Source organism: Astatotilapia calliptera, chromosome 16 (assembly GCF_964374335.1).
Source record: "Astatotilapia calliptera chromosome 16, fAstCal68.1, whole genome shotgun sequence".
Lineage (NCBI taxonomy): Eukaryota > Metazoa > Chordata > Actinopteri > Cichliformes > Cichlidae > Astatotilapia > Astatotilapia calliptera.
In genome coordinates this window covers 10,633,711-10,704,831 of record NC_137437.1, presented here as the reverse complement: position 1 = coordinate 10,704,831, position 71,121 = coordinate 10,633,711, and the positions used below count along the sequence as shown (strand labels likewise).

Below are 71,121 nucleotides of genomic sequence, written 5' to 3'. Positions count from 1 at the left end.
TACCTGGGCCTCCAACAATCCTCCCTCTACCGCTTGCAGTTAGTTCAAAATGCTGCTGCACGCTTTCTGACAGATACTAGAAAGTATGATCATATCACCCCAGTTCTAGCTAATTTGCATTGGCTAATTTGCACTAATTTAGCAGTTACCTGACTGAACTCCTCCGCTTGTATAACCCCAGGAGGGCACTAAGATCATTTTGTCAGATGCTCTTAGAACAACTTAGATCCTGGCTGAAGTCCAGAGGTGATCGGGCCTTTGCAATTGCATCACCTAGACTCTGGAATAGTCTCCCCGCTTCTATTCGCACTTCTGAGTCTATACATTCTTTTAAAACTCATTTTTTTTACTTTGGCTTTTGGATCAAATTAGTTTTAACTATCATCAGGCCTGTTTTATGTCTGTGACCTTTGATGTTTGTTGGTGTGTTTGTTGTTTGTTTGTTAACTTTTAATCTCTTGCTGTTTTTTTGCTGATTGTTAAGGACTTTGATCAACCCTGTTGTTTGTTCTGAACCTGAACCTGAAATACATCTTCCACCCCTGCCTGCCTCCAGACCACCTTTCATCAACTTCTACTTCTTTCGGCTGCTGTCTTTAGGTGTTGCCACAGTGGATAGTCTGCCTCTATCTCACCTTGTCTCTAGCATCCTCTTCTGTTACGCCTATCCTCTGCATGCCTCCTTCGTTGCATCCATGAACCTCCTCTGAGATTTTTCTCTTTTCCTCCTGCCTGGCTGCTCCATATTTAACATCCTCTGTCCAATATATCCACTAAGCCTCCTCTGCACATGTCCAAACATCTCAGCCTTGTCTTTAACTTTGTCTCCAAACTTCTCAGGCTGAACTGTCTCTTTGATGTCCTCATTTCTAATCCTGTCCAGCCTGGTCACTCCCAATGAAGATCTTTTAAATTCCTGTCCACGTCTCTAAACCATGCATCATAGCAGGTCTCACTACAGTACACTACAGATCACAATGTCATCTGCAAACATCACAGTTCAGAGACTCCTGCGTAACATCATCAGTCAACCTGTTCATCACACGGCAAACAAGGAGCTTGAAGCCAATTTCTGATGTAATCTCACTCCCACCATAAAACCATCTGTTACTCCTACACCTCAACACTGTCCTCATACATGTCCTGCACCATATTAACATGCTTCTCTGCCACTCCTGACTTCCTCATACAGTAGCACAGTTCCTCTCTTTGCACCCTATCATCTGCTTTCCAGACCTCATCTTGCTGAAAGTGAAAAAGTGCAGCTCAAAACTTTCAAAACAAGACCATCCTCTTTCTAAAGAAGTTTTCCTTTTGGACTCAAAAGAATCCCCTCACATGAAGATGGGAGAGGACTGTAAAGCCAGCTGACTTATCTGCAGTCTGTAACTGAGCGTTCTGATGGGATAGGGAAATCTCCGAAAGAGGCAATGATGAGAGTTTTATTACAGAAAACATGTCAGGTTGGGGGAAATGGGGAGTGAGCTGGTAGATATTTCAGAACTGAGTTTTTCATCCAAGAGAGATGGCCTATGGCACAGGAAAGCCAAAATTGGTCACTGGAGAAAACAAGGGAAATACAAAGAACTAGAAGTTTCTGTAGGGAGATCAGGAAGTACTCCTGCTGAGGAGTATATACACTCTTCACCATTTAAAGAGGGAGAGAGGGGGTTGCACCAGAGGAAACAAAAACTGAAATTAAAAATAAATAAATATATGGAGATGCACAGAGTAAGTAAATCTTCAAATTAAGACTGACAAGATTGACAAAATGGAAAACCCCCACAAAGTACAGAGTGAACACAAGAAAGAAAGTTAATCAGAAGCCATTAAGTTACTACAGAGAGAATTGCCCCCTAAGGTATCACTCCTGTGTTAGCTCAGTTGGCCACCTGTGAAACTGGGCTAATTTAAAATTTTTACCCCTCCAAGGAGTTGCTATAGCTCAGTTGGTTCAGCCAGTGATCTGCATGTTGTACATTTGCCTTGGATCAGTTCTGTAAGCCACCCCTCTGCCTGCTCTCTACTGTGGATGTCTAAAAATGGCCAAAAAGGTTTTATTATTATTTATGTGGATCAGCCCCACAGTATATCATGGCTCTTTAAAGTTCATATTTTGCCTCCTGGTCCCTGAGGTGTTGAGCCCCAGCGCCCTCGGTATGGGAGGCATGTACAATATCCACAGAAACCTCAGAATCTCAGCTAAAAGCTCATATAAACCATTTCTACGACCACCAAACACAGTGAAAATAACAACAATTAAAAGAGCAGGTATGTCACTTCACAAAATGTCCATAAACACAAACAACCGAGCCTTATGTGCACAGAACCATGGCTAACCAAGTGAACAATACATTTTCTAAAAGCAGAGATCTCACAGATTCCAACACTGGAAGTTTCATCACGCTCCGACCAAAATTCACTGAACCAGCTGCAAAAGAAGACCACAAATATGTTTGATGCTCGACAAAAATTAACGTGAAATCAGACTTACCTTTTCCACCACTTCCAATGCGGGGTATGATCCTTGGTCATGGCATGTAGTTACTACTTTAAGACACTCCAGGTACGTATAAATCAGCTGTGCAGACGTGAAACCAGTGATCGTTTGATCTCCACTTGAGAGTGAGCGTGTGTGACAGCTTGTGTGTGGTGCCTCTGTGTGGTACTGTGTGAGAGTGTTTGTGTGTGGCTCTAGCTGCTGGTGCCATGTCTCACGGTCTCATGGGTTGCACACGTAGCGCTCACCTAGGGTCCTGCAGCCAGCTGTTCACCTGCCGTGTTGCCTGTGGTCTCGCAGGTTCACGTAGTCATTGGGTCCCTTCTCTCCAGGGAAGAGTTGCTTCTGCACGCTGTATTCCCCTGGCGCATTGCCTGTGTTTCGCCAGTTTACGCAGCCAGCAGGGACCCGTTCGGTAGCTCAGTGAGCCCAGCTTCCTAGCTGTAAAGCACTTCACACAGTTCAGTACGAATAAAGAATAACAAGAGGGAAAAAGTGTTGTAGCTTGTAGCTGTTGCTTATCTGGTAGCTGGAGGAGAGTGTGTTTTTTTTGTTTGTTTTTTCCTTCTGGATTCGGCTGGCCCTGCCCCCTTGTTACACCAGAGTATGGCCACCCTAATGGGCCATAATGGTGTCGAGTGCAGCATATCCATGCCGTTGGAGGACGGGCAAGATAGATGCATTTTGTGCGTTGGTTCTGAAGATTCCTTATTAGCCAGGGAAGCTCCATAGTCCTGCTTAGACTGTTTATTTTGCCAGCATGGACTAGAGAGGCCGTTTTTTTGCCTCTAAGCACACCGGCCCCCCACTCACTAACGTTCGTAAGGCTAAAGCAGGGAGAGTGGCTACCTCACAGGTGTTTGCCCCTCCCTTGGCCCCGCGTCTGAGCTTGAGCTGGTGAAGAGTGAATATCACCAGGAGGATGTTGACGCTGGGTCTGTCCACTTGGCCCGCTTCTGGCTGGCTCCCTTTAGGTTTGACCTATATTGGTTTGACCTATTTGATATCATGGAGCTGCAGGGCCCTCGAATGGAGGTGCCACTGTTGCCTGATTTCCAAGACCTGGTGCACGGCCACCAACACCGGTGGTCCCCTGCCTGCATAGGGTTTGCTGCTATGCACGGCCAGGAGCAGATCGCCTGTGGGCCCCTTACCCGAGACAATCGCTGTGCTGCTCAGGATGTCACGGCTGTGCTGTGCGGCAGGCAGGATGAAGGACCCAAAATGCAGGACAAGGAAACAGAGAGTTAATTTAGGGTGCAGCTTTATTGCTGGATAAACCTCATTACTCATTACATTATTTGAGGTTCTCGAAAAGTGCTATATAAATGCAATCCATTATTACAACAAACGTGACAAAACAAACTTCAAATGCTGAATTAAAACCTAAACTGGGGAACAGATACCTAGAAACTAAGAATACTCTGGACACGAGGAGACGCCAAACAGATGAAAACACAGACAATAAATAGAAGAGGAAAACGAGGGAATGAGGACCGGACGGGGAAAACAGCTGACACTAATTAACAGACGGGACCAGTGAGACGCAAAACTAGAAACATTAACATAGGGCAGACTGTCAAAGTAAAACAGGAAGTAATGAGAAGACACACACAGACGAGACCAGGAATAGCAGATATGAAAACATAACAGAAACATGAGATACAAAAGCACAGGGAAGGCACCGTAACAGAACTGTGAACTATATTTACAATACAAACAGAAAGCCATAATTCAGAAGCTATAACTTAACTCAAAAACCTGAGCACTAGATCACCAGACCCAGGACCGTGACACAGGAGATGTCACGAGGCCTGCTTAGGCGCTTTGCGAGTGTGTGGAGGCTGTGCCTATTATCCTGTTGATTCCTCTGTGTCAAAGACTGCTTCTGGCGGGGGATAGCTGAGGACTTTAAGGCTGCATGTTCTGAACCTTATTCTAGAACCCATTGTGCTTTTCAGCCGCAGAATCCAAAGATACGTCAGTCCTCTCTGAGACTGTTTTTTGTGTGACCAAACCAGCTGCCTCCGAGACTAAGACTTGTCATGGTCTGGTAAAAAATGTTTTCATAGACATTTGCATGGAAAATGCAAATGTCTATGAAAACATTTGGAAAATGCAAATGTGACAACCCTGCCTTCTTGCCGTAAACCCTGTCCGACTTCCACCTCTCCCAGTAGGGCGAGCTGCAGTAATCTCCCACTGAGGGCTTGAACTGAGAGTCAGCTTAGCATCTGGTGGCCTATCCGATCTTTGCCGGTATGTCAGGCGTACCCGGCCAATTCGGACAACGGATTAGCTGTTCATTGCCTTCCATGCCAGGATCCTGAGCAAGTCCAAATCCTGGTTGTCTGCAGGAGTTCCCCTCCCCTCGGGAGTGCGGGCCCATTCAATCCATGGGGTAGCCAGTTCTCTGGCCTTGTGAAGGGGCCCTCCCTCTCTGCCATTTGTGCGGCGGCAACATGGTCCTTGGCTACTGCCTTTACTAGGTTTTACCACTTGAACGTGGCAGCCAGCCCCTCTTTCGTGGAGCAGGTGCTGGGTGCCCGTCAGCAGTAACCTTTGTCTCCTCAGTCGGCCTAGCATTTTGCAGGCTACAATGAGCAGCTGCTTAATTGCAGTCCTTGCGTCTTGTGGGACTCGTTCACGTCAGTCTTGCGTGTGGCAGACTGATGCCTCTGCCCACCTTTGCATTTGGCGGGGCCTTGACAGCGGTGGCGTGTATATATTTGCATTTGTATATAGTTTGTCTGTACACTTTCACTCTAGGGTTTCGGTTGCACTGTCTCCTTGCGGGGGTGTCTTAAAGAGTTACCCCGTACATATGGAATATGTAACGGAGTGGAGAGATAGTCTTGATCTGATAGAGAATGTACGGTTACACTGTAACCTTGGTTCTCTGAGTAAGAGCCTCTCGCTCCAGCTTCAGGTCACTCGGAGACGCGTTATGATCAAATTGTCACCAGTTTCACATCTGCACAGCTGATTTATACATAAGCTTTGGGGCGTGGCCAAGCTAGCCAGAGTGTCTTAAAGAAGTATCCGCACGCTACAACCAAGGGGGGGGGGGGGGTCACACTCCATGCATATGGAATATGTAATGGAGTGGAGAGCTAGTCTCTCACTCAGATTAACTCCAGATTAACTTGAACACACCCATCAAAAATTATCGGCCCAGTTACAGACATTTGATTAGACGAGGGCAAGTGTCATAAATTTTGGGTGTGTTTGTCACCTTGCAAGTTCTTATTGGTGGAACTGATGTAAACATGGTGATTTTATTATGATTCTGTGGGCTCAAATGATTAAAAAGAGGGGTTAAATATTCCAAATCGGCTAATAGAAGCCGAAGTTACAGCCCTTCATTTTTTAAAGGGAAAAGGCCTATTTCCAAATTGCCATTACACAAAGGGAACTTTGCGTAAAAAGGGCCGATGTGTGCGTGTCTGGGTAATTCCTCCAAAAATATTCAAAATACAAGCATTTTTAGGCATGTAAATAAAGTTAAATCATTTCTGCTTTTCAATACCTATGAAATTTGAACTGACAGATGGTGCCAGAATGTGCTCAATGGCAAAATACCTGACTATGAGTTTATAAAACCCACTGTAACATTTCTGTTTCACTTCAGCAGCATCAATCTTTGCATGCATATTGTCCATTTGCTGACTCTTGGTTTTCTGGAGCCTATTGTTTTCTGAAGCATATTTTCAAAGTGGTTTTATCCGATAAAATCCAGCCTCAGTTACTTTGACACAGTAACATCTGTTGTAATATTACACCTCTGATAAAATCTCACAAGTGTTAGCTTTATTTTAAAACCAAGATTGTTTACACAGAGTTTAAAATTCCAGAGAAATGCATTTCATTTTAGACGTCATTTTCGAGCAGGAACCTCAGAAAGACCCTTGGGGCTTGAGAGGTTCTGCCAATCACCCCCCAGGACACTTGGAAAGCACTTATAAATATTCTACGTAAATAAAAATGACTCCACTCTCTTTCAAAGTCACTGATCAGTTGGTCCTGGCTTCACACACATCTGTTCATTCTAAATGTTTGATACAGATGATGAAGCAGTGAAGTTTTCCTAATCACTTCGTTGATGTAGATGGTGAATGCCACGAGGTCAGTGAAAGATGTGAGAGTTCATACAGACTGAGGAGAAGATAAATCAAATCAAATCAAATCAAATCACTTTCATTGTCACATCACATGTGCAGGTACATTGGTACAGCACATGTGAGTGAAATTCTTGTGTGCGAGCTTCACAAGCAACAGAGTTGTGCAAAATACAATAATGTAAACAAGCAAAATACAAGAATGGCTACATCTGAAACTAATAAATATATGTACAATATATAATAGTATATGCATTTCTGGATGTGTATACTAAATATTTTTCTACGTGTGTGTGTGTGTGTGTGTGTGTGTGTGTGTGTACATATTTTACAAGTTAAATAGAGTAAACAATAAATAAAATATATAAAAAAATATACAGAGTTGAGACATGTGCAAAACAGTGGCATTACTGTACAGTATGGAGTGCATAGTGTTGAAGTTCCAGTAGTGAAGGTGAGGTGTCTATGACGTGTTCAGCAGTCTGATGGCCTGATGGAAGAAGCTGTCTCTCAGTCTGCTGGTACGGGACCGGATGCTGCAGAACCTCCTTCCTGATGGAAGCAGTCTGAACAGTTTATGGCTGGGGTGACTGGAGTCCTTGATGATCCTCCCCTTTCCTCAGGCACCGCTTCCTGTAGATGTCTTGGAGGGAGGGAAGCTCACCTCCAATTATCCGTTCAGAGCACCGCACTACTCGCTGGAGAGCTTTGCAGTTGTAGGCGGTGCTGTTGCCATACCAGGTGGTGATGCATCCAGTGAGGATGCTCTCAATGGCACAGTGATAGAAGGTCCTGAGGATGCGAGGGCTCATGCCGAATCTTTTCAGTCTCCTGAGAAAGAAGAGGCGCTGCTGCGCCTTCTTCACTGTTTTGTTTGTGTGTACTGACCACGTAAGATCCTCAGCCAGATGTACACCAAGGAACCGGAAGCTGCTCACTCTCTCCACAGCAGCGCCGTTGATGGTGATGGGGGTGTGTACTTCTCTACACCTCCGGAAGTCCACTATCAACTCCTTTGTCTTTGCGACGTTGAGGGTGAGATGGTTGTCTTGACACCAGTGGGTCAGGGCGCTGACCTCCTCCCTGTAAGCCGTCTCATCACCGTTGGTGATAAGACCCACCACTGTAGTGTCGTCCGCAAACTTCACAATGATGTTGGAGTTGTTAGTGGCTGTGCAGTCGTAGGTGTAGAGTGAGTACAGGAGAGGGCTCAGTACACACCCCTGTGGAGCACCAGTGTTCAGTGTGACGGGGGATGAGGTGATGCTGCCCAGTCTGACCACTTGGCGTCTGTCAGACAGGAAGCTAAGGATCCAGCTGCAGAGGGAGCTGCTCAGTCCTAGATCCTGCAGTTTCCTGTCCAACTTCGAGGGAACGATGGTATTGAATGCTGAGCTGTAATCTACAAACAGCATCCTCACATACGTGTCTCTCTTCTCCAGGTGTGACAGGGCAGTGTGTAGTGTCAGGGCTATGGCATCATCAGTGGACCTGTTGTGGCGGTATGCGAACTGTAGAGGGTCCAGTGAGTCGGGTAGTGCAGAGCAGATGAAGTCCCTGACCAGCTTCTCGAAGCATTTGCTTACGATGGGGGTCAGGGCTACAGGTCGCCAGTCGTTCAATGAGGAGATGGTGGAGGATTTGGGTACAGGGACGACGGTGGCCATTTTGAAGCAGGCTGGGACTACAGACAGAGAGAGGGAAAGGTTGAAGATGTGCGTGAACACTCCAGCCAGCTGAGCAGTGCATGACTTGAGGACGCGGCCGGGAATCCCGTCTGGACCAGTAGCTTTGCGTGCGTTCACCTTCCTGAAGCACTTCCGCACATCCTCCTCAGACACAGTGTGCGCACTGACGTCATCCGCGGTGCGCACACTGTCCGGTCTCATGGTGTTTGTAGGTTTTGCTTATAATAACCAGTCCGCTGTAACTGTATGCCAGGCGTTTATTAGCAGCCAACATGAACGTCTGTACACTCGTAACAGGAAGTACACATAACATCTAGAGAGAACCACAGCGACACCTGCTGGAACTCTCCGTAACGGCAGCAACAGGAGGCAGTATGGACAAACATAACATTGCTGTTATCTACATCCCCCTTTTCAGTTTTTTTTTCTTCTTCTTAATTTTGCACTTTTCAGGCAAACCCAAATCAAACAACACCACCGTGATGGAAGAACTTATCAGGTTATGGATTACACAACAAAATGAGGCTTCAAATATCAAATGAAATTCACAGTAATCATTGTCATAACTGCGACAAGTATGCAACAACATAACACGAGATAAAAACACATTTCAAAACAGAAAATACAGCACCGGTGTGCTTTTAATCCACGTATTTACTATTCGGTTTAGACACTCTACCAGATCTGGTTCGGTACAAGTTGTCATCAGAGCGTACTTGGCATTTTGTAGGTGTCATCACCTGTTCTGACTGTTTTGTGCCATGTTGTGGTGGGTCGAGTTGAACTTGAACTGTTTCATGTTTGTTGGTTTGTGTTTTATTAGGTTCAGTTTCATCCGCTCGTCGAGATGAGTCCAGTTCATCTTGTGTTGTAGCGAGCTTTTCGGGTTGAGGCTCGCTCACAGGCAGAAGATGTTGTCTGTTGCGCCTGTATTCTTTTCCACCCGACTCAACGACATATGAGCGAGGTTCAGCACATACTTTACTTACAACTCCAATCTTGTCATGTCCTCTCTGTGTTTGTAATCTCACCACCTGGTTTGGTGTTAATGGACTGAGCAGCTTGCTGGACTTGTCGTAGTGCTGTTTTTGAGTTTTACGCTTTTTTGTGAGTTGAGTTTTGATAGTGGTTGTCACTTTTGCTGTTGGTGTTAGCAGTTTTTTGCACACAGGAAGGGTTGACCGCGTTCGTCTTGATATCAGCCTCTGTGCTGGTGAGCCAAGAATGTTGTCTCGTGGCGTGTTGCGTAGATGTAACAGGTTCAAATAGAAATCAGTTCCATCTCTTTTTGATGTTTCAAGGAGTCTTTTAGCACTCCGGACAGCTCTTTCACTGAGTCCATTTGACTGAGGGAACTCAGGGCTGCTTGTGACGTGTATGAACTCCCAGTGTGTGGCAAACTCACGAAAGGTCTGGCTGGTAAACTGGGTGCCATTGTCTGAGTACAGTTTCTGTGGTATCCCATGTACTGAGAAGTGGTGTTTGCGTTTGTTAATGACTGAGGTAGATGTTAGGTTTTCAAGTTTATCTATTTCAAACCATCCAGAATATGAATCCACGAGCACAAGGTAGTGGCGATTGTCCCATTCGAATATGTCTGTGGCTGTGATGGACCAGGGAAGATCAGGAATTTGGTGTAGTTTCAGGGGTTGTTTTTGTTGGTGAGGCTTTAGACTGTTGCAAATGCTGCATGATTTGACTTTGTTCTCAATGTCAGAGTTTATTGTCAGCCAGAATACGCTGTCCCTTGCTCTCCTTTTTGTAGACTCCATGCCTGGATGTCCCTTGTGTAGTTCCTGCAGATAGGTATCATGTAGTGATGCTGGAACGATGGCTCTGTTGCCTTTCATAATGACATTGTTGTCGATGATTAGTTCATCGTGGTAGCTGAAGAATGGTTTTATTTCTATAGGCACACTACTTGCTTGTTTTGGCCACCCCTGCTGGATGTAGCGAGCAAGTGTCTGTAGGGTAGCGTCCTTCGAGGTGTGTTCGGTGAGCTCTTGTAGGCGTTTTGGTGAGATGAGCTGAAGTGACATTACCTCGAAGTTGCGCCCCTCTTCCTTTAGAGGTTGCTCATCCAGCGTTGGTGTGCGAGAGAGTGTGTCTGCGATGTAAAGGTGTTTGCCTTTCTTGTACACCAGAGTCAAGTTGAACTTTTGTAATCGTAGCATCATGCGCTGTAGCCGTGCCGGGACTGTGTGGAAAGGTTTGTTTTGGATTGTGACCAAAGGCTGGTGGTCAGTTTCAATCACCACTGGCTTTCCGTAGATGTAGTCGTAAAACCTGTAACATGCGAACACTACAGCTAGTAACTCCTTCTCTATCTGAGCGTACCTTCTCTCCGTTGGAGTTAAAGTTCTTGATGCATATGCCACAGGTTTGTCATCCTGAAGGCATGCAGCCCCCAGACCATGCTGGGAAGCGTCACATGTGAGAGTCACTGGCTTGTGCATGTCATAGTATTGAAGTACTGGTGGGCTAGTGAGGCATGCTTTAAGTTTGTTGAAAGCATCCTGCTGATGTTGAGTCCAGCTCCACACCACATCCTTGTGAAGCAACTGACGAAGTGGTGCCGACAGTTCACTTAAGTTTGGGATGAACTTGCCCAGGTAGTTGATCATTCCCAGGAAACGTTGGAGAGACGTCTTGTCCTCTGGTGGTGGCATTTCATTGATCGCGGAGATTTTAGTTGGATCTGCTTTTAGTCCTTCGTCAGTGAATATGTGTCCCACGTAGCTCACTTCTTTAAGTCTGAACTTGCACTTTTTTGGATTCAGTTTGAGTTTTACTTGTCTGGCTCACTCCAGAACCTTTTTTAAATTTTTGTCATGCTCCTCTATTCCTTTGCCTCCCACTATGATGTCATCCATTATCACTGCGCATGGATATCCCATGAATATTTGTTCCATGGCTCTCTGGAAGACTTCAGAAGCGGTGTTGATGCCAAAGGGCATCCTCAGGAATTTGAATCTGCCGAAAGGTGTTGCAAACGTAGTGAGAAGAGATGAGGCAGGATCTAGTTTGATTTGCCAGAAGGAGCTCTTTGCATCCAGAACTGAGAAGATGGTTGCTCCCGACATCTGAGCAGCTACTTCCTCCACAGTTCGCATGGGATGGTGAGGTCGCATTAGTGCCTTGTTCAGAACCCTTGGATCAATGCAGATACGAACATCATCGGTATTCTTTTTGTGTGTTGCGACCATGTTAGATACCCATTCCGTGGGCTCCTCCACTGGTTCAATTACTCCCAGGGCCTGCATTCTTTGAAGTTCCTCTTTAACCCTTTTCTGCATAGGAACAGGAACGCGTCTTGGAGGGTTGACGACAGGTGACACGTTTGGAGTGAGTTTAATTGAGTAAGTTATAGGTAAGTCACCGACTTCATCTTTAAACAGGTCTGTGTATTCATGAAACACTTTCTGCGCTAGTGTCTCATCCTGATCTGTGTCAACTTGGTAGACTTCCTTGCTGAAACTAACCAGTTTCATTCGCACGCTGTCCTTTAATCCGATGATGGGTTGCACATCGTGTTTTACAACTTGGAATTGCAGGTCATATAACTGTCCAGCTAGCTTGCACTTGAGAGTAACTGTGCCTGTGGTCTTGATCTTCGTGCCTCCGAAAGCAACAAGATTTACCTGTTTTTGTGACTTGAATAGGGTTTCGTTGTTGCCGATCTTTCTGTAAGTGTCTAGTGAGATTACGTTACATTTTGCCCCAGTGTCTACTTTTAGTTTGAGGGCCTTATCAGAAACTTTGACTGTGCAGTATCCTTCTTTGTTGTGATTGTTCTCACCCTCCATTGTTAGGTGCTCAATGCAAAATGTCTCATCACTGTCTGGGTCAGCATCCTCTGAAATTTGGTTCACTTGTTTGCCTCTGTGATGCGGTTTTGCTGATCTGCATTGTTTTTTGTAATGATTGTATTTTTTTGCAGACGTGACACTGTTGTCCGAAAGCAGGACATTGCTCCCTTTTGGTTGGATGCGAACCGCCGCAGTTTCTGCAATTTTGAATGTTTGTTAGAAGTTTATTTGTTTTCCTTTTGAACTTGCCATGTTTAATCTGTACAGTGTCCACACTAGCAGATGTAATATGCTTTGGTGTAGAGAGGGCTTTGCTATGTTGATCTGTGAGCTCGCTTATTTGGCATATACGCACCGCCTTGGCAAGAGTGAGTTCCGTCTCTTTAAGCAGGGAACGTCTGACGCTGTCACTGGTTATACCACATACTAATCTGTCTCTGATTAACTCGTCTTGTAGTGCACCAAAGCTGCAGGTTCTGGCCATGTTCTTTAACGTGCTCACGTATGCTTCAATGGTTTCACCGGGTTTCTTTTGTCTTTTGTTAAAGTTATGCCTCTCCATTATGACATTGGTCTCTGGGTTGCAGATTTCCCTGAACTTTCGCTTTAGACATGCGGGGTCTTCCCTCGATTCCGCGGCGACTTCTACTATGCCTTCAGCTGATATGACTGCGGGGGCATACGTGAATGATCGCTCTCTTTCAATGGCCTCTGGTCCCGCCAGATTGAGGAGTATATAGGCCTTAGTCTTAGCATTTTTGTCACTGTGGGCAGCGGCGATAAAGATGTCATATTCGCGCTCGAACTTACGCCAGTTTTCAGCGACGTTGCCGTCAAAGATGAGAGGATCTGGGCGCCGGAATCCGTCCGCCATGTTGTGCGGTGATTGCTTTTTTCGTCGTCCTTACCGGCTCCGCTTTTCTTCTTGGCCTGTGCAGGCTTTCTAAGGTATCCCACTTCTGACACCATGTAGATTTTGCTTATAATAACCGGTCCGCTGTAACTGTATGCCAGGTGTTTATTAGCAGCCAACATGAACGTCCGTACACTCGTAACAGGAAGTACACATAACATCTAGAGAGAACCACAGCGACACCTGCTGGAACTCTCCGTAACGGCAGCAACAGGAGGCAGTATGGACAAACATAACATTGCTGTTATCTACAGTGTTCGCTGTGTCGAATCTAGCGTAGAATACGTTTAGATCCTCACACAGAGAGGCCGTGGTCTGCGGTGTGCTGGTTTTCCCTCTAAAGTCTGCGATCGTGTGGGAAAACCTAACCTAAGATAACCTAAGTATCCAGAGAATCTGGGTACTAAGGTCCATTGCTCCTCCCTTGTTGATCGGTGGAGGTTTAACTACACATTTAATCCTGGAGATAGCTTAATATAAGAAAAAGAAGTGCAAGTTCAACAGTATCTCTTAAATTTTTCCACATGCTGCTGTAGTAAAGGAAAGCACAACTTTCGGAGCTTACATTTTAAGAAATAAAATTACGGAAAAAGTGTAGTAGCTCATTGTCTAGACTGCCCTGTCATTATAAAACAGAACCTTTCTGTTAATTCAGAGAAATCTATTACTTAATTACTGTCCTGTAGTATGCATGGCCATTGTGGAGGTCTTTATTAGCAGAATAATCTGTAAAATGTATGAAAATACATCGACCATATCTTTGACACCTGTGGTATATGCTGTTTAAAGAAATGGTAAAGGAAACACTGAAGCATGTTTGCTCTTTTTATGGCTGCTATGCAGATACTTCTGGAACTTCACTCAGTTAGAACCTTCCTAACTGCCAAAATCACTGTTTTTTCTGGTTCCCTTCATTTTTTTGCTGTTTGAGTCGAACCAGTTAATCACTTCCACCACTCTAAGGACTCCCCTCTTTACCTTTGTCGGTGGCAGACTATTCTGTTAATAGTCACAGTCAGGCTTTCTGGCAATTTGCTGTTCTTCCTTGTGTCCAACCTACTGCCTGTCTGTGGACTAACTTGTGTATGAGTATTCATGCATAAGTGGCTGTGTGTCATAGACCACCAGAAAGAGGAACACCCTGACCACCACTAGCTGTATTTTGACATAAATTTTGCCAAAAAGTGAAGTCATGGAAGTCAGTTAGCACAGTCGTAAGAAAAACAGGGTGAATAAACCAGAAACAAAGCTTAATTGTCCTCCTGCGTCTGCCTCTCCATCACTCCATCTTTTACCAATCTGGGTCTGTTGTATTTGATGTACATGTGGAAGTAGTTGACAGTTATACAGACCTCTGAGAAATAAAACTACCTCTGTTCCAGAAATGTGTCTGACATGTGTGGAGAGGGTATAATGGAGTAATTACTCAACACGTCCTCAGGGACAAAATTTCCAGGAACTGCTGATCGTTTCCAAATTGAAGTTCCTCAGAAGGTCAGGTAACACCGTTTGACCTGATCTTTTGTTTTATGTTGGTGACAGCATGTTCTTAGTAACAACAGTAAGCTTGAAAACGCAGCACCAACACATCATCACTATGATCAACACATCATTGCTCAGCATTAGTACTACTGTATGTGTATTAAAGGTCGAAAAGACGTCAGCATCCTGGCCAAATGTCACTCCAGTGTTAACTCTCGTCTGAGAACACTTAGCAGTGAACAACATGCATAACCTTCATTTTTTTTAATAAACTTACTTCGGTTTTTCATTTCCAGTATCTCTGAGCCACTGGGAATCAAGCTGATGGACGCTTCTTCTTTTACACCTCCTTCAGCAGATCATCTGCCTCCATATCATCCTATCTCTGTCCCTCTCTCTAACATCTTCTTCTGTCATAGAAGCCTCTGTATCCACGAATCCTTTCCTCTTGATTGGCAACTCTACCTTCAGTCCAATATATCCCTCCTCTCCTCCTCGTCACATATCCAAACCAACTCAGCCTCACTTCTCTAACTTTGTCTCCAACTTGCTTAACCTGAGCGGTCCCTCTTACATATTCTTTTCTAATCTGCTCCATCTTGCCACCACTGTCACACTTTTATCTTTCAGATCATTAGACAGATTTTATTGTTAGATAAGGGTAACCTAAGTAACCCTTATCTAACCTAACCTAATACAAATTGTAGATTTTAAATAATAATCTCATTTATCAATGGAGAAAAACTGCTCAGACTTACCTGGCCCTGTGTGAAAGAGTCATTCATTCATTCATTTTTCAAATGAATGAATTCTACGTGGAATTAGCTCGTTTGTGATTTGTGTTTACAGCTTAATCAAAACAGATTTAAGTGACCAGTTTGCATTGAGTTAGATTTTTAAAATTTTTTAAATTGGTTATGTTTTTGTAGCATTTGTAGCATGTGTAAACACCATGGCCATATTATTTTCTGCTTTGGTCATGAAAAAAAAGATGCTTTAAGGTTTAGATACATGCTAAATTAAAAAAATAACTCTGTGTGGTCAGCATTGTGTTGCCCTTCCTTTTTTCTGTTTACATTTAACATGTTTTTTCGCCCTCATGACAGACATGATGTCAGTAGTCTAAATCATACACTTTTATTGTTATTTCATCATGACGCAGACTACTCACTCTGAGCAGTGTAACCACTTTTGCTGCTGCAGTTGTAAAACACATGGAAATGATGATGAATCTCGTGGTTAAACGTGGCTGTGATGTACAGTATGACACAATTATGTTGCCTGAGAAGGACTTTCCATGTGTGGGATGGAATGGGAGGGGCACATGGAGAATTAAGACCTATACATGATTTCCTCCCAGATCTGGAATCCATTCAGACAATTTTGCCTGGAAGCCATTGGCGTGATTGTGTGTGTGATTCTGAGGTTAAGCGATATCATGTTGCTTATGGGGGTGTCAGTGACTGGATTCGGTGTAGAGTGCTTCCTGTAAACCATGGACTATGTTTAACTATACCTAACTATGTTTATTATATTTTAGTCAGTGAGTTGTCGCTTTGCCATTCAACACAAAAAAATCCTAAACAGATACCTTGTTTAACCCTTTAACGTCCCGTTCTTTTTCTAGTAGCAAACAATAATCTCGAATTTCTTCTTCGGAGTCTCATGATGCAACATTAACAAGCTAAGAGTAGCATTTACTTCCATAGATGACTAAAAAGGTAAAAGACCAGTACACTGCTAAGCAGGTATTGCCGTCATAAAGTAAGGAACTGTTTTGCTGTTGGATATCCTAAAATGATTTATGCATTGTGGTTTACAAAGATGTGTATCATTTGATTGAGAACTGACAATGCCATTCAGAGTGGACCATTAGGATTTCACTCCACTGTATTCAAGCTGGTGAGTATCAAAGAGAGGAAAAATGTCTCTCGGGGCATTTATTGTGGTAAGAAGGTCCCACAGCCAGCATGCAGGTATTTGGTTTCATCGTGTATTTGTAACTTTCCTTTTTTGTAAAGCTCAAAGTCAGGACTGTAAAACCTCCTTAGTTATGCACTTACATGCACTTTTTCTTTTTCACTGACCTCTTTTCACTCTATATGTGTTTGTCACTTCACCTTTAATCATTTGTTATTATTATTTTTGTCTGTCTTTAACAGTGTGTGTTTTGTCCTTTCTCCGCCAGCCTCAACAGATTGTGACAGACTGTAATTTTACACCCAAGTGCTTTCTGTCTAACATCTGCACAGTCATGAAAGTATTGGAGAGCAACTTGTGGTTCAGTATCTCAGTCAAGGATACTTTGGCGCGCAGACCGGAGCAGCCAGGAATCAAACTACCAACCTTCCAATTAGTAGATGACCTTGTCTACCTCCTGAGCTACAGCCACCCCAAGTTTACAGCAGCTAGTATTCCCAGGTGGTCTCGCATCAAAGCCTTCTCAAAGCCAGCTTGGCTTCCGAGATCAGACGAGATTGTGCGTGTTCTGGTTGGTAGGTTTTAAGCCTACAATAATTATTATTATTACAAAGTAAAGACCCTAGAGTAATACAAAGAAAACCCCAACAATCTGATACTCTCCTATTAGCAAGCGCTTGGTGACAGGGGGAAGAAAAAACTCCCTTTTAACAGAAAGAAATCTCCTGCAGGTTTAGGGAGGGGCAGCCATCTGGGGTGGTGGCAGGTGACCCCAAGTTGATCTCTGATGTGTTAACTGGAGTGTCAATGTTATATAGAAAGCACTAGGGTGTATAAGAAGTGCTTCTGTGCATGTGGGTGAAGTAGGGATGTTGTTTAAAGCACTATGTAAAAACCTGTCCTTTTACCATTAATATAAAGCACCACTGTTGCAGTGATTTGGTGATATGTATATAAAATAGAACTGAAAGTGAAATCAAATATATTAGGCCTACTATTACAGCTTTATGCTTTAATAGTAGTCAAAATAATAAATGTTACTAGGCAAATATTCAAATCCTCAAAATGCTCTAGGTTTCTAAAACTTCTTGGCTGTCCTTGATGTGGCTCTAAAGAAATGTATAAGAATTATTCCTAAATTGCTGTGAAAACACAATTCCAATTTTACTTCAGTGCCCATTGACTGAAGCTGTGCAAAACGAACATCTGGAAACCCCCACACAGGACTGTATGCTGTTACATCAAACTCCCCTCTGTGGCATGTGCTATTGAGCAACTTTCCTGACAGGACTGCAGAGAAACAGAACAAGAAATCCTTTTTCTATGTTGAATGAGTGAATATAAAAGATAGAGGCACCATCACGCAAGCCCGTGACACCACCCACTGGTTCTTGACACAGCATTTTAGGGGGAAAAAAAGCAGGTTTTGCTACACTCAGAAAACTAACTAAAATATGATGGGTCCTGATCGCTTTGAAAAACTGGTGAATGGCCTCATCAGCAATTCATCATCAGTGCATCACAGGTATATGAGTTATTTTAACGTGCATCGAATGTAAAGTATACTTTTACCATTTCATAGCAACAGAAAGAAACAGAGCTGTGGTTTTACTCAGAATTTTCTGAAAATTAGTCCAGATAACCAGGAAGTGATTCATACGTCATCAATTACTTTGACCGTCAGTTACTAGTAAATATTACAGGCTCCAGTTGCCTAGGTAACCCATAAACGTTTTTACTACCCTGTCATCAGTCAACCAACCATATGCTTTACTTTAAATTGTCAGTTGTATCTCAACTGCGCACTTTTCGAAAAAACAGTTTACCTCGGGACTTGACCACTTCGTGTTGTGCTGCTCCATCACGTCTTTGACTTGCTGCGGACTTGGTCACCATGCAGCTGTGAATCATCTTCATTGTGGACTCTCCGCTTTAGTAAAGTATCTTCAGGGTAAAATAATTAAATAAATAAAACAAGTCTGTCTTATTTTTTATTGTTTGCAATTTGTGCATATATTTAATGGATACCTCCTGGGTACTGGTGTTTCTTTAATAAGGGTTACACTCACAAATGTTTTGGAAACTTTCACAGTAGGTTTGTGCTACTGTTAAACATAGTATTATACTTAAATTAAGCACTATATTTAACTCTGAGTGCTGATTTCATTGAATCCATTGGCCACTTTTTGTTAAAAAAACAAAATAAAGTACTTGTGGCCAGTGCAGTAATACTGAAGCTCCACAATGTGAGCCCGATGTGTCCTAAAACAATGTCTAATGTCACAGTGGCTACATGTTTTTGCAGGCTGGGACACCTACCAGTCAAGTAGTCACAACCTTAACATTGAGCCTTGCCACAACACAAATGTTTAAGTTATATACGTATGTAGTTATCCCCCACTGTGCAGTTGTCTTATAGGAGGAAATTAGCGTTAAAGATCCAAACAGATTTTTTTTGTTCTTGAATTCAACATGCTGTAAAGTTGTGTATTTCTCTCACAAACACAACACACACAAACACAGAGTTCAGTGGAGACTGACTCAATTTTGAACCAGCCTTCAGCGGTCATTAGAGGAACTCTAGTTTTTGGCACTAAGTGTTGGAATTGATCCTGTACGTGAGAGTTGGGCTAAAATCTAAAAACACAGCACACAACTTTTCACGAAACTCTCATCTTTATAATTTAAAACTTTATAATTAGTTATTTAGTTCACTGTTCAATGAGAATACAAACACGTAGCTAATGCTGATGACACTCACAGAGAAATATACAGTATAATGGAGCATGACAGCCACATTAATAAAAATTAAAGCAACAATGTTAAAAGTGTTATCAGTTTGAATGACTCCTACATGTTTTCTAAGGCAGTGTAAGTCTTTCTCATAATGAATTCTTATATACAGTAATGTACAGTATTTTATTTATAAATGACTTTTAAAACTCAACAACTGTTTTGTTTAAATCATTAAATATACTGCTCAAAAAATAAAAGGAACACAAATCTGGTCTTTGTGGATTAAAAATTCATGTAAACAGTCCTTACTGACACACAAACTTGTTTAGAACAAAATGATATAACAAAGGTGACTGCAAACCAAAATAATCAACCCACATCAAAAATCAAAGGTAAGATGGTTCAAGTGCTCTCTGACTTTTTATTATGCAGTGTGTAAATATAACTTTACACGCTCCTCTGTTGTTAAACACATTTCCACAAAGTCTAACCCTTTACAAAACCTCTGAATTGACTTGCTTTATTTTTAAGAAGGTCTTTTTCTGACAGCACAAACGTCTGTTGTAGTGAACAGACAAACAGTACTAACTCCAGCATTTATCCTTATTTGTGCTGGATACTGTAAAAGTAGTCACTGGCTGCAGTTAATTATCTCACACCAGACTACTTGATACCTCCCACCTCTCCTGGGAGGCACCAGCAGTCAGCGTTTGGTATATAAAGCCAGAAGCAGCAGAGGGGCATAGGAGAGAACTACTGGAAACATCTGGAGAGAACAGCTGTGCACTGAGGGCTGCAGGATGCGTGTCTTGGCTCTTCTTTGGTTACTCGGGTTTGTGCTAAAGGAGGTGGAGGCATGGAGCTACAGTAACGGAATTTTTCATAATTCAATTTGGCTAGGTAAGACCGAAAGATTCCTTTTTTTCGTGCTGTGGTAGCTATATTGAAATGTTTTTTCAGAAACTGTTATCCAGTTCAGATAAGAATAACTGCATCCCCTTAGAGCTGCGAAGTCAGTTTTTGGTTATTCATAAAAACTAGTTCAACCTCCAGCTACCTGTGATTATTAGAAAGTTTTCTCCTGTGTTAATCCACAGCAGAGGTTATTTTCACATAAAGGCTTGTTGTCAGGAGGATTAATAGGCTATACAGTAGTCCAGCTGCTTCCCTTGTGCCAAACTGCACGTTTATGACCTGGCAGGAGTGCTGCAGGAGGCCAGTAAACAGGAGGAAATGACTTCATCTCTGGGCTTTCCAAAATGTCCAGATCACAAGAAAGTTCAATACTGTTTCTGCTAATCTGGGAATGTGATTGCTTTCCATTATTGTGACATTAATAATGTTACTGAGGAGTTTTGAGGAGTCTGCAATAATGCTAATCAAACAAACTGCTGTTTTAATATACATACATATATATATATGTGTGTGTGTGTGTGTGTGTGTGTATACCTGAACATTTGTTTGGAAAGAAAATATAGATTAATGAATTAAAAAAATTTAAATACATTAAATAGATTCAATATAATAAATGATAGATAAATGAATGATGAATTTGTATGCCATTTATTGTCTGTATATCTTCATAAAATAAAATCATAAAATTCTATTCATTTAAATACTCATTTATTTCCTATGTTTCCAACTTTACTTAGTTTTGATTTAGGCAGTTTCAGTCCTTCATACAGAAGCAAGACTGAAGAAAAAGAATTCATACAATATTTGTTACTTGGTTACATGTTTATATGAACTTTTAAGTCAGTCATTGTTACAGAACATACTGATAAATATATGCACAAAACATTACATTCATTAAAAAGATCAAAATATCAACTGTTGGCTAATTTAGAATGTTTTCTGCCAAGTTTTGCAGTCAAGCATGCGTAAAAGCACAGGATCAGCAGAAGACTCCCTGTTGATAGGACGAAATTGTTGGTGGCCTTCCAATTTCCAATTTGAAAAAGAAAGAGAGAAAGAATCACACAGTCTTTTTCATTCTCTCTCACAATAAAAACATGGTGTCCAAATTGGCTGTAACCACTGGGTCCTTTTAAACATGCCTCAGGCACAAAATGACTATGCTATGTAGATGACCTAGTCTTTATCTCTGTATGCAGAGAATCCCAAGGCTTAGACTTCCTTTTCTGTTCTCTGTCTTTGACAGAACAAGCAGCTGGAGTTTACCACCGGGAATCACGCAAAGGAAGATACCAGTTGACGTATAAAGAGGCCAAGGCTGTCTGCAAGTATGAGGGAGGGACGCTGGCCACTTACGAACAACTGGAGGCAGCTCGTCAAATAGGTCTGCAGCAGTTCATCCGCAAACACAACACACACACGGAGTTCCTTCCAGAGAAAGAAAGTGTGTGTGGACTGTAATTCATCAGAAGTGATTCACTCAAAACACATGCAGGTGCTTCCTTAATGTGTAGTCCATCAAACATCCTGATGTAACATCTTAACCGCCTGGAATGCTTTTAACTTGTAGGAAAAGTGGTGCATGTGCTGACATGGTAAAGGTCAAAAGGAAGAAGTGAGTGAAACAATTCTTTCCATGAGTGTTTCTATGGGTGCCTGTTGCCTTAATCCCATCTCCCATCTCGCCTAATTTTAAACACTCCCTGTATATTGTAAAAGTCTGTTAGCAACTTCTTTGGTGGGTAGTGTCACTGTTCCCACAGCACAGAAATGGACCCTGCCTCTGGCCTTACAATCAGCCTTACTGTCAGCTATTACAGCTGAGTTTCTCCACAGGAGTCTACCCAGGAGGCCATGTTTTATCTGGCCTGCTCTGGGGGGGCTGCTGATTGTGACTCTAACTTAAATTCCTCTGTGTGCGCACACATAGGAAAAACAGCCAAATCTTGGTCCCCAACAGGTTTTGACCAGCTGTTCTCTGGTTCTTAGCAGAGTTAAAAGACTTCTCATACTTTGTAGCATACAGTAGTTTCTTTGTGTCAGTATTATCAACAGCTCATGGGGGATAGTTGGGAAAAAAAACATATTTCTTCTCATGTTCAGGCTTTCATGTCTGCGCTGCTGGATGGTTTGACAAAGGACGCGTTGGCTACCCAATCGTTAAATCCGGATCCAACTGTGGTTTTGGGAAGGTTGGCATAATTGACTACGGATACAGGCTGAACAAAAGTGAGAAATGGGATGTTTACTGCTACAACCCAAACTGTGAGTATGACGTTCCCTTTCTGTTGTGCACTGTTTAATATTTTAACATCATTCATTAATCAAATGACTATGTATAATTGGAAAGGTTGGCTCTCAGTCCCGCATAGAATTATCACCAGGTTATGAAGCAGCAGCAGAGCTGCCAAAAAGATACAAATGTGCCAAAAACAATTCCTCTGGAGATCACTTGAGGTTGGCTCCAGAAGTGAGACAGACTCCTGTTAAAATAGAAAAAGTTTACAGTAGAAATAAACATTTTTACAGCCTTTAACCAAAACCAGTTTTATCATCAATAGCTAATTTTAACCTTCATAACAACTGCACAGTTTATAATTTTACTTAAACTCATCCATTTGGATACTGGTAAAACTTGCACCATGTTCCAGTAACCTCAAAACATGGAACAGGGTTTGTATCACTACAGCACAATACTTGGTGCTTAAAAACACAGCTGCACATTCATGGATAGAGTCTGGTCAGTGCTCTGCATATTGTTTATTTAGTGAGTCAGTACAGATTAAAACCTTTACAGCTTTACCACTGTTTATCTTTAATGCTGTCATCTTGAGGTGCCTCAGATTTAGCACAGTTTTGTGTCAACCATGGAGGACCATAAAGGCAACTAGTGCAGATGAGACCATAGTGGGACCATTTTTTGTCTTGACTCACAACCATAATTTCAGTCATGGTCAGAAAATGAATAAACCTGGTGGATGCCAGTGGAGCTGATGAATAACAGATAACTAAAACACATTCTGGCTTATGAGCTCTAACAGCTCAATGTTGACCCTGAATAATGCTGCATCATTTTCTATTGAAAGTTTAGTTTCTCTCCAGTTTAATGTCTCATTGTACTCTGAAATAAAAGGATAGTACAAATAAGCAATCGGAAAAACCCAAAAAACCAAATAAATTTGCACACTAAAACTTTTGACTCATCAAAGTAGCCACCTTTGGCAGATGTAACAGCTGAACACACCCGTGGCATTCTTTCTACAATAGACATCAAATATTCTTCATAAAGTTTTTCCGGTATCTCTAACAGAAGTTCCCATAAATGTGGCACTTGTAGGTTGCTTTGCTTTCACCCTTCTGTCCAGTTAATCCCAAACCAGCTCGATGAGGTTTAAGTCTGGAGACTGCGGTGACTGTTTGTTTAAGCATGTTTTCAAGCTTACCCTCTTGTTCTTTTTTCCTGAGGTAGTTCTGGCTTGGACTTATGTTTTGGGTCATTATCTTGCTGTAGGATGAACCCCTGACCAACTAAACGCATATCAGAGAGCATGCCAATGCAGAATGCTGTAGTAGCCGTTTTGGTTGAGTCTTTCTCTCAATCTGTAAGTTCACCGACCCTCAATCCAGCAAAACAGTCCCAGACCATCACAGTTCCTCCTCCATGTTCGACAGTTGACGCCGCACACTGTGGAACCATCCTTTCGCCTACTTCACGGGGTACAGAGATCCTGCATGATGAAATGAAGATTTCAAATTTTGATCCATCAGTCCATAATACCTTCTTCCAGTCTGCAGTAGTCCAATGATGGTGTTTCATGGCCCGGGCAAGCCTCTTTGCCTTACGTCTTAGTAATGGCTTTCTTGCTGCAACTCGTCCTGTCAAACCTGCAGCTCAAAGTCTTCTCTTCACAGCTGAAACTGAGACTTGCTTACTACGACCACTATTAAGCTGTGCTTGAAGCTGTTGTCCTGTGAGCCCGCCAATCATGTAAGCTGTTAACTCTCAGAAACTTGTCCTCTGATTCAGTGGTGTCTTTGGGTCTGTCAGACCTCTTCCTGTCACAGTTTGTTTCTGAGTGCCTTTTGATGGTGAAGGAAACTGTACTCACTGACACCTTGACTTTCTTTGAAATTTCTCTATAGAAAAGACCTTTTTAAGTGTCATGATGGCCTGCCTCTTTTCCATTGTTAATTGCCTTTTTTCTTGCCATTTTTGTAGCAACACACTACTTTCTGCAGTGGAGTACTGTTCAACTGATACAAGGGTTTGGTACCATAGTGTGTTCTAACACTGCTTTTATGCAGGCAAAGGGGTTGTAACTAACCCAGAAACGTAGGAAAACTGTAGGAATTAGCTGCTTTCAAGGCTTGATCAACCTCCATATTTGAGGAAATGTTCAGTTGCTCCATAATATATCTCACCTACTTACAGGTGTCACAATCAAGGGATAATTAGCGTCATTCATTTCACCTCTTGGTGGTCATGATGCCTGTGTATGTGTGTGTATATACACACACATCAAAATTTGTATCCTTGGTGAAATTTTGTTCAAGTCACCACTAAATACGTAATGAAGAATTGGAATTGAGACAACCTTAGAAAGAAGCAACACTTAAGTGGCACTTTAGTAGAAAACAAACTGTTGCAGGACTGTCTCTTGCTCTCTTACTCCTAGCTAAGAACATGTTGTCTTATATAATGTATATGACAATACACACACTAATATGCAGAATAATAACATACTGATGGAATTTAATGTTTCTTTTAGAAAATATTAATTTCATTTAAACCAGTTTATGAAACTGGTTATAGTTCTCTCATCCCAAAATTTGGCAGTTTAGATCACCAGGTCAGCCAGCTGTGGAATCCCTCTCACCATGTCTGGATCAGACATTTTGGCTAAACTGTACCCTTTGATAGATGTTAGCTTACTGTTGCAAATCTGAACAAAAAACGAAAGATTCTGTAAGACATTAATTTTGTGTCGCTCAAAGCAGTGATTGTCACCGTCTCAACATGTGTGTTTGATTTTTGTCTTGCTCAACAACAGGATTCCTTTTCTCTGTTTTGAATTTATTCAGAGCTCACATGAAAGGGACATCCCAAACTTAAATGTTTCATATGCTGAGGCACAGTCCCAGCAACAGACTAAAAGAATAAATTGTTGACACTACATTCTTCCTCCCCATTGGGTTATATTACCCAGTTACCTTTTTGTAAAGTCAAATCCGTTTTTTTAAAGTAGGTAAAATCATATATTGCGTGAGTATATTCTAGAATAGTCATGTGCTGCTTTTTACAGGTGTAAAATAAAGTATAGAAGGGAAATATGCAGCGAACATTGATTTTAATTTCAAAAGCCACCATATATCAATGTACTGCAAGAGCTCCTACCAGCCTTCTTCAGTGCTGGTGTACCCTACGATAACAGATGCTAAAGTGATACAGAATTGCTATATTGAGGTTATGTTCTGTAGTGCCCAGCACAAGAATACCACCAAAGAACAGTTTTTACTAGTGGAACATTCAGCTGAGCTCGGTGAGCTGTGAAAGATGTTGACTTAAAGTATTAAACTAACTGTAACCATGTTTGAGTAAATTCTCAAAAAAGTAATGAGTATAATAAAGTATTACACATCGCTTCTTACCTACACAACAGTTGTAGACTACTCCACTATTTTCCTTCTACTGAAAATGAACTGAAATCATTTGATTGTAGCCAAAGTGCAGGAAGAAAAAGGCTGATTTGTTTGAATTTTATTTCAGTCCACCCAGGGTTAAGATAACTGAAGAACCATTGTGATGCGAGTAAGGACATTTGTGACTGTAATGTAATTACTGAATTAAGTACATGTACACATACATGTACTAAATACTGCATGCTGAAAAATATAATGTGATTAATGTTATGCATTACTTTAGAAAGCAAAGTGTAACTTTGTAACTAGCAAACATGGAGTGTTTAATAGTTTAGTCCCAGTTATAGTCAGCTAGCACTCTAAAGGTTCATGCAAAAAAAAAAAGAAAAAAGACAGTAATCTATTATGGTGAAGGTTGGGGGTGTTTATAGCTGCTGGTTCTCAGACTGATTAAACAGAAATAAAAAATTTAGAGTAATAGCTGAATTTTATTTCCTTTATATAAATATATTCTCATATTATATTTTCTGAAAACCTTGATCCACTCATGTCACTTCTTATAGCCAAGGAGTGTGGCGGGGTCCTGACAGAGCAGCAGAAGATCATCCAGTCTCCTGGGTTCCCTGAGGAGTATGAAGATGAACAGATCTGCTACTGGCACATCCGAGTCCGCCTGGGCCAGAAGATCCGCCTCCACTTCATGGAGTTTGATGTAGAGGATGATACAGAGTGTCTGGCAGATTACTTGGAGGTTTACGACAGCTACGATGACGTATCGGGCTTTGCTGGGAGGTGAGAAAAACTAGCTGGGTAGTTATTTAGCACAGAAGATGTCCGAATTTAGGAAAAATGTCAGTTAAATGTTTTAAGAACCCAAGGTAACATTTTCACAGCCTCAAATGCCAAATCTTTTAATTACAAGAAAAACAATGCAAGAAAGTGTCTGACTTTATAAAATCTATTTCCAGGTTCTGTGGTGATTATTTGCCAGATGATATAATCAGCACAGGTGAGAGCCCTCACATTTTCACATCAAAAGAACACAAAGAAACATTTGGATTTAAAGCAATACAAAACATTTGTTTGTGATGTTTTCCAGGGAACGTGATGACACTGAAGTTCCTCTCTGATGCTTCGGTTACAGCTGGGGGCTTCCAGTTACAGTATATTGCTTTTAATGCATCTCTCCCACATAAATAAAGCCCCTCCTTTGACTGATGGTTTAATACACTGATATAATCCTGTTGCTGTATTTATGATGTTACCTTATGTACTTGATTAAAAATTCTCTGTAGCTGATTAAAGGAATAATTATTTGAGAAAAATAAGGATACATTCTTTTTTTTTGTCAGAGCTGGTGAAAGACAGGAGAAGATAATAACATAAAGACAAGAAGGAGGAATTGAAAAAGTAAAGGGACAAAAAGAGAGAGAGAGAAAGACAAAAGTCGTTGATAGACCAAACAGATTTGTGTCAAACACACAATAAACAAACAGCACCTAAAAGACAAAACTGAGACAGGTACACAACCAAACAGAATTTAGCTGTTGCAGTGAAGAGGTGATTGAGACCGCAAGGTGAGGAAAGCAGACCCAGGACCCATGTCAACAGCCCCCACTGTCCCGACTGACGAGCCCAAATTGGGGGCCCAGCAGGACATGGGAACAGTAACCCACTCAATCAACAATGCTAAAATATTACATTTGCAGCATTCTTCATCTGTTCTAACCACTAATGGGTTCTGTGTTCATTCCAAGTTTAGTTTCAGGCATAAAATTTTATTCAAAAAACAAAAACAACACTGGCTGTTACATAGGGTGACTGTAACTCAGGTGGTAGAGCAGAAGGTTGCTGGTTTAAAACCTTGGCTACTCCAGACTGCATGCTTGGGCGAGACCCAATAAGCACAGATAAAGTGCTTTGAGTGCTCAGGAAGAATAAAAAAGCTCTATATAAGAACTACCTTAAAGTATAATGTTTTGTGCTGTCTGTTTTGTTTTTTTGTTTTTTGTTTTTGTCTGTATACTTAAATACAGCAACCCACCCCGGATAAGCAGAAGAAGATGGATGCATGGATAGTTAAATAAATATCTACCATATTAGCAAAACATTTTTATTATTAGCTGTCAATGTATTTTTTAGAACCATTCCTTAAAAAAAAAAGAACATAAAAGAATAAGCAATAAAACACTACACTTAAAACTGCCCATATGGAAAAGATATATATAAATCTTACAAAGTTTGTATCTGTCTTGTGTGAAACTTGTATGAAAAGCATACAAGAGTAAAAACAGATACAAGATCCCTTGAAAAATCATATCAATGAAACTTGTATGTTTTTGGATACTTACTAAAACAATATATAAAAATGTAATGAGAAAGTGGCCACTTTCATGAGTAAATCATATAAGTCTTATATGATTCACTATATGAAGTAGGCCTCATCTTATGTCAGTCTTTCATAAGTTTTTACTATTTCTTTTCCATATGGGTGTATTATTGGCAAAATGCACATAAATTATCAAAACTAAAAGGCTAAAACTATCACGTTTTTCCTTGATAATGTGCTAAAGGACTTATTAAGAGTTTCACACTGCACTCCAAATTGGTCAGGAAGGAAAAAACTGTCTATTTGCTAATGCTAGTTTTGTTCCACACAAAATGTGGTTTGTAACTGATCTCAGAACAGTGAAAACAGAGCCAGCTTTAGCTTTCCTAGCCTGCTAATCTCCCAACGTTTTCCTGTTAGACACTGATTTACAATGCACATGCTCAAACAAGGAAAAAGCTGCGAGCTGTTATCCTCTCGGCTTGACAAGCTGAAGTCATTGATTACAGGAGATGGACACTTTTATACAGTCACTGAGATGGAGATGCCCGTGAAATGGAGCCATGCTCCAGTTTCCAGTAAGAGCCAAGAGAAATATGCTTTCAGTGACAACAGTTAACTAAGGCAAAATAATAACAGTAATGTAAAGGACTGATAACGGACTCACACATTCCCACAGAGCTTAAAATATCAAACTGCTGTACAGAGCTTTTCCTCTCACACCACTTATTTATCTGCAGCAGCTGTCTTGCTTTCAAGCTGTGTGTGTAACGCTTCTATTTTTTTAAAATTCATTGTGCCAATGCAATTGCATTGAGGTGCACTACAATTATTTGTCAGACTTATTATTTGATTTATTATTATGGTCATTTTTTATTATTCTCCTTCTTTGAAGGTTCTGGCTTTTCTGGATATAATGAACTCCTCGTGCATTCTGTGGACAATATGGCATCACACTCTGGAATGCGAGTGCGTGCCTGAGTAGTTCCTGTTGGCTATTTCCAGTTTAAGCATTACTGCACTGCTTATAGAAACATGTAAGGATGAGCAGATTTAGGGTTAGAGGAAGGCAACTGGCATTTCAGCAAGTTAAAAAAAAAAGTTGTTGTCACAGTCTGGCTGCGAAGCTGACTGTGTGAGGAGTGGAAGAGGACCAAATTGCAGTCACGCAAAACTAAACTTGATATTGACAAAAAACGCGCCGTTTATTGAGGCTGATAGAACAGCACAAAATAAAAGGGTGAAACAATGCAAAGCTAAACAAAACCTAAACTGGGAAAACTTAAAAGAAAACATGAAGCATCCTAAACATGAAAAACTTGATGAAGAGGAAATAAACATGAAAACCCTTAAACGTGGTAACTTGACATGAATAGAAGGAGGCGTGGCAAATTCCTCTCTCTATAATTTGGAGATTAGCGTTCATTAATTTCCTGTTGATACTGTTGTTAGAACACAGTGGCTAATCAACATCCACAAGGACAACTTTAGTACCACAAAAAATATCTGCGTATGTAGCAGGCACTTCAGTGAGGAGTCTTTGTTGTGACTGCTGGATGACTGAGGAAACTGAAAAAGGGAGCTCTATCACTCACTGTTTTCATGGGATGACTACAAAATACCCACAGTGAATGTTTGGGAGCAGCGATCACTTCAATGGAACTGAATGTCGACTCTGAGGCAGAGATGGAAAAAGCAGGGCCTGATCACGATTACTGGGTGCCACCAAAAACAGCAGCGATGGCAAAGGAGATGGCTAATTAGAAACAAAGCCTTACAAACACCAGATAGAGGTGCTACAGCTGCAATCCCATTTTTTCATACAGCATTCTGCAAGCTCAGACGAAGACATTTGTTTTTACACCAGGTAGGTGGTGTAAATCTTTGGGACACCACATCAGAATTCAGTGGTTCTGTGGCTTCTGTAAATTTGTTTCATGAATTGGGGGCTTGTCCATTCTTTTTTGTTGTTTGTTCTTTTCGTCGTATGTTGAGTAAGTTGCTTATATTGTGTTGGGTAAGTTGCTTGTATTGACCTTTGTTCCCCACTACTTTTCTGGTTGGCAGTTTTTTCTTGTCTGTGAGGGTGTCATAATGGAGCTTAAGTTGGAAGACTTCACTTTAAATCCAACTTAAGTAAAGTTGAATAGATTTAAGAAGGGTGACTTACTTACACTTACTTACCCATCCCAGTTATTGAAGAGCCATTTCAGCATGTTTTTGTTGAATGTCTCGGACTACTTCTAAAAACAAAATCAGGAAACCAGTACGTTCTCACAATGATGTGTACTGCAAACCGGGAGTGTGACGAGGGGCTGCCTCTGCTGTTATTCGCTGTCAGAGAGACAAATCAGAAACCTTTAGGGTTCAGTCCCACTGACTGTTTTTGGCCACACTATACGTGGACCATTGCGTCTGTTAAAAGAAAAATTCCTCTTGGACAAGTTAAATTCCAAAGAGAACATACTTGATTACATTAGCTTGAGGCAGAGATGGAGCGACTGCATAATACCCGCAGTCTTGATTGTAATGTTTTTCATTGACCTACATGTCATCAGGACACTGCTCCCCAGCACACGGTAACATAAATGGTTTTAAACTAGTTTTATGTTCAATGACAATATTTGTCCTCGGTTCTATGTCTGGAATATACCAGGTGTACCAAAAGCATTATTATAACCTGTAGCAGCAGATTGTGAGCAGGACTCATGATAGCCAGCCGAAGGGCCCACTAGAGGCCCACTTGCAAATATTACAAATGACATATAATACTTAGCAAACACTGAGAATTAAAAAGTCATTTCAGTCTAACCTATTATGTCAGACATACTCTAAATCTGCAAAGAATGAACATTTAATCATAGCTTGTAGAGAGTCTCTACCACTTTTAAAACGAGTCACAACTGTAAACAGCTATTCACAATAATAACTGTACGCTCTGTTGTCTCTCAGAGCCTTTTAAGCTGACGCTGTCAGCTCTGGGGCTCTCCTTATAAGTTCAAAGGGGCAGGCCGAGTGTGACGTAGCGGGGTCAAAGGTAATTTTGTACGTCGGCGTGGTGGTTTGGCGCCAGCAAATTTCGCGGGGTAACGGCACAAGACACAGAAAAGGAGGCTGAAATAGGAGCCATTAAAAGCTGCACTTCACAGAAAACAATCCAGACAGTGAAGCGTGGTGGCCGCTGAAGTGAAGCTTATTTGCTGCCGTCGGCGCTGTGTATGTGTCCCTTCTCATAACTCCGACCTAGGTGAGCAGTGAGTGTCAGCAGCGGGGACGTGCTGTGTGTGTTGGCTGAAACAAACAAACAAACAAGCAAGTGTAAACAGTCGTTTGGTTAGCCATGCAGGTTTGTGTTCTTGTTAGTGAGGCTAAATAAGGGCAGATGAGCAGGGACGTTTTAGCCGCAGCGTCGTCTGCCTGTGTGTGCGCCGGCGCGAAGGCAACTTTGCTAGCCGGAGACTCGACGTTTAGCCTGCTAGTGCTGCTAATTTGTTAAAGCTAGTTAGCAGGCTGCTAATTGTTCAGTCACGATTCAGAAAATGCGTCCAGAGGTTTTGATGTGTCATTTCAAAATAGTTGCTCTATTTGTGTAGAACCCAGCAATGGCATTAGTAGCGAGACACTGACAGACTGATTTGGGAGGCGTTTACATCGCCAGCTAAAACGAACATGTGTCGCAAGCCTGTATTTGAAGCCCATTCTTCACTGTGTTACAGCTGTATCTACAGTGGCGGGTGATCGCAGCTTCACCTACTTCTCACTGAGGTACGTAAATGCATCTTTTTACTTGTGTGATTATTTTGCAATGTGACAGTTCTGGGGTAGAAGCCCGCTGTTATAAACAGCTAGCTTATGCAGTGTGAAATAGTCAGGCAAGGAAATTGCCCCCCCTTCAACCCCCCAGCACACATATAGACACACACAAACTAAATTCAAGTGGAAATCATCACTAGTACTAACAATGGAAAATTAGATAATTGGGATAAAAAAATATGTCAGAATATCAGTGATGCAAATATATGGTATTGACAAATATCTCCAGATATGGCGTCTGCCAGTGCTGTGTCACAACTGTGCCAGTTACAAATTTAACTTTGTATAATATTTATTAACACATCCAAACCCAATATCTGAATGAATGAGAGATGTGTTTACAGATGTGTTAGTAAAGAAACAGGAATTAAATGTGCGTTCTGAACAGAAATGTTTATTTTATGTATTTGTGTGTAGTTTTAAAAATTAAAAAACAAAAGCTAAAAACTAATCTCCATATAGCTGGAGGGCAAACGCAGTGTGTACGTACCCTCAGGTGGTAAATGAGAAACGTGGTTGAAGAGAGACACAGTGGACTGGATGTTGCTGTGGTTTAAAGACAGTGAATTTGATAAACTCCAGAGTCAAACAGAACAACAGACGTTTGGTTTAAATTAACTGCACTTTTGGGATTTTATTACAACTGTGAGTCTGATTTCTTCTTTTTCCGTTGAATTCTGACTTGAGCTGCCACTAGGCTGCACTTTTCAAGAAGATTCTGATCTAGGGTGCATAAACTCTGGACAGTCTATTACAGGGCAGTTCTATAAAAGTTTATTTTTATCCATTTTCCTCATGTTTCTCCTCCTTTTCTGCTCCTCCTCTTTAAGGGCGAGAAGGTGAGTAATAATGATGGCGACGGCAGGGCCTCTGAGCAACTCCAGCTTCCTCCCTCTCCTCGAGTCTCTGGAGGACAGCACTGCTGGACAGTCAGAGCAGACAGATGCCTACCTCACCATCGCCAAGTAAGTTACGAGCCCCAGTATGTCAGACTTTGACGTAAGTTAGGACTAGACCACAAGTGACAGAATATTCTATTGTTGCTGTACAGTCGGCTCAGTGGAGAGGAGGGGCGCCAGTTCCTCCCTGCAGTTGAAAAGCACTTTTCTCGTTTGGGTAAAGCCATCTTGGTGAGACTTCTGTGCGCAAAATTGTCGGAAACTTACATTTTCCATGCTTATATTTAAATTTTAAGCCTTATTTTCTTATGCCACTTCCAGGCTCACATAACTAGTCCAAATGCTGAGCTGAGCCAAGCTGCCTTACAAGCCTTGGGGTTTTGCGTATACCATTCTCATGTTGTCTCTGGAGTGTCAGGTAACTTCATGTGTACATCAGACAGCATTTGTGTCTTGCACCGAGAAATGTTTTTCCTTCTTGTACATATGACCGTAAATGCTTTGAACCTTGACATCATCACTGCAGATCTGACTTGGCCAGATGGAACTGTTATTTTTGTTTGTTTTTTGCAGAAGTCTTTGCAGCGGAAATACTGTCAGCACTTTGCTTGCTGGTGTCGAAGGCGACTGATAAGAACACTTGCACCAGGGCATTGTGGGTGATTTCCAAACAGAGCTTTCCTGCAGAAGAAGTCTCTAAAAAAGTGAGCAGCACCTGAACCTTATGTGCTACAATTTCAGAAAGCATCATGGTGTACTGAAAATGTTGTCAGGTCAACACTGCTGAAAACGTAGCAGTGATTTCAGGAGCAGAGGCGTTTCCAAAGCTGCTGTATTGATCCGTGTTGCTTCTTCTACACTCAGGTGCCGTCCATACTGGGAACACTGGAGAGCGTGTGGAAAAGGGAAGACATCCACTCTGTGGTAATGGAGCATGAAGCCTTGAATGTCATAATCAGGTAAGATTTATTTGAAGCCAGACTTCTGGATAACCAGAGTATTTTATTCTGCCCTGTTTTCCTTTAATCATGCTCTGTGGGACATTCTCACTTTGGGTCGAGGGAAATGTCACACAAAATGGAATATTAACACTCCCTGCAGCTTTCTACAATAAGTAATTTTACATGATGATGAGAAATGCATTACATATTTTATTTGAAACTCCCAGCATTGCTTTTTAGTCTGGATAAATAGAAGTTGCCAATGTCCTTTCTTTAGTTGTCACACCTCTTTCATGTTAGCCTCTGGTGGAAGAAAACACATCTGCTTTTAGTGCTATTGCTTAGTGTAATATGAGTTAGAATACTGAGCGTCTGTTTGTGAACAGATGTTGGGCAGGTAACTTGTGCATTTTGTTCCCCTGCTGTGCATGTCAGGGGCCTTTGGCATAGACCAAGAAACATTCTTTCTAATGGCCAGCAGAGGGCAAAAAGTCCAGCTGTGTAGAAGTGTGACAAAACAGTCATTATGAACACTTTATGGATTCAGTTGCTAGTTTGAATTCCTTATATGAATACACATACTTAGTCAATAAAGCTCATTCTGATTATTGATTACAACATGAAGGCAATTTTGGAACTTGTGGTCTTCATTATGGCCAGAAGGCCAGAAAAAGAGGAGTATAGCTAAGGTTGTTACTGCCATATGAGCAGTGTTCCTCACTTACTTAGTCAGAGCTACCCCTCACTCTTCACATCCAGTTTCAAAACGCTAATATGGCATTGGCCACACAAAGAAGCTTCACAGTGGGACTCTGTGGACCAGAGCTCTGACTGCAGCTGATCGGCTCTCGCTGAAGTGCTTCACAAACCTTCAGCCAACTCCAGCAGGGAGAGAAATTACACATTTTGGATAATGAATGTTCCCCCAAGTCCGATGTTACAGCAGTGGTGGTACTCTCATTGGTGCAGCTTTCATTTCAGATCTAAAATTCTAGATTGTGTCATTCCAGATTTTATTGGTCAGCTTGTCTTGTTTGAAAGTGTGGCCTCTTTTGTGTCATAAGTACTGCACATGGATAGCTAAAATATTTATATTGGAAAATGAGATGGGGCTCTCTTTCCTTGGTGTTTATAGGATGCTGGAGCAGGTGCCCACCCAGATGGGCGAAGGAGCAGTACAGTGGGCAAAGCTGGTAATCCCTCTGGTGGTCCACTCTGCATCAAAGGTGCGTCTGCGGGCCGCCGCAGCCATGGAGATGGGCATGCCCCTTCTACTGGAAAAGCAGAATGAGGTGTCTGCTGTTATTGAAACAATGATGTCCACAGTGAGTAGTCTAACGTCTCTATGGAGTTTGATGCTTGGTGTTGCTTGTGAAAAGGGAATTGTAATAATCTCTGCTCAACTGTCTTTGTGTCTTCATAGAAACTGATACCAGAACTGCAGAAACTTTTCATGTCCAAGAACGAAACCAATGTCCTGAAGCTGTGGCCTTTGTTTGTGAAACTGCTTGGGAAGGTAAAGTCTGTATATTTGGTCTCCGATATTTAAATAAATGAGTGTAACTTAGTAGTCATTGCGTCCAGAAATTCTGAGAAAGGCCTGTTGGGTTTGCTTAAAACTTTGGAATTCCTTGTTCTTTTTGAATGATAAGAATGGCCTGATCAGCCAGGTTAACTGTGTCTCCTGCACAGCTGCTGCACAGAGGAGGTCCCTTCATCAACTCTCTCCTGCACCTGGAGGAGCTTGGTTTCCGCAGCTCGTCTCCTACCATTAAGAAGATCGCCTTTCTTGCCTGGAAGAGCCTCATTGATAACTTTGCTCTGAATCCAGGTGAGCCCCATTACACTCATCCTGTCTTTAATAGGAAGTTCAGTGGTCAAACTGAAATCTTAAACCTATACCCTTGGTGCTCCCGAAGACATCTTGTGCAGTGCCAAACGTATGAAGCTCCTGATGCAGCCGCTCACATCCATCAATGTCAGAACAGAAGCCCTGCTGCTCACCAAGGTGGAGGTGTGGTGGTACCTGGTGATCCAACTGGGGCCCAACCTGTCACCCAACTTTGATCAGGTTAGATTCCCGGTTTGTTTTTTCTAAAAACAAAAAACAAAACAAAGATTATTTTATAGAATTAATTTTCTTCCTTGCAGTTCTGCTTCTGTGGCAGAGTGGACTGGCTGCAGCGCCACACACTTGTCACACTGATTTGCTCTGTTCACAGTAAACTTGGTCATACATTATCCCTAATTCTCTGACTTTGTGCGACTTTTAGTGTGTGATTGCAGTCACTGGTGAAGCTATAGGGTAGTTTTTCTCAGTAATTAGTCATGTTTAAAAGGTACTGCAGACTTAAGCTAATTGACACTGCGGTAATAACTAGAGATCTGTTATAAGTGATTTTAAAGTGTTTAAGTGTGGGACAATTACAGTAAACAGTCAGACATCCTGCACTGTGCTTATTTATTTATTTAAATGCACCTTATTCCACATTCTTTTATCAGTTTAACTTTGACCAGTCTAAGATGAGCTAACCTTCAGTAGTACCACAGTTGGGAACTTAGCCCTCTTTCAGCAGTAGATACTAGTCCTACTTTAATACTTCATATGCATCATAGCTGTATAATAGTGTAATCAACTCTTTGGGTTACATGAGTCAATATTTAGACATCTTGGTAACAGAGTTTACTTCAACAGTGAACAGTCACGGAGGTCCTTTTTAATAATTTTATGTAACAGTACTGCATTCTTCTTACTTCTTAATTCATGCAGACACAACTTTATTTCCATCTACACAGAGTTTACTAGCTTGTCAGTTTTTCCTAACGTGTGATGAAGTGTGAAACTCTGGTGTGAGTGAAGTGTTTCTGTGTCTTTCAGGTTTCTGTACCTCTGCTCCAGTGCACAATCGGCTCCGACTCTTCCTCTTCTATACCAGGCACTCCTTCCAGAACTATCGCTCAAAATAGCGCTGCTGCTCCTGGTACACCCAAGACTGGTACGGTTACTCCTCCACATGTAATGCACTAATCCAGCTTACACAGACACTGATGTAGTGTTTGTTTCGGTCTGCAGCAAGTGCTCCAGGCTTCAACAGCCCAGCCAACACATCTCGGATGAGCCTGAACTCCAGCATCCAGCTCGCCTCCTCGATACCGTCGATTCAGCTGCTCGGACTAGAGATGCTGCTGCACTATTTTCGAGGTCCAGAGGTTGTTGCGACTGCAGCAAAACACAAACTCATCCTGAGTCTCGGTGGGTCAGAGTCACATGTTTTCTGCATTAGCCTGCTTTATAGTTGTTCCTTCGGGCTCCACACAAGGAGGTGCAGAGATAAACCCACTGTTTCTAAAGAATATGCCTTTTAAATTTCAAATACTTTTTCTGTTTCATTTTCTCCATTGCTCTGTCCAGTTCCATTTTGGTCTTTTTTTCTGGCAATGGGACCACAGGGAAGAGAAAGTGTTTTACTGTAGATGCGGAAATGTCCCAGAAATGCTCATGTTTCTGCAAATTTGTCTCCAAGTGCAAATTTTAAAAAATCATTCACAGGAACACAGACAAGAAGATCTCATTCAGTTTGGTGTTTAAAGAAGTACTTGAGTTTAGTGTGTCTCCTCTATACCTTTTATTGTTTTTCTTTGTAGAGCCCCTGAACCACCCGCTCCTCTCTGGTGCTTCCTCCTTTACTAAACATGCTGCTGTGCTCATCTCGAATACCAGAGATGGCTTCATCAACATCGGAAAAGATGCTCCAGGTAAACCTCACAGAAACATCCACCGACTGACATTCACCTCGACTTTGATTTGGAGATGAATTTTCAAAACTAAATATATTTGAATGCATTAGAAGAAAAATGGCATTTTGTCACCAGTGCTTATTCACACTGGTCCAAACAAAGCCATTGCTGCTTTCAGGCGTGATGCGGAAGTGATGCATCATTTTGGCTGTAAAAATTGAGCCTCGCCACTTGTAAATGAGTCAGAGGGCTTTTTTCCCCTTAATGTTGTCACTGGGAATCTTGATGTTAATGAGGAAATCTTTTTAAGATGAGGAGTTGGAGAAAGGAAGTAGTGTTAGGGCGACAGACTGCTAATCATGTAGGTCTGTGATAAGAGGTCTAAAAGTTCTTTGTCACAGACTGTTGAAGGATTTGTTGGAAAATAGGGTGACTGATTACTTAAACCTGAAACCTGCTCTCCTAAGTCCATATAAACATAAGCTTATAAGCTATTTTCTCCTGCAGAATCTCTTCTGACCCTCATATGGACAAGTCTTGTCCGGTTTGTTTCCCTGACCATAGAGTCCGGTAAGTAGTGAAGGTACCTGATTGATTTGACAGTGGAGCTAACTGGTTTGTGTGTAATGTTTATGGTGGGATAATCTAAAATGTTTAATTCGTTTGAATGTATTTATTTGTCTCGTTAACAAATGTAAGTTAGATTTTTGATAAAGAAGTAACAAAGCATGGAGAAAGCTGCGGGAGCCTTTATGCACACAGACTTTAGTAATCATTCATCTTTGCTGGCAAAACTGTGGCAGTGATTATCTGCAGAGAAACAGAAATGTCAGCAGTTTCCACTGCTCTTTGTTTTTGTTGTAGTTAAATAACTAATCATCGGTTAAATTTCTAGTTGTGTTGTGGCTGCTGCTCAGCAGGGTGGGCTCTTAAAGTCATGGGTCTGACCTCAAAGCGCCACATAGAGCACTCAGATTGGGTCTGAGCTTTGTTCCATGGGAGGACGAGCGAGACCTCACTGTCCTCTTCTGCCTGACCCTGTCACATCTCATCATCAGTTTAAGTTGGAGCGTTCAGGTCTTCAGTCTGGACTGCTGTGACAAGACTACAATTCTGAGGGGATCTGTCCCCAATGATGACTCATCTCAAGCAGAGCCTGAAAAGACGACAATATTGATGTTGGACTCGCTGCTGAATAATACTTGTGCTCTGTCGTTAGGCAATAAGAAGGAGCGACAGGGAAGCGAAGTACTGACACTGATGCTTCAAGCTCTGCAGAGTATCATCGCCTCAGAATCTCTGCCTGCAGACAGAGTCCTGGTAAGGTTATGCAGAAAGCTTTAAGACTGACTCACTTACTGAAAATTTAACTAGAATTAGTCTGTTCATAAGAAACGCAGAGCTTTACAGACTGTCACTTATAGAAATGATTTGAGAAGCAGCACCAAAGGATAGGTTTTTATGTCAGATTGTATCATTCCTTGAGTTGTTTCTGATATTGTTAGCGTTTTACCTGTTTTAATGAATCAGAATACTTTATTAATCCCGAAGTACATTATAGGTTACAGCAGGCAGCACGCTAATGGCGCATGCGCACTTACAAAGGAATCTTCTGACCAAACTTTACACAAACATCACATTGGGAAGTCATGTCAGAAAGGTAGGCTGATAGGAAAAAACAACGAAAATACATAACATGAGGTGAGAGGAGGAGAAAAAAAAACTCCACTCAGATTGAGCTCCTAATGGGAGAACAGTTTGAGAACAGAACAAAAAACGCCCCAGCACAAAAAGCACATGACTATCAATACACCATAGAAACACAAGACAAGCAACAGGGGCGGGTAAGGGTGAGAGAGAGCCGGTGTAGACAGCGCATCCGGTCCTGCAGCATGTCTGCGCTGGACATCTGCCCCGGGAGGGGACAAGCATCGAAGGCATTTGGAAAGGGAGGTGGGATGAGTGTGTGTGTGTGTGTGTCCAGAGTTCAGCTGAGACGGTGTCCTTCGCCCTGCCAGGCTAAGTAAACAATCTTCCAGCCAACCCAGGTGGCCTTGCGTAGGATAGGAAGAAACAGTCTATGCACAGTCTGTTATCAGGGTGTTTTTGTTCGGCTACAGCCTTGAGACCACAGCTGGCTTCTCCAAGATGTTATCCAATTTTCGCTCAGCGGTCTTATTCTGAGTGTTCACGGTAGCCTCAAGCATCTCCAAGATCTTATCCGTGCTGCGTTCGATGAGCCCATTTTGAGAACTCACGACTTGTCCCATCGTTTCAATCACAGCGGGCAGCCTTGTGGGGTTTTGAACAGCTGATTCAGTTTTCTTTAATCTTCGATAAGCCAGGGCCAAGCCAGCTCCAATCAGCAAGAACCCTGTTATCATGGTTCCAAACAGGTACATGTCTTCGATAGACAGTCCCACCAGGCACTGGGCTGCTTCTTGAGGTGTTGGGTCTGATTCAGTGCTCAGAAGTTGTTACTGCACTGACTGTTTTTGTTTTTCTTCTTAACCTTAGGTTCTGTTTGAAGCCACAGTGAAAGGAATTCCTCAGAGAGTTCTCAGTTCTGCATCTTATCAAGTGGGCAAGATGGACGTGCTAAATGTGAGTGCTTCATGGTTCAACGATTAGCATAGCTCCATGGAAGTGCTTACACAGAATGTTGCTTAAATGTTGTTTAACTCCTCAGGGAACACCTGCTCTCTTCCTCATCCTCCTCCTCTACGACAGCAGCATGCTTCCAGCCTACGTTGAGGATGAGAGGTGGGTCTACTACTTAGTTTGATTCTCATTCCACAGGAACACAATAAAAGATACTGGTAACATCTTGTGCATTACTTCCAGTAATTTTACTGAAAACTGTATAAACTGGGGGGGGGGACAAGATAGTTGGTCACTTAGTCAAGACCTGCTACAAATGGTAAATGAACTGGTTCTTGCATAGCGCTTTTCTACTCTTCCTGAGGACCATACATACAAGCACTTTCTATGATTAAGTGCCTTCTATCTACCACGAGAGCTGAAACGGCTCACCTGGCTCCTTTCAGTGTTGAGGAGAAGAGGCTCTACTTTAAGTCTTGAGTCCCAGCCAACATTCGATGGAAGGGAAAAAAAAATAAATTCCTCCTCTTGAATCTGAGACCTCCATTCTTTTGCTCACCACTCAGAACTCGGGACCACAGGTGAGGGTAGGAACGTATTAGACTTCTAAATTGACTGGGGCGGCATCCGCATCACTGCTCCAGTCCGTCCGTCAATCTCACGCTCCATTCTCACCTCACTGGTATACTTAAAACCGCTCCACCTGGGGTAGTTACTAATCCCTGACTCAGAGTAGGCACGTCACCCTTTTCTGGTCTCAGCCTCGGGAGGCCCAACAGTCACTACAAACAAGTCCGACTTACTGGTGGCAATACAACACAAGCTCTCGCTATGGTTGAACAGGGATCTAATTACCATAATGGGCCAGACACCCCATACTCCTGAAGCACCCTCCACAATGTCCCATTGGATGCTCCTTTCCTGCTGTGTCCTCCTGTGGAGGCATCAGTACAAGTAATTATAACCACCTAAATTCAAATGAAGTGTACAATAATTTTTCAGCCTGTCAGCCACTTCCTCTATCTGCCGGTGGTACTTACCGTGCAGGCGCTTGTCCTTCCATGATGGTTCCTCCTCTTTCTTCAGTTTATGCTGCCTGAGTTATTCACTGAACGTGCAGCTGGTTGTGGCCATCTTCCTGATGTATTCGTGGCTGTTCATCGTCTCATCCTGGACCGTGGTACTGGCACTCACTAGTCCCTGGCCTCCTTCCTTCTGCTAAGCATACAGCCTCAGGGTGCTGGACTTGGGGGTGAAACCCTCCTTGCATGGTAAAGAGCTTCCTTGTCTTGATGTCAGTGGGTTCGATTTCCTCCTTTGGCCAGGTTATTATCCAAGCAGGGGATCACAGGGCAGGGCTTAGGTGTTGATAGCCTGGATCTTGCCTAGGGACCCTTACTGGATACAGACCCCACCCCGATATCCAGTTGCTTATATATTAGATATCTATGTATGCACACACTCTCATCTTCTTTGCTTAATGCATTGCCTCCTGAATCTGTCTGCAGGTTTTATCACTGCCTTCAAACGCTGGTCAACTGTGGACTGTCAGGTCCAACCTCCCCTCTAGCATTTGCAGAATCGCTGTTGGGTGCCATCAGCCGCAGTGCCACGTCTCTGCAGAACAAGGAGCAGCTGCTGAGAATGTGGAGCGTGGTCGTCAGCTCCCTCACTGACATCGTCACACAAGTAGGAGCGGGATTATTGACAATCACTGCTGTTGTTTAATAGGAACATTTAAAAAATCTTTGTTTCACTTTGTCTGCAACAAGTCAACTTTGAGAAGACAATAGTTTTACCTGTCTGAATGTTGAAGTTTTAGTGCAGAGTTTAGAGGCTTGTTTGATCGGCAGAGGGGTTCTAAGCAACACATTAGCCTGCTTTATAAAGTGGAACACAGGCACCGCGTGTTACTTTTTTTTGAGGACTGGAGCCAGCACTGTTTAGATAAATGTAGGGGATAAACTAGATGGGGCCAAGGATAAACTCTGACACTAATGATACTGATACAACTGCCAAAAGCATGTTTAAAAATGATTACTTTTGATAGGGTCAAGGTTATTTAGTATCCTTTCATAATATCATGACAGTGTTAGTTTTTCTACCTGTGTCTGTGTGGTTTCTTCCAGCTTCCTCCCACAGTCCAAAGACATAGACAGAAAAACGCAACATAATTCTCCAAAGCTGGAAGCAACTTTAGGGTTTGCACTGCAATGGTGGAAACCCTGAGTATGAAGAACAAAGCCTTGCTTGGTGGCCCACTTATTAATATATGGATGTAGAAAAATGCAAGTTTAAGACCAAATAAGTTTAGAATATACGCCGCGTTCCAAATTATTATGCCAATTGTGTTTAAGTGTCATAAAGGTTAAATAAGTTGTTTTTCAATTAAACCCATGGATGAAATTGTGTCTCAGGGCTCTTTGGATGACTGAAATCAATCTTGGACACCTGTGATCATTAGTTTGCCAGTTGAGCCCAATTAAAGGAAAAACTACTAAAGAAGGATGTTCCACATTATTAAGCAGACCACCATTTTCAAGCAATATAGGAAGGAAAAATGATCTCTCTGCTGCTGAAAAGCGTGAAATAGTTGAATGCCTTGGACACATAATGAAAACCTCAGATATTTCACGAAAACTTAAGCATGATCACCATAATGTAAGAAATTTGTGGCTGAGTCAGAGCACAAATGGGTTCGTGCAGATAAAGGCACAATGAGGACTGTTTCTGCCAGACAAATGCATCAGACTAAGAGAGCAGCTGCTAACAAAGCAGCAAACACATATTTGAAGCTGCTGGTGCCTCTGGAGCCCTGCGAACATCAAGGTGTAGGATCCTCCAGAGACTTGCAGTTGTGCATAAACCTTATATTTGGCCACCCCTAACCAATGCTCACAAGCAGAAATGGCTGCAGTGGGCCCAGAAGACTAATTTTCAAACAGTCCTGTTCACTGATGAGTGCAATGCAACCCAGGATGGTCCAGATGGATGCAGTGGTGGATGGTGGACAGCCACCATGTCTCAACAGGGCTGCAACGTCAGCAAGGACGTGGTGGAGTCATGTTTTGAGCTGGAATCACGGGGAGAGAGCTCGTTGGCCTCTTTTGGGTCCCTGAAGGTGTGAAAATGACCTCTGCAAAGTATGTGGAGTTTCTGACTGACCACTTTCTTCCATGGTAGAAAGAGAAGAACTGTGCCTTCTGCAACAAAACCATCTTCATGCAAGACAATGCACCATCTTATGCTACAGCGAACACCTCTGCATCATTGGCTGCTATCGGCATAAAAGGAGAGAAACTCATGGTGTGGTCCCCATTCCTCCCTGACCTCAATCCTATTGAGAACCTTTGGAGCATCCTCAAACCAAAAAATAAGAGGGTGGGAGGCAGTTCACATCCAAACAGCAGCTCTGGGAGGCTATTCTGACATCCTGCAAAGACATTCAAGAAGAAACTTTCCAAAAACTCACAAGTTCCATGGATGCAAGAATTGTAAAACTGCTATCAAATAAGGGGTCCTATGTTAATATGTAGCTTTAACCTGTTAAGATGTTTTTGATTTCAGTAAAATTGATCTAATGCTGCAAATTCAACAAATGACCATTTTCAATTCTCTACTATCTATAAAATGTTTTGAAACTCTGTGCGTAATAATTTGGAACAGTGCATTTTAAGTTTATTATTTTTGAAAAACACTTTTTCATTGGCAGTTTTGTTGAGTAACATTTGAGTTGTACTCTAATGGTTGATGACTCTAAAATTATGCTGACTGTCATTTGAATCGACTATTCAGAGAAAAAAAAAATCAGAGAAAAACATTTGCATAAAAATTTGGAACGCAGTGTAAAGTTTTTTTTGTTTTGTTTTTTTGTACCTTAACGTCCTGTTAAAGTCTTATTTAACAAATGTAGCACCAGCGTTTAACTTCCTTTGACTCTTTTATTTTGACAGACTAATGAAGTGAACCAAGGTGACGCTCTGGAGCACAACTTCAGTGCTATGCACTCTGCCCTGATGCTCCCCATTACACATCTCTTACACGGCACACCACTGCCACAGGTCTGGTGCAAATGGAACAACCATAAAGAAATAACAAAGTCATGCTTTCCATTCAGTCCGCTTCAATGACCTCATTCTCATTCCTTTAATTTCTTCAGCTGGCTCAGAAGTCGATGCTTTCTTCATGGTCCAAGCTCTACAAAGTATTTGCTTGCTGCTCTGCATTGGTGGTCACAGCTGAGGAGAACATCTGCTGCGAGGAGCTCTGTGCAAAGATGGATGCTGCAATAGACAGAGAAGCCCTAAGGGTGAGTACATGGTGACGTATAAACAGCTTTACATAGAAGCTTTCCAGCCGAGTATAACAAGCTCAAACCTAATAAACATGACTTTATTTCATGTTCCATAACAAATATGGACAAAAAATAAACATTTTCAGAGATGTGAATATTTGGAAAATAAGCTGATTCATCAATCTGTCATGATTTAAAAAAAATTCCACAGAGGTAAGAATATTGCTTGCAGCCTTTAGAAGAACTCTAATCTGACTCTGATCCTTCAGGTTCCTTCGACGTGTAATGCTGTTGCCAGTATCCTCCATGTCATGGTCGAGTGTGTGGACTTCTCTCCGTACACGCCTCAGTTTCAGCAGAAGCTTAAGTGTAAGAACTGAAACGAGCTTTACTTCATCTTTTATACAAATTACACACATGCACTTAGTTTCTAAACCTGTCATTTCTTCCAGCCCCCCATACTCCTGTGAATTGGATGCGAAAGAGGAATAAAGCCCTGGGCAACCTGTCTATGTTCCAGTCCCTGCTGGTACAGTGTTTAGAGGTTTATCTAGAGGACCCTGAGACTTCCTCTGAGGCAGTAGGCTCGGCCCTGCTGTCCGTCCTTTCTGCTCTCTTCACAAACCTCGTTCTGGCAAATGTTGTCCAGGAGGCTCTGAACTCTCTGATTCATCCCCTCACTCTCCTTTATAAAAATGCAGCCAGTGAGCCATCCAAGTTCACCTCACAGCTTCTGGGAAAGGTGGGCTCCTCATCAGCTGACCAAGTAGGTTTTTAGCATTTGTCATTTTAGGGTTTAGTTTTAATGTCTGTCCTTTTCTCTTCCCTTCCTACAGTTGGAGAAGCTTCTTGGTGAGGTTTTCAACTGCTTGCAAAGCCGTTCCTCTCTGGCCCACAATGATGAACTCCTGGCTTTGCTCTCTCCTCTGCTTTGTGTGGTGTTTCCGCACAAGAACAAGCACCTCCGCACCTCAGTCACCCAGTTCTGGAACTCCACCTTTGCCAATGCAGTCAGCCTCACGTATCCTGATGAGATGAGGTGATTGTCTTCATTAATTTTTTTTAATGAGTTCACAATTTTTATTGCATTTAAAAACTACTACTGTGGAAAAAGTACTCCTACAGAGGCTCCTAGTCCCTGCAGGGGCATTCCTATGGCTTTAAGACTCTAATGTTTAATATAAACACAGGCCAGTACTGAGCCAGGTGAAACAGAAGACCCCGATCATTCTTCCTGGCTTCGAGGTCGTCAGTTATCCCGATGAGCTCAGTGGACAGTATTCAGTGAGTTGCCCTAGTTATCTTTGTTTTTCACTTTTGTGATTTCAGCTTTATTCAGCACTTTCTCTCTGTCTCTGTGTTCAGAGTGAGAATTCTCAGTTGGAGACAAAGCTCAGCGGGATGCCGGTTTCATCTGTGGGGAAGAGGGACTCGCTGCTGGGAAAGACTGCTGAGCTGAAGGAGAAGAGCTCAATGAAGACCAACAAGCCAGTTTCTGTAATTTTAGAATCAAACTTGATAATTTCCTGAGGGACATGTTGGATGAAATAAACACATTGGGGGGGAGGAAAAAAAAGACACAATTAACCAGCCAGCTTATCCATATTGATTTGTTTAGATACTCATATTAAAAACACAACATCAATTAGACATGTTATAATTAATAATCCCTTATTGTCGCCCTTAATTGCAAAACTGATTTCATCTGTTTCCCTTCAGACAAAACTGGACTTTGGTTCACCCAAGCCACCCCGCAGGGAGGTCTTGGAAGAAGAGGCATCCATCGACTTTGTGTTCATTCCTCCTGAGGCGAAGGAGAGAGTTCTGACAGAGCATCAGAAAGAGATGAAAAGGACTAAAAGGTCAGGTTTGCCCTCTTCAGCCTGTTTTCATTTGCTCATTTGGATTTCACATGATTGTTTATGTAAAGCAAATGCTTTTTGTTAAAGAGTTGACATTCCTGCCATGTACAACAACCTTGATGCCTCTCTGGATACCACGGCCTTCACACAGTACACGCAGAGTCAAGAAGACTCTTTGTAAGTTCTCATAATCACAATAAATCCCTGCAATAAAACATATTCAGAATTAACAGAGAATTTATTTATATTTTCCTCCACAGGGACAAATTGCCAACTGAACAAGTCGATGTTGTAAACAAAAAGACTACTGACAAGGTAACAAAACGCACAACTCCAGTCGGGTTCAAAGTTCCAAGTCTCCTCTTGGGGGAGGGGGTTGATTCGATGTTTTTGATTTTTTTTTTTTTTTTTTTTTTTTTTGGACAAATCAAATGGACATTTTTAGTTGACTACATAAGCTAACAGCAATGAGTACATACAGAGATAACATAGACATTGTTTTGTTCTTTTCTATAGGCACCAAGCAGCTCAACATTGAAACCAAACTGTGCAATTGCCAAATGAACACTATATAGATATATTGATCAGTTAGTTCTGGTGTCATCTGTAGAGAGAGTTGATAACTTTTATATTTTTGTTTCTTTTACCTTCCTCAGATGGACACTGAAAAAGAAGATGCTGAAATTCAAACGAAAGAGACGCAAGACTATGCCAGCCCAACAGATGCAGAGAAGTTGACAGAAAATGGCAAGCAGCAAGAGACTATCCCAGAGTGTGCAGATGTTTCGATGGAGGAGCATGCAAAGAGTGACGATAGGGGTGAAGATGTAGACAAAGAGTCTAAAGAAGGCACAAGCCCTAACATCTCTCCCTCATCCGATTTGGTTTCAGGGACTCCCCAGAAACCCAACAGTCGTCGTCAGTCTTTCATTACTCTGGAGAAGTATGTTGAGGGAAAACCCGCCAGCCCCAGCACTGTGTCCTCATTTACAGGCCCTCTTTTAAAGATATCCAATAGCCAAGAACCCTCTAAAACCAGCAAGACATCAGCCTCTCGGGACTCATCTCCTGTCACTTGTCCAAACTCTCAGGATTCCCAATCCATTCAGACAGGAAAATCTAGCTCTCAGTGCTCAGTTAACAATGCCGACGAGTCCCCTCGAAGACCCAAAGACTGTAGAACAAAAACTGAGCCCGTAAAGCTGACTGAGAGACTGTCTAGTGACTCAATGGAGGATGAAAATGTCATCCCAGATACACAGACTGAAATGGAGAGCACAAAAAGACCTTCTATTTCACAGGATATAATTCCCTCAAGTCAGGAAGAGGAATCTCAATCAGCTCTGGAGGATTCTCAGTCATCTCCAAGTCAGACATCTCCCAGTGAACCCAGACGATCTGGACGCCAGAGAGTCAGACCTCAGCTCCCTGGAGAGGACCCTGAGGAACGGGAAGCCAAATACTCACATGTCAAAAAGAGACGTTCTGGAGAAGAGCCTATCAGTGATTCTCCAAAGTCTCTGATGCAGAGCAGACCAAACACAAGAAGTAAGCAAGCTGCAGAGGATACCGGTAGAGAAGGATTGCGCTCAAGAGCTCAGAGGGACTCGGGTGAGTCGAGCCAAACCAATTCTCAAGGTAGAGCTCGCAAGAAGATCAAACTGAACACCAGTTCACAGGAGTTACTTGATAAACCTGGACGTAAAAGGAGAAGCACCAATGAGTCCAGCCAAACTGATTTAAGATCAGACAAGCAGTCGAATCATGAAAGCCAATCACAGGGTGGGCTTAGTCAACAGAGCAAAGCATTCAGTGATGAAGATGGATTGGAAAAAAACGTTTTGCCTGACACAAAGGAGTCTTGTCAAACTGCCACAGATGAGCAAGTAAACCACATTGAAAAAGACAAGGAGTCAGATACAGACTCCCAAGCAATCATTCTTTCTCCTCAAACTGGCGGTGAGTCCCAAAAGTCAGAAAACAATGGCGAGAAACCGAAGGGCTCTGAAATGGTTATTTCTTCACCTCAAGTTAAAGGCCAGTCGCAGGAGTCTGAGCCTATTGGCGACGCCAAAAAGGATTCTCAAGTTGTCACTACTTCTCCAACTAATAAGTCCCAAGTTGGCTCAAGCACGACAAATATTTTAGGCAAAGAACTACTCAAGGATGAAGACAACGAACTAGAAAGTAGAGAAGACTCTCAAGTGATCACACCTTCATCTACTGATAGCCCCTCTAAACGTAGATCAAGAAGAAGTAAGGTATCATCTGAAGTGTCAGAATCTGAAGACAAAAATGACGATACAATTTCATCAGGAAGGCAAATGAGGTCTAATTCTCACATAACAAATTCTGTAGTCGGCCAGGCAGACGCTCGAATTGGAGGAAGGACTAGAAGGAGCAAGTTATTAGAGGAGCAACTAAAATCAAGTCCTAGCTCTACACCAGAGAGTTCTCAGTCATTAGATCTTTCCGGTTCAGAGTCCTCTCAAGGCAGGGGCAGATATTCCAGACGAAGGTCCTCTCCAGCGCTAATGGCAAGTATGGAGTCCTCAGAATCTGAATCCTCTGAGGTCAGAGAACACTCAGTCATTCCCAAAAAGAAAAGAGGGAGGCCCCGAGCATCACTTCAGAGACTTCTTGCAGTCGAATCGAAGGACACTATTGAGAAAGATATGGAAAAGTTTGACACCGATGCCTCTCAGGAGTTGGATAGTCAAATCACCGAAGCAAAAGATGTCACTGATTTGGAGGAATCAAAAACCCAAGATTCACCTAGTTCTGAGTTGATCCAGCATACAAATACAATTGAAGCTCAAAGTAAAGAAGAGTTGCCGATGGAAGTAGATGATGTTCTAGGTCCAGAACCTCAAGCTGATGACTCAAAGCAAAGGACTGTGCCAGCTAGTGAGACAGAGCAAAGAGACTCTGAAACAAATGGTGATGATTCCACCACACAAAATCACACAGGGGACTTGGAAATGATTGAATCTGTCGAAGTGTGTAATGAGCAGACACTTGCACCTCCTAATGAGGCAACGCACAGTGTGCAAGTCAGGGAGTCACCAGAGGAGAAAGCTGATGAAGTGGTGACAGAAAAACAAATGTTGGATTTAAATTCAGGTCCCCGAGGACCTCCTGAGGAGAACACGGACACGCAAATGGAGAGTCTAAAAGTTACTGGTGACCTTTCTGAGGAGGAACAACATGCTGCTTCAATTCAGCATTCAGAGGCCAGTGCTGAGAAAGAGACCACACCACCACAGGAGAATGAAAAAGATGGTCAAAGTGAGATTGTGGAGGATGAACAGAATACTGCCAGCACTGATGCTTTGACTGATGTTTGTAAGACTTCATTGCAATCAGAACCTACAAGTAAAGGCGATTTTCTTGATTCTCCAGTGAAACAGAAGGACCTGGAAACTGTAATGGCTCCAGATATTGGACATAGCCCCAGCAGTGGCAAGACCAGAGGTACCTGGTCTCCTTCTGCTTCACCCTCTACCAGTATTCTTAAGAAGGGCCAGAAGAGACCACTGGAAGTGGACACTCCTTCACCTCTTGTTAAAGTGAGTGATGAACACATTTTGGTAAAATGTATTTCAAATGAACATTGGCTTGAAATATTTGTAACTTTTTTTTTTGTTGTCGACTTGTAGTCCAGGCGTGTGTCCTTTGCTAATCCAATCCAGCAGCAGGAAACTGCAGACGACATCGATCGTCGTAGCCCAGCCATCAGAACCAGCTCACCTAGAAGGTCAAGGGTTACTAATATTCCACAGCCAAAGGTATGTTTGAGCATCAGTGTTTGTAATTGCGATATTTTACAACCATGCAAACCCTGACGGTCTTCTGCTTCTTTTAGCATGTCACTACTCCAACAAAGGGCTTGGTGATACTGAATCCTAGAAATCTTCACAGCCCAGGTTACAAGAGCTCCAAGAAATGTCTGGTAAGCACACAAATGTGATATTTCTCACCAGTAAGCTGCCACACACAAACAACATTTTAGCCCAGTGTGTTCTTTACTTCTAAAGCTTAGTTTCAGACTTCTGAAAAATACATGTGGCTTTTCTTTTGGATTAGATGGTGCCAGTTAGCTGCCCAGGTAGCATGCTGGCTGGTCAGGTACAAATATGAAAGAACTTTAATGTACCAATCAGATTTCTTCTTAAAGAAGTTCAGAAAGAAAGTGCTGTTGCCATTGGAGATTATTAATACTCTGGTCTTTAATAGTTATTGATAACGCTGATCTCTCCTTAATGTCCCATCTCTCTCCCCTCATCCCCAACCAGACTCGGCAGATGTATTATTGTAGGGTCTTCACCTTCAAGCGACTGTTGGGATTTGGCACTGTATAAATTGAATTGAAAAATGTAGCCTCAAGCCCATTTAGTACAGCTGGATTTCAGTACCCGTCCTTAGTTTTGCAACTGGGGTGTATCTTGAATAGGGCTGCCACAAACGATTATTTTGATAGTCGACTAGTCACCGGTTTTTTTTGCGATTAGTCGATTAATCAGATCATGCATCCATTGGCCGTAAAACGTTCAGCTTATTGCACCAGCAGCATCTGCTCTTATATAACTATCATTAGCTTACAGCTTTAAGTGCTAACTAAAAATAAAAATGGATGATAGTTTATTAAACTTTTAATGAAATTTGCAGATTGTCTCAGTGGAACTTAATAAACTCAGCGGTCTGCTCCTTGCTATCTAAAATATAACAGGACACTGGAGTAAATTCGATGTGCTGGGAGTTTGGTGTTCTCGCCGGCTCTAGTGAGCCTTGAACCCCGGCTAGCTATTGAGCTGGTGGGTAACAGATGTCTCAGAAAATGTCTGATCACTTTTGCAAATACGTGATGTCTTGATAAACCGAGAAGATATTTGAAGTTTACACAGCTACATTCTTGCCTGAAAATAGGTTAAAAGTTTATTTTGTGACCCAGAAAGAGTAATAGGAGTAATATTAAAACTACGTAGCTGCCGCTATTGTTGGAAACTGGAACTGGCTGAGCTGCGCTATGAATTCTGGGATAGGTTGGGCCACGAAGTATACACCCCACCCATCCTTCAAATCTGGGGAAAAGGAGGACGCATTTGGAGGAGTGTTCAAATTTTCATGGCCTTTGTCGCGTTGCTGTAACGTAATCGGCCTACAAATACAGTCTCTGAAGGATGTGGCCCCTGAATTTGGACACAGCTATGATACCGGACACAGCTTTTTCTTCTTCGGGGTTTAATGGCAGCTGGCATCCTTGTACATGCAGTGCTGCCATCTTCTGTTTCAGTCTGCTTTTACACTCTTAAATCCTACTACTTATTCCTGCGTCTTTCGGGATCTTACAAAGCTTCAAACGACGCGTTGACTATTAAATTAGTCGTCGACGTAATTGCGACTAGTCGACTAATCGTGGCAGCCCTAATCTGGAATCCTGCATGAGGCTTCACTCATGTTTTTAGAATCATTTTTGTTGTTGTTTTCTTACCAGAAAGAGAAGGAATGACCCAAAAAACGCTGGCATAGGTCCAGAATTTCAGTCCCAGTAGCATTAACATGTTGATTATTCCAGCTTCACATAGGTATCAGACTTCATCCTAATGGTACATAGAACCTTTTTTGTCAGATTTCTGAAATGGGCCAGGAACCTCGACCTGTCTCCAGAGACTGCATCTACCCTGCCCTGGTTGGCTGCTCTACACCTGTGGAAGCTGTGCTGCCTCAGATTTCCTCTAACATGTGGTGAGGACAGCACGGGGTTCACCAAAGGAAAATTTTGGTCAAATATTTATTCTCTGTTAATCTCTGACCAAAGTAACCAAGACTCATTTTACCTTCAATCTTCCTCATAGGTCTCGAGGTTTTGGGCAGCTTGTTCGTGCCCGAAACATTAAAACGATCGGTGACCTGAGTGCACTGACTCCCAGTGAAATCAAGACTCTGCCAATTCGCTCCCCGAAGATCTCTAATGTGAAAAAAGCACTCAAAATTTATGAACAACAGGTACCTCAGTAGGCTAACACCACCCAGCACAAACACTAACATTACTGCAGCTTTTCCACATGTGCCTGATGTCTCACTGTCATTTTCCAGCGTAAAGGACGGGGCGGGGATGAATTGAAGAGCTTTGATGAAACAGAGATGATGACTTCTGAACTGGAAGAGACAAGTGTCCCTCAAAACACAGAAGAGGATAAACCGTCAGGCGACACACTGGGTATGTAAAAATTGTGTATTACATCAGTGACAAGTTAATGTCCTGAGTGATGCCATGCAAATAATCTCTTGATCTCTTTAGAATTATGTAAACAGAATTCCCCTTTGTGTTTGTAGCAACAGAGCTGGTGGACGAGCCTGTCTGTGCAGATGAGAGACCTGAGCAGGACGCCTCTGGGAATCTGACACCAGAGGTGCCAGATGGAGATGAGACAATTGAATGCCAGCTACCCCGAGACAGTCTGTCATCAGAAATAGAGACACTGTCCTGCAGAATGACACCACAGGAACTGAGCGTCTGCTCACCACAGCAGCTTGTTGAGATGCACGATCAGTTGGGAGGCATGATGAGACGTGTCGTGGTTGAGCTGCAGACTCGCCTTTGCCAGACAGACGGCAAACACTGAAAGGACTGAAGCGTCAGACGGCTGTATCTGTTATGAAGCACACACCGAAGGGTTTCAAGGACTGCAACAAAAGATACAAATATTTGAGGATGGTTTAATGATCCCATTGTACAAAGAAGATTTTAGGATTTTAACTTAGTATCCCTTTCGGGGGGGCGGTGGCGTTTCCCTCTTGCTTGAAGGACTTTTTAATAAATGCGAGCAACACATTTCACATCATCTCTCATGCTATGCTTGAGGTTGGGTTTATACATTTAAGAAACACTGAAAGGGAAGCACAGTTGCACAGTGATGATTTTTAATAGCTGCAGTCTCTGCATTTTACATTTAAACTTTCTCTGCACATTGTTTTAAAGGACTGAGACATTTATAAAGTAATTCAATGTTCCCCATGTGCAGCTGAAGCCTTCATGCCTTGTTCATATGCTTTCCTCCCATGTGCATATTCTACAGGCTGATAAATTCCTGTGTTGTGATGTTTTGTAGTTTCAGAGTTTCTTTGCCTTTTGTCATCTCACTTAAATATCCTGTTTTGTTTTGATTTGTTTTTTGTTTTTTTGTTTTTTTACGTAGACATTCAGCACTTCATTCTTTGTGATTTTTATTTTTTTTTAATGCTTAAATAAAATAATTTGAATATGCTCATTAAATCCTTAAACAGGTCTACATCTCCTTCTGAAAAAGTACAAAGATATTCGGTGCATTTCTCAGTTTTCTTGACATGTCTCCACACTGTTTGCTGGTCACAGTAAAGTTTTCTGCGCAGATTGCTGACTTTAAACAAAAGTCATAGCATTGAAATATACTTTTAAATACTAGTACTGCTTGTTTTGCTTACCATCTGATTTCACACTTCCTTCTATTATGGGATCATAGCCGTTGATATGCTACTGTTATACATTATTGCAGTTATGGATTCAAAGGAGGAGAGGAAAGGAACACTCGTAAATCCATAAGTTTCCAGCTCCAGTCTTGGCACAGGCATCATTTTAGCTTCTCCATTTGGATCAAACTGATCTGTTACTACGTGAAGTATTTTATCAATATGCCACACAGATGTGTGAATTAAAGTGAATGATCTCTGCTGTGTGCTCATGTTGTGTTTTTGATATCGGTCTTTGCTGGAAATTCAAAATGCATCCAATCAGCACCGTCGCTATTTCCAAGCACTTCTATCCACATTGTAAATGTTTCCCTGTCCCTTTGGTGCCTGTTGCACCTGAAGCCCCTGTCATAGTACAGTGATGACAAACCCTGACACACCATAGTAGCCAGAACCCTAGAAAGAAGTTATAAAAAAAAAAAAAAAGACCTAGTCTTCCTCATAATGCTCTTCCCTCAACCCTCTGTTCTTCTCTACAACAAATCAAATTACAGGTAAACACATCTGCCCCCTACACGACTTCACACAGATTCTAATCCAATCTCTGAAGCTAGTATACACTTTAATACACTCACTGTAATAGAACCTGTTACAGGTAAACTAATAAGTTGGAAATTTGGTCTCAACAAAATGGCCATTTCCAGGGCTGAATGATCCTACTACTACTTGAGGCTGCTAAAATTACCGCCGGTGGGTTTATATTGGAGTCAATTGAGAACCCAGAGCAGATAATAAGGACGTGGAAAGGTACCCTTTGCTTCAGTATGAGACCCCTAGGGGTGCGACAAATCCCAGTATTTTACACGTTGGGAATGATAATGTTCTGGATCCCTGTTTCTCCCCAGCTAGCTCACTCTTGGACGTGTTTGTTGTTTTTTTGTTTCCTCTCTTGTTCTCTCTCTCACTGCCTCCTGTCTGTCTGGGCAGAGCTCATTATGGGCTCCTGGCCTTGGCCCACGCACCTGGACTGATTATCACCAACTGCTGGTCATTGACCTAGTTTCCCTAGCAACTACTTGTGACTCAGAGCGTCTCAATGCTGGATCGTTGTACAACCTGAGTTTGTGTAGCCCCGGCAAATTCCTCATCTTATTTCCTTGTGATTCTCTAGCTTTTTTCTAACTATTTGTCTCTGTAAATAGATTCCCTGGACCTGCCCCTGTAACCTGTCCCAGATTCCCGAGTTCAGCTGAGTGCCATGGAGTGAGAAGGAGTCAGTGGCAGAAGAGCAGTGTGTGTAAACAGAAGAGAGTGTGGTTGTGTGCAATTTCCTTCCTTTGGAGCCCTGAACCCCTGCACATTGTATATATTTTGCAAACACACACACACACACACACACACACACACATTATGTTTAAAAAAACATAAACAGACGGGCTGTTCTGACTATTTCACAAACTGATGATCTTTGAATTTTCACGCACAATCATTTGTACTTACAATGATCTGAAAATGAGAAAAAGAATCCAGTGATCATCAGTTCTCTAGGTAAAAACGCCCTGTTGATGTCTTATATATACAGTCTATATATACAGACAGAACATGTTTTGTTTTTTGTTTTTTTCTCTCATCCACATCGAAAGGAGCCAGTTAAAGTGGTTCTGGCATCTGACAAGGATTCCTCCTGGGCGTTTCCCAGGTGAGGTGTACTGGCCGTCTCCCACCAAGAGGAGGCCCTGAATCAGACCCAAGACATGATGGAGTTCCCGTAGATAAGCTGGATGTGGAGAAGGAGGTCTGGAGTTCTCTGCTTAGGCTGCTGCTCCCACAACCCGGCCACAGATAAATGAAATAAGTAGACCAAATATAACTTGGTGTTCTAAAGAATATTGTTGTTTCCTTGCAGGACACCAGGAGAGATGAGCTCTCGATCACAGATGGTGTGGTCACCTGCAGGTTCAAGGTCATTGCATCTCCAGCCCACATCTACTGCCACTGTACTTAAGGGAAGTTGGGACAGTGTTAAAGACTTTCTTCAGACAATTGCATTTTGATGAGCTAAATTCATGACAGGCATTCAAGCAGTAATGCCTCGACTGACAAACGAACATACCAAGCTTCTGTGTTGTTTGAGCCAGAGACTACACTTGTGGATGAACAATAAAAACATTTATATTTATTATATTAGTAATGTAACTTGCAATAAAAAGTTATGGGAAGCTTGAACTTAGTTTCAGAATAATTAAATCTGAGACTTTGTTTTATTGAAAGGTTATTAAAGTTTTAAATTGTGTGACAAATAAAATAATCAATTATTAAGTAACACCAGCTACAATATTGGAAATATGTGTGTTGTTCAGCAGAACAGTGTCCAATATGTTGGCTGAAACGCTTTATTTAAATTAAAAAATAAAAGTTGGGCTGATTTCAACGCATTACAAGGAGTGTTTTAATTATTATTTTTCAAAATAAGCATACAGTGTTTATATTACGTGTTGAATTAGAAATAAGTTAAGGTAATGTGATTTAGTTGCATTCAACTTATATGCAGCAAAACTAAAAATAAGTTACTGAAGTGTTCAAATAATATGTGCTTTTAAAAATGCTCGTCTATTTAAAGACTACACAATCTGTGTTAATTATAATTATACCACAATCCCTTGCCTGTTGTGTTAAATATACATAAACAGTATGTGTTATCAGATGAAAGTACAAAACTCTCAAGAATCCCCGGTTATTTTTGAAAACGCAGATTTTCTATGCGTTTACCACCTTTCGTCCACACATAAACGGCGTTTTTGGTCACTGAACATGGAGATTTTTAAAAACTCCGGCCAGGGTGGATATTTTTGAAAACTCAGTTTTTGCGTTTAGGTGTGGACGAGAAAAACCGAGAAAATGCAGTGTCAAAGGTGTGCGCATTTTTTGACGTCACACTGTGCTCCACATTATTGTTTCGGTGAAATTAATTTCTACAATACTATTACTGTTAATTGTACTCTCTGCAGTGTTTGAATGCTTACATATACACACACAGTTACTGTCCCTCCACACATACAACTAGGTTCTTGCTATGACATAAACACAGCACAGTGGTAAGAATAATAGTTTCTAGGTTCTAAGGATTTTTGTCAGCTGGAAACAAGACCTCAAGCAATCCTAAGGCTAATTAGCAGGGCTAGCATTTTAAAATACATTTGTTAAATGCTGTCATTGCTAGGATATACCTGTATTACAGCATGGTAAGTAGCGAGAACGCTAAGTTTTTGTTACCTTTGAAAAGAAAAATGTGAAAATGTAATATTAGCATGAGCTATGCTAATGATTTTCACTCAAGCAAACATCTCAGGCACTGACTTACTGCTTTCTAATATCTGTGTTTATTTCTGGATATACCTACATGGTTATTAGACATCCCACATAAAGGGTGACAAAGGCAGTAACTACAAATGACCATAACTTTACTGTAAATTACACTGCGATGGGCTCAATTCATATAGTTCTATCACGTGCACATGCATGTTAGCAACCGTAACTAAGGCCCGCTGTAGCTATATGAATGCTGCACAAGGTTCCAGTGGAACCGTTCCTGTCGTCCCTTTACACTTGCTGTTGGACTTGTCTTGACCTGCTCCAAGCTCAGCTTGTGGATAGACAACGTTTGGAGAATATTTCTACAGAAAGCGGATTTTTACTAGAAAGCGACAACAACTACTGCATCTTTGGATCTTTTGTACTTGTGTTTCATCATAACAGCAAAGCTTGAAGATGGCTCGTCGTGGACCCCCAGTCGTCGACAGTCACCAGGTACATTTCAAAATTTCTTCAGTTATTTTAAGAGTCACTAGATGACTATAATAATTTAACAAGTTCCAGTTTGAATATCAAGTTTTAATGTGATCAAAATAAGTGTATTCCAAGACTTTTCCGGTAAATTGCTTGTATGCTTTAAATTTTCCAGGAGAGGTGTATAATTTATTCCCGACTGGTGTATGAATGTGAAAAAAGGTGTTACTTTGATTTGAAGCCTTCAAATTTGACACTTTTTTCCAGTGCAATGGTTAAAATTAGCTTAAAATTCGTAAAATGCCCCCCTCCCCCAAATATACATATATATGTGTATATCGGTTTCTATGGTAACAGCATATCCTCACAATGGTAGAACATATAGGAGTGAACATACCAGGTCCCCTGTAGGTCCTAACATCATTTTCTTCTCTGGATCAAAGGCTTCATTTAAATAAACTATAACTTTTTCCCAGCTACATAATGCGATGATAAAAAAAAATAATACTGAAACTGTTACAAAAATGTGTTTTATTTTTAAAATTGTGCTTGGAGTTCTACTGCCTTTTTTGTATTGCAATATTTAGGACATGGAATTGGTACATGGGGAGTTTAAATGTTGCGTTATATTTTACATCGTTAATGAAAGAATTTAAAAAAAAAAATAAGGGAATGAGCTGCGAAGTTAGTTATAAATTTACTATACTATATTTATATAATAAGCTATTCATGTCCAGTTCTTTACAAATCACTACCTATTATCCATTACCCTACTCCAACGTAGTGTTTGCATAAAGGTTTAAAGAGAACAAATAAACAAAATGAACATATACAAAATACAATGCTGTCACCTTAAAAGTGTAGTGTGCGCAGAGTGAGCTGCCTTGGCAGAGATTTGGTGCTCTTCTTTAAAAAATGGATCTTCACTTAATGATTGTGGACATAGTTGAAATCTTGTTTTCTTCTCACATGAACAAGTAAAGTGTCATTCAGTCTGACATAAATGAAGCCTGTAGCTTTAGCACTGGGTGTTTACTACATTCCTAATGTTATTTTAAACTCGTTTCCTTACAGGCTATCTTGACTACATTGTTGAACGTCCCGTGAACGAAGCATTTCTGAAGTCATCAAGATCCTTGATGACAGTCCCCTGAGTGCCATCTCTTCTGATGAAGCATGGGACACTGATACCAAGCGTGTCAGTAAAGGTGAGTACATTGTCCTCTCCCCCTCCCCCTCTTCTCATGAAGAACTGGATGGTGAAGCATGTCAGGGAAGTGGAAGGTGATCCCCCCCCCCCCCCCTCCCAAATTCCCTTTCTTAAACTGAGGTGAGGTCTGCTTATTGTAAATATCTTGTACTTGTTTGAACACACTGGCCCGGTGGCGCCAGTGTCCGGCAGCCTCGCCTCTGTCAGTGCGCCCCAGGGCAGCTGTGGCTACAATGTAGCTTGCCGTCGCCAGTGTGTGAATGTGTGTGTGAATGGGTGAATGACTGAATGTAGTGTGAAGCGCTTTGGGGTTCTTAGGGACTGAGTAAAGCGCTATACAAATGCAGGCCATTTACCATTTAACATTACCTGTTAATGTTAAAGTCGGCCTTTGTTTTTTTTTAGTGTTGGAAAGAGTCTTTCTTGCACTGAGGTCTGCTTATTGTAAATATCTTGTACTTGTTTTTACACCTTTTAATGTTAAAGTCGGCCTTTGTACTTTTCAGTGTTGGAAAGACTCTTTCTTGCACTGAGGTCTGCTTATTGTAAATATCTTGTACTTGTTTGAACACCTTTTAATGTTAAAGTCAGCCTCTGTGCTTTTCAGTGTTGGAAAGAGTCTTTCTTGCACTGAGGTCTACTTATTGTAAATATCTTTTACTTGTTTTTACACCTTTTAATGTTAAAGTCGGCCTCTGTTCATTTCAGTGTTGGAAAGACTCTTTCTTGCACTGAGGTCTGCTTATTGTAAATATCTTGTACTTGTTTGAACACCTTTTAATGTTAAAGTCAGCCTTTGTACTTTTCAGTGTTGGAAAGAGTCTTTCTTGCACTGAGGTCTGCTTATTGTAAATATCTTTTACTTGTTTGAACACATTTTAATGTTAAAGTCGGCCTCTGTTCATTTCAGTGTTGGAAAGACTCTTTCTTGCACTGAGGTCTGCTTATTGTAAATATCTTGTACTTGTTTGAACACCTTTTAATGTTAGAGTCAGCCTTTGTGCATTTCAGTGTTGGAAAGACTCTTTCTTGCACTGAGGTCTGCTTGTTGTAAATATCTTTTACTTGTTTGAACACATTTTAATGTTAAAGCCGGACTTTGTTTTTTTTAGTGTTGGAAAGACTCTTTCTTGCACTGAGGTCTGCTTATTGTAAATATCTTGTACTTGTTTTTACACCTTTTAATGTTAAAGTCGGCCTTTGTACTTTTCAGTGTTGGAAAGAGTCTTTCTTGCACTGAGGTCTGCTTGTTGTAAATATCTTGTACTTGTTTGAACACCTTTTAATGTTAAAGTCGGCCAATGTGTTTTCAGTGTTGGAAAGAGTCTTTCTTGCACTGAGGTCTGCTTATTGTAAATATCTTGTACTTGTTTGAACACCTTTTAATGTTAGAGTCAGCCTCTGTGCTTTTCAGTGTTGGAAAGACTCTTTCTTGCACTGAGGTCTGCTTATTGTAAATATCTTTTACTTGTTTGAACACATTTTAATGTTAAAGTCGGCCTCTGTTCATTTCAGTGTTGGAAAGACTCTTTCTTGCACTGAGGTCTGCTTATTGTAAATATCTTGTACTTGTTTGAACACCTTTTAATGTTAGAGTCAGCCTTTGTGCATTTCAGTGTTGGAAAGACTCTTTCTTGCACTGAGGTCTGCTTGTTGTAAATATCTTTTACTTGTTTGAACACATTTTAATGTTAAAGCCGGACTTTGTTTTTTTTAGTGTTGGAAAGACTCTTTCTTGCACTGAGGTCTGCTTATTGTAAATATCTTGTACTTGTTTTTACACCTTTTAATGTTAAAGTCGGCCTTTGTACTTTTCAGTGTTGGAAAGAGTCTTTCTTGCACTGAGGTCTGCTTGTTGTAAATATCTTGTACTTGTTTGAACACCTTTTAATGTTAAAGTCGGCCAATGTGTTTTCAGTGTTGGAAAGAGTCTTTCTTGCACTGAGGTCTGCTTATTGTAAATATCTTGTACTTGTTTGAACACCTTTTAATGTTAGAGTCAGCCTCTGTGCTTTTCAGTGTTGGAAAGACTCTTTCTTGCACTGAGGTCTGCTTATTGTAAATATCTTGTACTTGTTTGAACACCTTTTAATGTTAGAGTCAGCCTCTGTGCTTTTCAGTGTTGGAAAGACTCTTTCTTGCACTGAGGTCTGCTTATTGTAAATATCTTGTACTTGTTTTTACACCTTTTAATGTTAAATTTTTCCTTTGTGCATTTCAGTGTTGGAAAGACTCTTTCTTGCACTGAGGTCTGCTTATTGTAAATATCTTGTACTTGTTTGAACACCTTTTAATGTTAAAGTCAGCCTCTGTGCTTTTCAGTGTTGGAAAGACTCTTTCTTGCACTGAGGTCTGCTTATTGTAAATATCTTGTACTTGTTTTTACACCTTTTAATGTTAAAGTCAGCCTCTGTGCTTTTCAGTGTTGGAAAGACGCTTTCTTGTACTGAGGTCTGCTTATTGTAAATATCTTGTACTTGTTTGAACACCTTTTAATGTTAAAGTCGGCCTTTGTGCTTTTCAGTGTTGGAAAGACTCTTTCTTGCACTGAGGTCTGCTTATTGTAAATATCTTGTACTTGTTTTTACACCTTTTAATGTTAGAGTCAGCCTTTGTGCATTTCAGTGTTGGAAAGAGTCTTTCTTGCACTGAGGTCTACTTATTGTAAATATCTTGTACTTGTTTGAACACCTTTTAATGTTAAAGTCGGCTTCCGTTCATTTCAGTGTTGGAAAGACTCTTTCTTGCACTGAGGTCTGCTTATTGTAAATATCTTGTAGTTGTTTTTACAGCTTTTAATGTTAAAGTCAGCCTTTGTGCTTTTCAGTGTTGGAAAGAGTCTTTCTTGCACTGAGGTCTGCTTATTGTAAATATCTTGTACTTGTTTGAACACCTTTTAATGTTAAAGTCGGCCTTTGTGCATTTCAGTGTTGGAAAGACTCTTTCTTGCACTGAGGTCTGCTTATTGTAAATATCTTGTACTTGTTTGAACACCTTTTAATGTTAAAGTCGGCCTTTGTGCATTTCAGTGTTGGAAAGAGTCTTTCTTGCACTGAGGTCTGCTTATTGTAAATATCTTGTACTTGTTTGAACACCTTTTAATGTTAAAGTCAGCCTCTGTGCTTTTCAGTGTTGGAAAGACTCTTTCTTGCACTGAGGTCTGCTTATTGTAAATATCTTGTACTTGTTTTTACACCTTTTAATGTTAAAGTCGGCCTTTGTGCTTTTCAGTGTTGGAAAGACTCTTTCTTGTACTGAGGTCTGCTTATTGTAAATATCTTGTACTTGTTTGAACACCTTTTAATGTTAAAGTCAGCCTCTGTGCTTTTCAGTGTTGGAAAGAGTCTTTCTTGCACTGAGGTCTACTTATTGTAAATATCTTGTACTTGTTTGAACACCTTTTAATGTTAAAGTCGGCCTCTGTTCATTTCAGTGTTGGAAAGACTCTTTCTTGCACTGAGGTCTGCTTATTGTAAATATCTTGTACTTGTTTGAACACCTTTTAATGTTAAAGTCGGCCTTTGTGCATTTCAGTGTTGGAAAGAGTCTTTCTTGCACTGAGGTCTGCTTATTGTAAATATCTTGTACTTGTTTGAACACCTTTTAATGTTAGAGTCAGCCTCTGTGCTTTTCAGTGTTGGAAAGACTCTTTCTTGCACTGAGGTCTGCTTATTGTAAATATCTTGTACTTGTTTTTACACCTTTTAATGTTAAAGTCGGCCTTTGTGCTTTTCAGTGTTGGAAAGACTCTTTCTTGCACTGAGGTCTGCTTATTGTAAATATCTTGTACTTGTTTTTACACCTTTTAATGTTAGAGTCGGCCTTTGTGCTTTTCAGTGTTGGAAAGACGCTTTCTTGCACTGAGGTCTGCTTATTGTAAATATCTTGTACTTGTTTGAACACCTTTTAATGTTAAAGTCAGCCTGTGTGCTTTTCAGTGTTGGAAAGAGTCTTTCTTGCACTGAGGTCTGCTTATTGTAAATATCTTGTACTTGTTTGAACACATTTTAATGTTAAAGTCAGCCTCTGTGCTTTTCAGTGTTGGAAAGAGTCTTTCTTGCACTGAGGTCTGCTTATTGTAAATATCTTGTACTTGTTTGAACACCTTTTAATGTTAAAGTCAGCCTCTGTGCTTTTCAGTGTTGGAAAGAGTCTTTCTTGCACTGAGGTCTGCTTATTGTAAATATCTTGTACTTGTTTGAACACCTTTTAATGTTAAAGTCAGCCTTTGTGCTTTTCAGTGTTGGAAAGACTCTTTCTTGCACTGAGGTCTGCTTATTGTAAATATCTTTTACTTGTTTTTACACCTTTTAATGTTAAAGTCGGCCTCTGTTCATTTCAGTGTTGGAAAGACTCTTTCTTGCACTGAGGTCTGCTTATTGTAAATATCTTGTACTTGTTTGAACACCTTTTAATGTTAAAGTCGGCTTCTGTTCATTTCAGTGTTGGAAAGAGTCTTTCTTGCACTGAGGTCTGCTTATTGTAAATATCTTGTACTTGTTTGAACACCTTTTAATGTTAAAGTCAGCCTCTGTGCTTTTCAGTGTTGGAAAGACTCTTTCTTGCACTGAGGTCTGCTTATTGTAAATATCTTGTACTTGTTTTTACACCTTTTAATGTTAAAGTCGGCCTTTGTGCTTTTCAGCGTTGGAAAGACTCTTTCTTGCACTGAGGTCTGCTTATTGTAAATATCTTGTACTTGTTTGAACACCTTTTAATGTTAAAGTCAGCCTCTGTGCTTTTCAGTGTTGGAAAGAGTCTTTCTTGCACTGAGGTCTGCTTATTGTAAATATCTTGTACTTGTTTGAACACATTTTAATGTTAAAGTCAGCCTCTGTGCTTTTCAGTGTTGGAAAGAGTCTTTCTTGCACTGAGGTCTGCTTATTGTAAATATCTTGTACTTGTTTGAACACCTTTTAATGTTAAAGTCAGCCTCTGTGCTTTTCAGTGTTGGAAAGAGTCTTTCTTGCACTGAGGTCTGCTTATTGTAAATATCTTGTACTTGTTTGAACACCTTTTAATGTTAAAGTCAGCCTTTGTGCTTTTCAGTGTTGGAAAGACTCTTTCTTGCACTGAGGTCTGCTTATTGTAAATATCTTTTACTTGTTTTTACACCTTTTAATGTTAAAGTCGGCCTCTGTTCATTTCAGTGTTGGAAAGACTCTTTCTTGCACTGAGGTCTGCTTATTGTAAATATCTTGTACTTGTTTTTACACCTTTTAATGTTAAAGTCGGCCTTTGTGCTTTTCAGTGTTGGAAAGAGTCTTTCTTGCACTGAGGTCTACTTATTGTAAATATCTTGTACTTGTTTGAACACCTTTTAATGTTAAAGTCAGCCTTTGTGCTTTTCAGTGTTGGAAAGACTCTTTCTTGCACTGAGGTCTGCTTATTGTAAATATCTTGTACTTGTTTGAACACCTTTTAATGTTAAAGTCGGCTTCTGTTCATTTCAGTGTTGGAAAGACTCTTTCTTGCACTGAGGTCTGCTTATTGTAAATATCTTGTACTTGTTTGAACACCTTTTAATGTTAAAGTCGGCCTTTGTGCATTTCAGTGTTGGAAAGAGTCTTTCTTGCACTGAGGTCTGCTTATTGTAAATATCTTGTACTTGTTTGAACACCTTTTAATGTTAGAGTCAGCCTTTGTGCATTTCAGTGTTGGAAAGACTCTTTCTTGCACTGAGGTCTGCTTATTGTAAATATCTTGTACTTGTTTGAACACCTTTTAATGTTAAAGTCGGCCTTTGTGCATTTCAGTGTTGGAAAGACGCTTTCTTGTACTGAGGTCTGCTTATTGTAAATATCTTGTACTTGTTTTTACACCTTTTAATGTTAGAGTCAGCCTTTGTGCATTTCAGTGTTGGAAAGACTCTTTCTTGCACTGAGGTCTGCTTATTGTAAATATCTTGTACTTGTTTTTACACCTTTTAATGTTAGAGTCAGCCTTTGTGCATTTCAGTGTTGGAAAGACTCTTTCTTGCACTGAGGTCTGCTTATTGTAAATATCTTGTACTTGTTTGAACACCTTTTAATGTTAAAGTCAGCCTTTGTGCATTTCAGTGTTGGAAAGACTCTTTCTTGCACTGAGGTCTGCTTATTGTAAATATCTTGTACTTGTTTGAACACCTTTTAATGTTAAAGTCGGCTTCTGTTCATTTCAGTGTTGGAAAGACTCTTTCTTGCACTGAGGTCTGCTTATTGTAAATATCTTGTACTTGTTTGAACACCTTTTAATGTTAAAGTCGGCCTTTGTGCATTTCAGTGTTGGAAAGAGTCTTTCTTGCACTGAGGTCTGCTTATTGTAAATATCTTGTACTTGTTTGAACACCTTTTAATGTTAGAGTCAGCCTTTGTGCATTTCAGTGTTGGAAAGACTCTTTCTTGCACTGAGGTCTGCTTATTGTAAATATCTTGTACTTGTTTGAACACCTTTTAATGTTAAAGTCAGCCTCTGTGCTTTTCAGTGTTGGAAAGAGTCTTTCTTGCACTGAGGTCTGCTTATTGTAAATATCTTGTACTTGTTTTTACACCTTTTAATGTTAAAGTCAGCCTTTGTGCTTTTCAGTGTTGGAAAGACTCTTTCTTTCACTGAGGTCTGCTTATTGTAAATATCTTGTACTTGTTTGAACACCTTTTAATGTTAAAGTCGGCCTTTGTGCATTTCAGTGTTGGAAAGACTCTTTCTTGCACTGAGGTCTGCTTATTGTAAATATCTTGTACTTGTTTGAACACCTTTTAATGTTAAAGTCGGCTTCTGTTCATTTCAGTGTTGGAAAGACTCTTTCTTGCACTGAGGTCTGCTTATTGTAAATATCTTGTAGTTGTTTTTACAGCTTTTAATGTTAAAGTCGGCCTGTGTGCTTTTCAGTGTTGGAAAGAGTCTTTCTTGCACTGAGGTCTGCTTATTGTAAATATCTTGTACTTGTTTGAACACCTTTTAATGTTAAAGTCGGCCTTTGTGCATTTCAGTGTTGGAAAGAGTCTTTCTTGCATTGAGGTCTGCTTATTGTAAATATCTTGTACTTGTTTGAACACCTTTTAATGTTAGAGTCAGCCTTGGTGCTTTTCAGTGTTGGAAAGACTCTTTCTTGCACTGAGGTCTGCTTATTGTAAATATCTTGTACTTGTTTTTACACCTTTTAATGTTAAAGTCGGCCTTTGTGCTTTTCAGTGTTGGAAAGACTCTTTCTTGCACTGAGGTCTGCTTATTGTAAATATCTTGTACTTGTTTTTACACCTTTTAATGTTAAAGTCAGCCTTTGTGCTTTTCAGTGTTGGAAAGAGTCTTTCTTGCACTGAGGTCTGCTTATTGTAAATATCTTGTACTTGTTTGAACACCTTTTAATGTTAAAGTCAGCCTTTGTGCATTTCAGTGTTGGAAAGACTCTTTCTTGCACTGAGGTCTGCTTATTGTAAATATCTTGTACTTGTTTGAACACCTTTTAATGTTAAAGTCGGCCTTTGTGCATTTCAGTGTTGGAAAGACGCTTTCTTGTACTGAGGTGTGCTTATTGTAAATATCTTGTACTTGTTTGAACACCTTTTAATTTTAAAGTCAGCCTTTGTGCATTTCAGTGTTGGAAAGACTCTTTCTTGCACTGAGGTCTGCTTATTGTAAATATCTTGTACTTGTTTTTACACCTTTTAATGTTAAAGTCGGCCTTTGTGCATTTCAGTGTTGGAAAGACGCTTTCTTGTACTGAGGTCTGCTTATTGTAAATATCTTGTACTTGTTTTTACACCTTTTAATGTTAGAGTCAGCCTTTGTGCATTTCAGTGTTGGAAAGAGTCTTTCTTGCACTGAGGTCTGCTTATTGTAAATATCTTGTACTTGTTTGAACACCTTTTAATGTTAAAGTCAGCCTTTGTGCATTTCAGTGTTGGAAAGACGCTTTCTTGTACTGAGGTGTGCTTATTGTAAATATCTTGTACTTGTTTTTACACCTTTTAATGTTAGAGTCAGCCTTTGTGCATTTCAGTGTTGGAAAGACTCTTTCTTGCACTGAGGTCTGCTTATTGTAAATATCTTGTACTTGTTTTTACACCTTTTAATGTTAGAGTCAGCCTTTGTGCATTTCAGTGTTGGAAAGACTCTTTCTTGCACTGAGGTCTGCTTATTGTAAATATCTTGTACTTGTTTGAACACCTTTTAATGTTAAAGTCGGCCTTTGTGCATTTCAGTGTTGGAAAGAGTCTTTCTTGCACTGAGGTCTGCTTATTGTAAATATCTTGTACTTGTTTTTACAGCTTTTAATGTTAAAGTCGGCCTGTGTGCATTTCAGTGTTGGAAAGAGTCTTTCTTGCACTGAGGTCTGCTTATTGTAAATATCTTGTACTTGTTTGAACACCTTTTAATGTTAAAGTCGGCCTGTGTGCATTTCAGTGTTGGAAAGAGTCTTTCTTGCACTGAGGTCTGCTTATTGTAAATATCTTGTACTTGTTTGAACACCTTTTAATTTTAAAGTCGGCCTTTGTGCATTTCAGTGTTGGAAAGAGTCTTTCTTGCACTGAGGTCTGCTTATTGTAAATATCTTGTACTTGTTTGAACACCTTTTAATGTTAAAGTCAGCCTCTGTGCTTTTCAGTGTTGGAAAGACTCTTTCTTGCACTGAGGTCTGCTTATTGTAAATATCTTGTACTCTTTTGAACACCTTTTAATGTTAAAGTCAGCCTTTGTGCATTTCAGTGTTGGAAAGAGTCTTTCTTGCACTGAGGTCTGCTTATTGTAAATATCTTGTACTTGTTTGAACACCTTTTAATGTTAAAGTCGGCCTGTGTGCATTTCAGTGTTGGAAAGAGTCTTTCTTGCACTGAGGTCTGCTTATTGTAAATATCTTGTACTTGTTTGAACACCTTTTAATGTTAAAGTCGGCCTGTGTGCATTTCAGTGTTGGAAAGAGTCTTTCTTGCACTGAGGTCTGCTTATTGTAAATATCTTGTACTTGTTTGAACACCTTTTAATGTTAAAGTCAGCCTCTGTGCATTTCAGTGTTGGAAAGAGTCTTTCTTGCACTGAGGTCTGCTTATTGTAAATATCTTGTTCTTGTTTGAACACCTTTTAATTTTAAAGTCGGCCTGTGTGCTTTTCAGTGTTGGAAAGAGTCTTTCTTGCACTGAGGTCTGCTTATTGTAAATATCTTGTAGTTGTTTTTACAGCTTTTAATGTTAAAGTCGGCCTGTGTGCTTTTCAGTGTTGGAAAGAGTCTTTCTTGCACTGAGGTCTGCTTATTGTAAATATCTTGTACTTGTTTGAACACCTTTTAATGTTAAAGTCGGCCTTTGTGCATTTCAGTGTTGGAAAGACTCTTTCTTGCACTGAGGTCTGCTTATTGTAAATATCTTGTACTTGTTTTTACACCTTTTAATGTTAGAGTCAGCCTTTGTGCTTTTCAGTGTTGGAAAGAGTCTTTCTTGCACTGAGGTCTGCTTATTGTAAATATCTTGTACTTGTTTGAACACCTTTTAATGTTAAAGTCGGCCTTTGTGCATTTCAGTGTTGGAAAGAGTCTTTCTTGCACTGAGGTCTGCTTATTGTAAATATCTTGTACTTGTTTGAACACCTTTTAATGTTAGAGTCAGCCTTTGTGCTTTTCAGTGTTGGAAAGACTCTTTCTTGCACTGAGGTCTGCTTATTGTAAATATCTTGTACTTGTTTTTACACCTTTTAATGTTAAAGTCGGCCTTTGTGCTTTTCAGTGTTGGAAAGACTCTTTCTTGCACTGAGGTCTGCTTATTGTAAATATCTTGTACTTGTTTTTACACCTTTTAATGTTAAAGTCAGCCTTTGTGCTTTTCAGTGTTGGAAAGACTCTTTCTTGCACTGAGGTCTGCTTATTGTAAATATCTTGTACTTGTTTGAACACCTTTTAATGTTAAAGTCGGCCTTTGTGCATTTCAGTGTTGGAAAGACTCTTTCTTGCACTGAGGTCTGCTTATTGTAAATATCTTGTACTTGTTTGAACACCTTTTAATGTTAAAGTCGGCCTTTGTGCATTTCAGTGTTGGAAAGAGTCTTTCTTGCACTGAGGTCTGCTTATTGTAAATATCTTGTACTTGTTTGAACACCTTTTAATGTTAGAGTCAGCCTTTGTGCATTTCAGTGTTGGAAAGACTCTTTCTTGCACTGAGGTCTGCTTATTGTAAATATCTTGTACTTGTTTGAACACCTTTTAATGTTAAAGTCGGCCTTTGTGCATTTCAGTGTTGGAAAGACGCTTTCTTGCACTGAGGTGTGCTTATTGTAAATATCTTGTACTTGTTTGAACACCTTTTAATTTTAAAGTCGGCCTTTGTGCATTTCAGTGTTGGAAAGACTCTTTCTTGCACTGAGGTCTGCTTATTGTAAATATCTTGTACTTGTTTTTACACCTTTTAATGTTAAAGTCGGCCTTTGTGCATTTCAGTGTTGGAAAGACGCTTTCTTGTACTGAGGTCTGCTTATTGTAAATATCTTGTACTTGTTTTTACACCTTTTAATGTTAGAGTCAGCCTTTGTGCATTTCAGTGTTGGAAAGACTCTTTCTTGCACTGAGGTCTGCTTATTGTAAATATCTTGTACTTGTTTGAACACCTTTTAATGTTAAAGTCAGCCTTTGTGCATTTCAGTGTTGGAAAGACGCTTTCTTGTACTGAGGTGTGCTTATTGTAAATATCTTGTACTTGTTTTTACACCTTTTAATGTTAGAGTCAGCCTTTGTGCATTTCAGTGTTGGAAAGACTCTTTCTTGCACTGAGGTCTGCTTATTGTAAATATCTTGTACTTGTTTGAACACCTTTTAATGTTAAAGTCGGCCTTTGTGCATTTCAGTGTTGGAAAGACTCTTTCTTGCACTGAGGTCTGCTTATTGTAAATATCTTGTACTTGTTTGAACACCTTTTAATGTTAAAGTCGGCCTTTGTGCATTTCAGTGTTGGAAAGAGTCTTTCTTGCACTGAGGTCTGCTTATTGTAAATATCTTGTACTTGTTTTTACAGCTTTTAATGTTAAAGTCGGCCTGTGTGCATTTCAGTGTTGGAAAGAGTCTTTCTTGCACTGAGGTCTGCTTATTGTAAATATCTTGTACTTGTTTGAACACCTTTTAATGTTAAAGTCGGCCTGTGTGCATTTCAGTGTTGGAAAGAGTCTTTCTTGCACTGAGGTCTGCTTATTGTAAATATCTTGTACTTGTTTGAACACCTTTTAATGTTAAAGTCAGCCTCTGTGCTTTTCAGTGTTGGAAAGACTCTTTCTTGCACTGAGGTCTGCTTATTGTAAATATCTTGTACTTGTTTTTACACCTTTTAATGTTAGAGTCAGCCTCTGTGCTTTTCAGTGTTGGAAAGAGTCTTTCTTGCACTGAGGTCTACTTATTGTAAATATCTTGTACTTGTTTTTACACCTTTTAATGTTAAAGTCGGCCTCTGTTCATTTCAGTGTTGGAAAGAGTCTTTCTTGCACTGAGGTCTGCTTATTGTAAATATCTTGTACTTGTTTGAACACCTTTTAATTTTAAAGTCGGCCTTTGTGCATTTCAGTGTTGGAAAGACTCTTTCTTGCACTGAGGTCTGCTTATTGTAAATATCTTGTACTTGTTTTTACACCTTTTAATGTTAAAGTCGGCCTTTGTGCATTTCAGTGTTGGAAAGAGTCTTTCTTGCACTGAGGTCTGCTTATTGTAAATATCTTGTACTTGTTTGAACACCTTTTAATGTTAAAGTCAGCCTCTGTGCATTTCAGTGTTGGAAAGAGTCTTTCTTGCACTGAGGTCTACTTATTGTAAATATCTTTTACTTGTTTTTACACCTTTTAATGTTAAAGTCGGCCTCTGTTCATTTCAGTGTTGGAAAGACTCTTTCTTGCACTGAGGTCTGCTTATTGTAAATATCTTGTACTTGTTTTTACACCTTTTAATGTTAAAGTCAGCCTTTGTGCATTTCAGTGTTGGAAAGACTCTTTCTTGTACTGAGGTGTGCTTATTGTAAATATCTTGTACTTGTTTGAACACCTTTTAATGTTAAAGTCGGCCTTTGTGCATTTCAGTGTTGGAAAGAGTCTTTCTTGCACTGAGGTCTGCTTATTGTAAATATCTTGTACTTCTTTGAACACCTTTTAATGTTAAAGTCGGCCTTTGTGCATTTCAGTGTTGGAAAGAGTCTTTCTTGCACTGAGGTCTGCTTATTGTAAATATCTTGTACTTGTTTGAACACCTTTTAATGTTAAAGTCGGCTTCTGTTCATTTCAGTGTTGGAAAGAGTCTTTCTTGCATTGAGGTCTGCTTATTGTAAATATCTTGTACTTGTTTGAACACCTTTTAATGTTAAAGTCGGCTTCTGTTCATTTCAGTGTTGGAAAGACTCTTTCTTGCACTGAGGTCTGCTTATTGTAAATATCTTGTACTTGTTTGAACACCTTTTAATGTTAAAGTCAGCCTTTGTGCTTTTCAGTGTTGGAAAGACTCTTTCTTGCACTGAGGTCTGCTTATTGTAAATATCTTGTACTT

General features: G+C 40.9%; 2 protein-coding genes across 4 annotated transcripts; both read left to right on the top strand.

Moving 5' to 3' along the window:
- The first annotated feature begins 19,869 nt into the window (after positions 1–19,869).
- Positions 19,870–27,046, top strand: tnfaip6 (tumor necrosis factor, alpha-induced protein 6). Its single transcript, XM_026144942.2, has 6 exons — positions 19,870–20,066; positions 21,328–21,465; positions 22,185–22,346; positions 26,285–26,513; positions 26,690–26,730; positions 26,821–27,046. The coding sequence occupies exons 1-6, from the start codon at positions 19,967–19,969 to the stop codon at positions 26,919–26,921; spliced, it is 771 nt and encodes a 256-aa protein (XP_026000727.1). The 5' UTR covers positions 19,870–19,966; the 3' UTR covers positions 26,922–27,046.
- Positions 27,047–31,072: 4,026 nt separating this feature from the next.
- On the top strand, positions 31,073–53,909 carry rif1 (replication timing regulatory factor 1). 3 transcript variants are annotated; one of them, XM_080290391.1, is made up of 37 exons: positions 31,073–31,297; positions 31,767–31,815; positions 32,694–32,828; positions 32,915–32,993; positions 33,084–33,180; positions 33,336–33,466; positions 33,627–33,721; positions 34,839–35,028; positions 35,127–35,219; positions 35,396–35,534; positions 35,623–35,774; positions 36,582–36,699; positions 36,777–36,956; positions 37,349–37,459; positions 37,949–38,011; positions 38,661–38,761; positions 39,959–40,045; positions 40,131–40,204; positions 41,551–41,731; positions 43,996–44,103; positions 44,202–44,351; positions 44,606–44,705; positions 44,789–45,078; positions 45,173–45,375; positions 45,527–45,620; positions 45,702–45,833; positions 46,056–46,198; positions 46,286–46,375; positions 46,459–46,513; positions 46,855–49,486; positions 49,601–49,767; positions 49,858–49,986; positions 50,064–50,150; positions 51,828–51,943; positions 52,054–52,204; positions 52,295–52,418; positions 52,535–53,909. In XM_080290391.1, the coding sequence occupies exons 3-37, from the start codon at positions 32,713–32,715 to the stop codon at positions 52,822–52,824; spliced, it is 7,068 nt and encodes a 2,355-aa protein (XP_080146517.1). In that variant the 5' UTR covers positions 31,073–31,297; positions 31,767–31,815; positions 32,694–32,712; the 3' UTR covers positions 52,825–53,909. The 3 variants fall into 3 exon arrangements, with proteins under 3 accessions (XP_080146517.1, XP_080146515.1, XP_080146516.1); XM_080290389.1 differs by having other exon boundaries at positions 46,855–49,767; XM_080290390.1 differs by having other exon boundaries at positions 31,250–31,266; positions 46,855–49,767.
- The last annotated feature ends 17,212 nt before the right edge of the window (positions 53,910–71,121 follow it).

What these genes read in the sequence shown, in the direction of transcription:
- tnfaip6 (XM_026144942.2), top strand. Translation starts at nt 19,967, where the DNA reads ATGCGTGTCTTGGCTCTTCTTTGGTTACTCGGGTTTGTGCTAAAGGAG. An exon ending in TTACTGCTACAACCCAAACT is followed by an intron (nt 22,347 to 26,284) that starts GTGAGTATGACG and finishes CACTTCTTATAG; the next exon opens with CCAAGGAGTGTGGCGGGGTC. An exon ending in AGATGATATAATCAGCACAG is followed by an intron (nt 26,731 to 26,820) that starts GTGAGAGCCCTC and finishes GATGTTTTCCAG; the next exon opens with GGAACGTGATGACACTGAAG.
- rif1 (XM_080290389.1), top strand. Translation starts at nt 32,713, where the DNA reads ATGATGGCGACGGCAGGGCCTCTGAGCAACTCCAGCTTCCTCCCTCTC. An exon ending in TTGAAACAATGATGTCCACA is followed by an intron (nt 35,029 to 35,126) that starts GTGAGTAGTCTA and finishes GTGTCTTCATAG; the next exon opens with AAACTGATACCAGAACTGCA. An exon ending in ACCGTCAGGCGACACACTGG is followed by an intron (nt 52,419 to 52,534) that starts GTATGTAAAAAT and finishes TTGTGTTTGTAG; the next exon opens with CAACAGAGCTGGTGGACGAG.